Source organism: Leptosomus discolor, chromosome 9 (genome assembly GCF_034619465.1).
Source record: "Leptosomus discolor isolate bLepDis1 chromosome 9, bLepDis1.hap2, whole genome shotgun sequence".
Classification (NCBI taxonomy): Eukaryota; Metazoa; Chordata; class Aves; order Leptosomiformes; family Leptosomidae; genus Leptosomus; species Leptosomus discolor.
The window spans coordinates 47,115,468-47,186,358 of NC_141399.1; the positions used below are offsets into that span (position 1 = coordinate 47,115,468).

At 46.2% G+C, this 70,891-nt stretch overlaps 2 protein-coding genes across 2 annotated transcripts; both read right to left on the minus strand.

The window, feature by feature from the left end:
• Window positions 1-4,861: 4,861 nt before the first annotated feature.
• On the minus strand, window positions 4,862-32,292 carry LOC104346927 (uncharacterized). Its single transcript, XM_086469899.1, has 16 exons — window positions 32,199-32,292; window positions 31,201-31,240; window positions 28,134-28,218; window positions 26,797-26,903; window positions 25,682-25,740; window positions 24,509-24,619; window positions 21,848-21,978; window positions 20,960-21,084; window positions 18,813-18,918; window positions 17,371-17,569; window positions 15,651-15,677; window positions 13,120-13,177; window positions 12,508-12,563; window positions 10,993-11,191; window positions 8,908-9,066; window positions 4,862-6,218 (listed from the first exon to the last, which is right to left on the minus strand). The coding sequence occupies exons 1-16, from the start codon at window positions 32,290-32,292 to the stop codon at window positions 6,086-6,088; spliced, it is 1,689 nt and encodes a 562-aa protein (XP_086326025.1). The 3' UTR covers window positions 4,862-6,085.
• Window positions 32,293-40,588: 8,296 nt separating this feature from the next.
• CHIC1 (cysteine rich hydrophobic domain 1) lies at window positions 40,589-59,437 on the minus strand. The gene is made up of 6 exons (XM_086469768.1): window positions 59,274-59,437; window positions 52,158-52,212; window positions 45,281-45,436; window positions 42,484-42,540; window positions 42,200-42,259; window positions 40,589-41,417 (listed from the first exon to the last, which is right to left on the minus strand). The coding sequence occupies exons 1-6, from the start codon at window positions 59,435-59,437 to the stop codon at window positions 41,367-41,369; spliced, it is 543 nt and encodes a 180-aa protein (XP_086325894.1). The 3' UTR covers window positions 40,589-41,366.
• Between the last annotated feature and the right edge of the window lie 11,454 nt (window positions 59,438-70,891).

Here is a 70,891-nt window from a genome sequence, read left to right on the forward strand (position 1 = left end):
GCGTGCTGCCACGGAGGACTTTTAGCTTCCTGTTTGCAGAAAACATTTCTTTCCTGTGCTGAGGTCATCAACAAATCTGGTTGTTGGATGCAAAGTAACGGTTAATCTGAACAGTTGTAGGTTCCTGGGCTCCTTAATGCTCTTTAGGATTGGTATGGCAGAGAAAGCTCTTTTTCCTGTCTTTCTCTACAATCTTCCCTCAATTTTAGAGCTCTGCTTTCCATTTAGAATTTGGAACAGGTTAAAACAGGCATGACTTCCCCTTTCCCCTGCTAGTGTAATACAGTTCTGCTACTGATCTCTGGCTGCCATTCTTGGACATTGAGTCATTTTATACGTGCTTTTAAAAGCCACTAATAAAACTGTGAGGATGGGGACCCAATTAAGCAGTTCCTACAGCCCCCAGCCTGATATTTTTAGGTTACAGAAACCTAATGAATGTGTTTTTATACAAAAAGCAATTGTAGCTCTCGCAGCTGAAGAGCTGCCAGGCCAGCAGGGCGGAGCTGTTGAAGGTCCTAGCACCAGGTAGCTGTTGTGAATCCCGATTTAGGATCCTGCTGACTACGCCGATTACGTCACAAACAGGCGACTTAAACTGCTTAAAGAACCACTGTCAGTATTGGCAAAAGTGGTTTCATTGAAATAGGATGGTTTAAAAGCGCAACTTTGAGTCCGAGGGCAAGGCTCGCTCTTTCTTACTGCGCAAAGGACGTAGCAACGATCCGGTCACCAAGACCCAAACCAAAGATACCGTCATACGAAGTGGTAAGCGACCCACATCGCACATAAAAGATCTGCTGTTGGTGAAAGGTCTCTCAGCCTCAAGGAGCGACCTTGAGAGGTGTCCCAGTTCTAGGGGAGATCACGGCCCTGCAGCCAGCAGCTCGGCAGGGAGAGCTCCAGAGGCTCACCGAGGCCGTCATATTTAAGGACCAAAGCAGTTGGCTTGCAGTTAGATTATATGGGATGGAAAAGGTACGCACGGGACCCCTGGTACCCACAACTGTGTTCCTTGATAAAGGAGTTTGTGGACAAGCCACCTGCTATTCACGTGTTAATCGCACGATTGGTGTTCCAAGCTCACGTGCATCTACGCTGGCTGTGGGGGTTTGGGGACCTTGACTAGAACTAGAGGCCGTGACCTCCTTTGGAGCTGCTCTCAACCAACGACAGGAATTTGTTTAATTTTCATCCCCTCCTCAGCTTGGTTTCCCTCATTTTATGACTTGACAAAATGACCAGCTCTACCCACGGAAGGTAGATGGTTAAGTTAACAGGGTGTTACAAGAACCCTCTGTCCCAAGATGCTGTCTTATTGCACCAGTTTCCCAGTGCTCAGAGGCAGAGTTAAGGCAGGGAGGATGCACCTGACAGCACCAGGCACGTGAGGTGAGCTCCTGCAGTTCTGTTCACATCCCTCCTGCAGCTGGAGCAAAGCACCACCTCGCTAGAGGGGGGCTGGCTGCCTTGGCCCCGTCATCCCAACCGTACGCAGGAAGGACAGCGGGCCCCGTTTGGCTTCTGTTCAAATCCACTGAGTAGGTCAAGTTTAGAAGAGAAGAATCGAAGCCAAGGCAGGTTGGTTTGACCTGACACCTTGCTGAGTTCCTACCTGCAAACTCCACATGAAGCAATTCCCTCCTTTTTTTCTTTTTTAGAAGGCTGTTGTCAGCAGTAGAGATGACAGCTCTTTCTCAAACCAGGTTGCACTGAGGGAGATCTTTCCTCTTATGCTGTTTCTCCTGTACCTTTTTATGGGGCTAGCTCTGATTGTAAGAACCAAAGGAGTTTCTCTCCCCTGTAAAAAATGCTAAACCAAAGGAGTTTCTCTCCCCTGTAAAAATGCTAAACCAAATGTTTAATTCCTTGTAGTGAAGTGACTGCAGGTAAGAGCCCATCACTGTCCTCAGCAGGGCTTTTCTTAGGGCTGGCTACTGCGTAATGAGCTGTTACTGCACAGCAGAATTGTTCCTTGCAAGAGGACTTGGCTGTTTACAGAGTGACTTCACTTCCTTTGGCTGTCAGCTTAGGGCAGCAGATAGCAGGGCCTCTTCTCAGAGCCTGTTCTTCAGAAATAGCCCAGAATAGGATCCAACCGTCACCAACGCTGCCCTGGCACACGGTGCGGCCTCTTTGTTTGGGTGACAAATACCGCTGTGGACTTGGACTGTGTAGGCAGCCGGGCTCTGGGGCCTTTTTTTTTTTTTTCCTCCTCTTGTTCCTACTGAATGCCGAGAGCAAAATAATTCACAAAGTCAGAATGGGGCCTGGGGAAAACCAGTCCCTCGACCTGCCTCTGACACAAAGGAACAGAAAAACCTGAAGCAATTTTTTGTCTCTTTCCAATCAATGTGCAGAATCTGTGCCTGGTATGGAACAGTAAATATTTATGTAGATAGAGAGAGGGTGATTCCTACCGAGTAGCACCAGATGTCACTTGTATAAAGTCCAGTAGGAAAAAGCTATGCAGCTGGTGTTTAAGTGAAGAAGATGCTGCAGAAGGCAGCGTGATTTTTTACTGCTACTCCCATCTCGTTTCAAGGTGCCTTCAACTTCACCGAAATGCCCTACATGCAATGTAAGTACTGTGTCCAAGATCAGCTTGTTAATAGATGTTGAATTTGTTTTGATGCCTTCATAAATTATTGTATTATTACTGAAAAACATGTATTGGAGGTGGTTTTTTAACCTCTTTCCAGAGTTATCAGCTAACAGCCCCAGAATAGGTCACCTCAACAGCCACTACTCCAAGAAACTGCCCTCGTGAGGCACGACAGAAGTGTGCCTCTCCCAGGAAAGGAGCGGGGCTATCGTGAAATAAGACTATGGCTGGGACTGGGAAAAAAAAACCCAAGCAGAAGTAAATCCCCCACCCCCTTCCCCTCCGTTGTGCCCCTGCTCCTCTCGGCGAGGCTGGCCGCAGCCCAGAAGTGACTGGACTGAACCGCTAAGCCAGGGAATAAATAAAGCTTTATTGAACAAGGCTTAACTCCCCGCTCTGGCCTGCTGCACAGCTCAGCAGCTACACGGCAACGCCGGGGCTGCCGCTAGGGCTCCCAGAGGAATCGCCTGTCCAGGCTGGGGGCTGGGTCAGCTTTTGTTGCGATTTCTCCTACGGCAGGGCAGGCAGCCCAAAACATCCCTGACTGGAATGGGAGAAAGACATCATTGCCCTTAACTACCCACTGCACCCCTGTAATGATGTTAGGCTCTCTCCTCCTCAATGCTGTGCCTGTCCCGATACTGTCAGGAGCTGAAGGACCTGCCCGAGGTTCCCCGAGACACCTCACGCCTTCTCTCTCCACGTCAAGCGCCCTGGCCCTTGTGTGATCACGCTTGTCAAGTGCTCGTCTCTGGCTGCGACGTTCGCCCTCTCGGCACCTGGGGCCTTCTGCGCTCCGTGACGCACACCTCCACCTTCAGTCCAGTCCAAGTGCTGGTGCCACCAGCCCAGGAACTGGCCTCTTGGCTGAGAGTGCTTAGAGTCACCGTTCAGTACCCCCAGGGAACGCGACCACGCAACCTGCAGTCGTTAAACTGGTGCAAGTAAAGATTATTTCCAAAGGCCCACCTTTAGACTTCTCCAAACATTTCACCTCTATTCATTTCATTAAAATAAAACCATTTCAAACTATTTCCCTTAAATTCACAGCTGCCTCCGGCAGCGTAAGCCTGCTAACATCAGCGCAGGACTTGGGGCCATCTGTAAAAACATCCAAAACACACAAGAGGAAGCTGCAGCCCTGACTCGTCAAGACAAGATTCTCCGTCCCCTCGCCCACACCACCACCAGTACGCCCAGGTGCAGAGGGATGTAACTGGATGTGATCACCACCAGTTATGCCTATTTACAGGTTGAGCAGCTTCTGTCACCTTCACCAACAGAGCAAGAGCCGAGGGGAGGGGGTGTAGAACAGCTCTGGGGAGGCACCAGGTACACCTCAGCATGCAGAGGTGGAAGAAACGCTACCGAAGGGGGGGCCAAACCCCAGGCTTACCTTAGCGTCAAACTCTAGTGCCAGTATTTCACCGCCCCAGTTCAAGACGGGCAACAAACCAGCTCAGACTGGTCTGGGGGGCACTGCCTGGCCTTGCCTTTGGTGCTAGCTGCCCTAGGAACTTCAGAGTGCAAGCTCTGGGAAAAAAGAAATGACAGAATGCAGGCTCTTTACGGAGGCACTGGTGAGGACGCTCGGTCCCTCTCCCACATCGTGCCAGTGCGGGAAGTGGGGTGACAGGTTCGTCACTGCGCTGCAGACAAGCGTGTTCCCAGGCGGCACAGCCCAAGCGCTCCTGACTCCTCCTCAGTGGTTTTGTTTCGATCGCTCTGCCGTGCCCCAGCCGCCCAAAAGTGAGTCCAGCCCAAGCTCCTGAAAGCTGCCGGGCAACCGCGGCTGCAACCCACCACCCTGCAGCGCGCCAGGAGGCTTCCCCTCGCTCCGCCTGCTCGGTGCCAGGGGCCGGGATTCCCGCAGCTCACCTCTCGGCGAGGCGCCGCTGCCCTCACCCGACGCCCAAACCGGCGCCCGAGGAGCGATGCCCGAGCCGTGGTGTTCCACCAGGGCTCTGCGGGAGGAACGAGCCCGAGTCCAGGCCCTGACTAACGGCGGCTCAGTGCCCACACCTCCTCACTGCACACACGCTTCCCATGATCTCAAAGCACGTTTAAAAAGCTACATCAAACCCAACCAAAACCCCACTCTTTTTTCTTCTCCCCACAGGTTTTGCAGTTAACGGCTCCTCAAACGCGCTGTCACCGCGTATAAACCGCGACCACGGTGCTGCACCGGCGCAGGTCCCCGCGGCTGTAAGCTTCACGTGACACTCAGACTTGCAAGATTACAATACACAAAAAAGATACGTAACATTTCAGAACCATATTATTTTAGGGCAAAGATTTAAGACAGTTTTAAATAACAAGTCAAAGTAGAAGAAGATACTTAAAAATGAGACACTTGTGGAATCACACAAACAGAAGGGCAGTATCTTAAGTACTAGACATACCAAAACCCCTCCAACTTACTTCCCTTGTTCTTCCCACCCAGAAATATCTCTGTTGACACCCCCCCGACCAACACTAAGTCCAAATGAATGTCGGAATTTGACTGAATTTATTTTGAGGGGGGAAGGAATGCATTGCACGGGAGTGTCGGTGATAACCAAATGGCAATAAGCCAACCCCAGGAGGGCAAACTGCTTGGTGGGACTTCATGTTCTCTACTGTGGTAGATTATTTAGCTCAACTCTTAGTTAAAAAAAAAAAAAAAGAAGAAAAAGAGTTAGTTAAAACTAATTAAAGAGACACTCACGCTCTTACTATGGGTCTTCCGCTGATTTCCCACTTACAGGTGTAACAGATGATAAACCTATTTTTGCAATTAAAAAAAAAAAAAAAAAGCTACTTTTGGAGTCTTCGCACACCCTGTGTAAACACACATGACAGCTTCTCGAAGCTGCCAGACCAAAGCAGGATCTTGTGACCCACCCGTAAAAGCAGTTCCTCCTCACGTGCTGCCCGGCTGGCCGCAGAGAAATCAGAAGATATTTTTGTAGCTATAAAGAAATTTATTCGGGGATGAGACTTTTCACTACTAGAAGCCAGACTCTAAGCTGGCTCTCAGGATCTAAATCACACTTTTCTTTGGACAATAAATTTCAAGTTGCACTTACTGTCCTATTTTTTTTCAAAAAGGAATGATGATGACCAAAAAAAAATAAAGAAAAACTATTACCTAAATGCGTTAGTTTCAGCTGAAGCCTCCTTCCATCAGAAACCATAGGATCTGATACAACAAAGTTCTCCCTAGGGATCTTTATGAGTAGAGTAGCTCAGTGCTTTGTATACTAGTACTGCTGTATTTTGTCTCGTATCAAAAACAACAACGAAAAGAAGTTTAACTGCATGTGCAGCCTCAGCTCTCGGACCGCTGCACCATGCTTCACTGCTCACCCAGAGTCAGCCTCTCTTCCCTTGGAAAGAAGAAAAACAAAATCCTCATCAAACCCCCAAACCAAACCATCACCAACGCCACGCTGGTTCAAAAGGAGCGCGATCCTCCCGAGGGCTGACGGCGGGCCTGGGTTACTCCTTGGCATCCTGCTCCTCTCCCTCCTGGGCACCGTCTTCACTGGCCTCCTTCTCCTCTTTGCTGCGCTTGTTCTTTTTGTGCTTGTGACGCCGGTGACTCTCCCCCTCCTCGCTCTCGTGCTGCTTGCTGCGGCGGGGAAGAAAGGGGAGAAGGACGTTACGGGGGAGCCCGCATCGGCACGGCTCTGCCCCAGGAGCGCCAAGGCACCGCCTCTACGGGGACAGAGCGCCTCGATCCTCAATAAACAGGAGCGAGCAGAAGGGCTGAGGGCACCACGGTGCCGTCGCAAGGCTCCATCGTGTTTATCCGGGACGATCGGATCTCGCGTGGGGCTGAGCCGAGGGCAGGCGATGCCAACGGCTGCGGGCGGTCGCTTCACACCACGCGCTGCATCAGCGCACGGGCTGGGCAGGCGGCACACGAGACAAACTGCTGCCAGGATAATTTCTGGATGTTTTATAAGCAACACCTCGGTGTCCTTGCCGCTCCTAAGGCGGCTCTAACTGACTTGACACGTCTCAAGCTTCAATGTGAAGCACTGAGGCTGCTGAGAGAAGGAAGGGTCCTGCATCAGAGAGGTGTCTGAACCTTTCGCTCCTCTGAGCATCTTGAGGAAATCCCTGGACTAGAGGCAAGGAAAGGATCAACGCAGAGAACCGCGGGGATCCTAATGGGAGGCAGATCCTGGTTCTGCTTAAACGACCTGGCGCTGCTCTAACTTCGTGCTTGAAAACTCCTCTGTCTCCTCACCCAGAACTGACTTCCAGGTGCAGCTGGAGAGCTGTGGACATTTACCCAGGATTTCTGTGATGTGGGAGAAATCCCAGCCAGGAGTAACCCCGACTAGGCTGCGCACACCCCCGAGCCCTGCGCCCCGGACCGCTGCGTCCTGCGCCCGACACAACCCCCCACGCCGACATCGATCTCCTGTCGGGGAAAGTGGGAGCTCTGGTTTTGCCCACTCTGGTTCTTGGCCAGAGGAGGAGATTTTCTGCTGCTTCTCAAACACGCCACTATTTCTCCTCACGGGCTGAAAACCAAGTGAGCTCTCTAGAGCTGACCATGGCAGAACTGCAGCGCAGCACAGAGTACAGGAAAAAGCAAATAAATTCATCACAGGAAGACGTACAGTCGCCCAGTAGAGACACAGAGCTCCATGAGTGGGGACAGAGCCAGGTGGAGAGACAAATTCTCACCACAGCTGGAATACCAGTTTAGCAGCAGACACCCCTAACTGGCTGAACCACTGAAGCCCTGGCTGAAAAGCTCCTGCCTTCGAGTAATTTTCTGACTTGTTTAATAATAAATGGTTTCATAGTCATTAAAGGGAAGGAAAAAAAAAAAAAAAGGGACAAAAAAAAAAGGCTGCTGCCTCACCCTAACACACCTTCAGCCTCCTTGTGGACAGCAATGTGGCAGTGGTTCACACTTGAACAAGGCGCCTGTCCTCTCATATTTAACCAAATGTCAGTGATTTCCTTCGGACTGGTCAATTTGCAGTAAACTGGAAACCACCACGAAACCCTTTCGTCTTCCTGCAAATGCCTTAAACAGGCTCAAATCTCAAAGTGCCTCAAGCAGGGACTCCGATACGCACTCCAAGTGGCCTTAAACCAAAAGCATTCCTCCATTTGCTTTAGCTAACCACCACCCTGAGCAAGGCAGAGAGCATCTGCGCGGGGTTGCAGGAGCAGAGGAAAAATCACCTCGCTCCTACCTCGTGCAGTAGCCCCGTTCTGTACATCGAGCTCTCCAGCAGATTCTGTTCACGCAGCCGGGTTTTCAGCTAGATTTCAGCTCTGAGTGGAAGCAGCAGAGAAATAACCCTTAAAGCTACTGGCTCCTTAGTCTGTATCAGCTCAGCTTCCACTTGCTTTGTATTCAATTTTGGTGATGGTCCTGCCCTTTCTTCCCATCGCTTCGTTTCCAACCCTTCAGCAATCAGTCCCTTCTTGAAAATGTACTCATCTCCCTCAGGACAAGAACAGCCTTTTACCTCCAGTCACGATGTAGGAGTTTTTCAGATACCAGTTTCAAAATAAGGGTCATTACCTACAGCGCTGACACGAATTTCATTGAAAAGAAGGAAGTAAGGTGAAAACCCAAAAAAACCCAGAGCGAGTTTGCTCCGGTCATTACCAGGCTGTAAACTGACACAGCCACTGAGCATTGCCCCAGCACTGCTAGAAGAACACTCTCACAGGAAGATCACCTGTAATAAATAAATTTTCTCCAGAAAAGCTGGGATTTTAGGACATCCTGCTCCGCTCAACAAGTGCTCCACCTTTGTCCAGATCACCATCAACCTCACCATCAGGGGCGCAGAGCTCTGATCGTGCAGTGCTCAGCCTCCTGCTCCAAGAGGAAATTTGACATTACAGGCTGAAGAAAGCTTTTCTATTCTGCACAAGAACTCGTAATACCAAAAGCTGATGCTTCTGTTACAGTTTTGCATTTTATTTTGCCTGTACTTCCTCAACAGTGGGAGTCACGCTGTTCTGCTGTGATGTTCAGCACAGGCTGACCTCTCCTTTGTCAATCGGGGCTGCAATTTTGTCGGCAGTGACTAGACATCCTGCCAGCTGAGGGCTTACAGCCCCCAAGGACTCCTCTGCAGAACAGACAGCTCTGCCTCTTGCCCACGTACAGGCCCGAGAGCGCTTTCTCTTGCCTGGGCGTCACGTCTCGGGCCACCAGCAGGTCACAGGAAGCCAGCGTGACCCAGGGCGACAGCTCACTTAGAGCATCAAGCGTCTTGTCTGCAGCTAAGGTGGGCTCCCATCGACAGCCCAGTCCGACCCGAGACAGCTCTTACCGCCTCGAAGATTTATGCTTGCTGCTCTCCTCTTTGTCTCTGTGCCTGCGCTCTCGGTGACGGTCCTCGCGCTCCCTGCTGCGATCCCGACTCCGGCGGTAGTCCCGCTCAAAGTCGTAGCTGCGCTCTCGGCTGTAGTAGCGGTATCGTTCGTCGTCACTTAAGAAGAGAAAGGAGAAGTGAGGCAGAGGAACACACCACTCATGGACCCGAAAGTCAGGAGCGACGTTTACCGGACTGTAGAACCCCATCCTCACCAACAAAACCTCTCCCCTCTTACTCCAGCAACTGGCTGAGGTATTTGTGATGCTCCAGAAAAACCCTGTAACACCAAGCTGCTGCTGCTTCCTGAACCCACGCTGCAACCCAATCCCAGTTTCTAACCACAGTGAAATAACTTTCTCCACTTGCCTATTACATAGTTCATAAGCCCAAGCAGTTGAATATCGTGGCTTACTCCTGGGCGAATATCATGGCAAAGAGTTTATAAAATTTGTTCCCTGGATTTGCCAAGGGACTGCCTTCGCAGCAGGCACGTGGCCAATGTCTCAGGGCTTCTGCGCTCACAATCCTTCTGGAGTACGTCCAAGACACCCAGCTACCTTGCTCAAAACCACAGAAACGTGCTCCTCTTACCACTCCGCCTCCCGTGGTGCTGGGCTTTACCTCACAACGCTGCTGTCCCAGATAACCTGCAATTCTTTTGTGCGAGTTAGACCAAGGGACTGTTTTCTTCCCCCCGAGTTCGAAACCTCAATTTGTGAGTACAGCTGATGTGGTCACTCTGCCTACACCGAACTATCTGCTTGAGGCACCTCATTCAATCCCCGCACAGAGCGGGCCTGACGCACCCCAAATTCAGATCTATCCCACGCTCCCCTTCCCTCTACATCTCGTGGTCCCTATTCAACTTCCGAAAGCCAAAACCTAAACAAGCCCCACTGTGGGAAACAATATCCAGACTCGGAGAGAAGGGAAGTCTGAAACATCATCCTAACACTCGTGGAAAGACGCCAGACAAATCAATGTCCAGCATCAATCATCTGGGAGTGCTCCAAAAGACTCCACTAGCACGGCTACTTGTCCTGCTCTGGCAAGCACGATCTTAGAGGTCAGCGTGCTCCCAAGGACCCAGAAATGCCAACAATGTGCTCAGGAGTGCTGATCACAGGACTTGGCTGCAGCATGAACCTGCTCGGCGAGTGTGGGAGTCTGAGCTGTGAACTGCAGCGAGTTTGTCTTCTCCTCTGTTCCTCCCCCTTCCACCCACAGTGCCCACGAGCTTGTAAAGGGAAAAAAAAAAAAAAAAAGGGTTGGGAAAACGTTGCCCTGTTTGCTCACTCCCTGATCCGGGAAGTTCCCCGGCAGGCAGCACCCCCCTGCCGGGAATGCGCATTCTGATCATCTTTGGAGTGACTACTGGTATTTCTGAGCCTGGCGCCTGCGAAACACTGCAAAAAAGTGATGGGCTTAGAAAGTCTTTGCGGCGCGGCCTTCACTTCAGCTCCCTAGATCAACACCGGGAGGCCCAAAGCCTTGTTTCCCAAGTGCTTCCAGCACTGCTGTCGCCTGCGATCGGCTCCCACCAAGGTGGCTGTGTCCAGCGCTGCTCGCAGAAACGCCTGGCTGAGGATTTACAGTTCCAGGCTGACTGCTGGTGAACGGCACTCCTTGCCCTGAAAGCCTCGATGGGAGAGCTGAGCAAAGCACGGGTGGTTTTCCCTTTGATCTGTCTGATTTAGAAGACAAGAAGCAGCAGCTTCTACAGCCAATGTTTCACACTGAGCTGTGAAATGCCTAGCAAACACAGAGGGGCTATTTCATTTACTGGCCTCACATTACAGGTGGGAGAGCAAGTGGGACTGGTTCTGCTGGATTTCAATGAAAACACAGGCACAGGAAATCAGCCAGTGATTGGCTCCCAGTTTGTCCTCCAGTTATTGACCCAAAGTATCTCTTCCCCAGGCATTTCAGACAATTTAACTGGTATCATCTATAATCCCATCCCTTGACCAAACTTCAGGGCAAGGCCAGAGCTCCCTACTGGGTAGCTGTGAGCAGAAGCTGCCAAAAACCAGCACTCACTTGTTGTATTCACTCGTGGTCGGAGTGCGGTCTCTGTCTCGCTCCCTTTCTCTTTCCCGCTCACGTTCCCGCTCCCTCTCACGCCTTGAGCCCGAGTACTCCCAATGGCTGCTGCTGGAACTGCTTGTGCCTTTGTCCACCGTTGTCACCCAGGGCGTGTGGGACGTGGAGATGGGTGGGTAGCTGATGAAACCTGAATCTGCAGCGAGAGAGCAGAACCCTTGTTCACCTGAAGCACTAAGAGCACCCTCGCTCCCCCTCCAATTCCAAAGGGACCCTCTGGAGGTAGAGCTGAATCCAAGGAGACAACAATGGCCCAGCTCCCTCCTGTCCTCACTCTCCCTTTTTACTTCCAGCAGTTTGCTAAGAACAGGTGAACCCCTTTTCCCTCGGGAAGAGCAAGCAAGGCCAGATATTTACAGAAATCGCTGCAGAATCTCCCCGGCCCCTTACATGGCACTTTACTGCAAGGGCTACGCACTCCTCCAGCTCTCGCTCTCTATAGGTCCTGCTATACGGGGCATGCTATAAGGTCTCCACTGAAAAAAGTTTCAATCCGTCCCTCCCAGACACCCTGGCTTAGAGGACAAAGGTGCCTGCAGCGCTGAGGCACCCCTCTCCTGCTGCTGAGCCCCGGGCTCTTGGCCACCCTTACAGGGTCTCACTTCTCCCCAGGTACCTTCTCGCCTCAGGTGGCAGCTGGGGAGGGTCAGGGGCACCAGCTGCTAACGAAGGATGCCACCTGACGAGCCCAGAGCCACCAGCACCTCCCTGTCCAGATGCTGGCCTGCTGCTCAGCTGGACCAGCCAGGTTGTACCCCAAAGCAGCACCAGCTGCAGGAAAGCGCTTGAGGCTCCTGTTTCTCAGCAAGGCCTCGCACTGCCCACCCCTCCAACCACCCCCCTGCAGAGGGGACAGCGCGGGGGCTGCCTGTGACAGCCTGCTCCGCACGGCGAGGAGGCGCCGGTCACCCAGGACAACGGGGGAGGACACGGGCACGGCCGGCAGGGCTGCAACAGGGACCGAAATCTGCCAAAACCCTGGCACGGCCTCTTCATTCCAGAGCACGTGAGACCAACCCCTGCACGTGCCTGTAGGCAAGGACGACGACCGAGTGGGGGAGGAGGGCGTTCAAAAGCTCAGGGAGGAGATGCGAAGCTGAAGGTGGGGGAAGAGAGTGTGGAGCAAGTAGGTGTGCGAGCAGGCACAAGAGCCTGTTGCTGAGGCACACGGGGGGGAGTTGGCTGCTGCTGGGTATCTGCGCTGAAACCAGCGACCCGAGGCTTGGCACTCAACTACAGAATCGCGTTCACCATCGCTGCCCAACAGTCGGTTTCCCAAACACCGTATGGTGCCAACGCAGGACGCGCGTCTAGCGACTGGGATAGTCTGGGGCACAAGAAGACCCCACAGTTAAAGCAAGCACGATATCCATCAGTTAAGAGAAAACCCTAAACTACCAAATACCGGAGAAGCAAGACACGAGCAGTTTGACCGTTATCTTCAGTGCTCACCCGCAGAGTTGTAGCCAAACGGAGGAGGCTGCCTGTTGTTGTAGCTGGCTGGCTGGCTTTGGAGAGAGAAAAGGATGCACGTTACTCACCCCAGTGACCCCCTGCAGGTATGTCTGTGCTGCGTGGTTTTTTCTGAAGGTCTGAGGAACGTCCTCACAGGAAACTCATGGTTTCCCCGGATCTCTTTCGCTTCGCCCTGCAAACTCTCACACAGGCATGCAGGCGCAGTTGCTCTGCCACACCTTCTGGCAGTGCTGTACCTCAGCTGCTGTACCCCTCCCTTCCGTACCCCTGGCCGGCTTCCTGGGAGTTAACCAGTGCTCACAAAGTACCTGGAGAATCCTTCTAGGAAAAATCTGGAGTAACAGATCACGCTGCCAACTGCTCTGCACTAGACCTTAGCACATCCCCAGATTTTACTAACTCCTTCCCGTGTTGCGAATGTGACACATCAAGGTAAACGCACTGAGGATTCCCTACGGACTCTGCTCTTGCCCCCCACCCCAATCCAAGCCCAGACGAAGAGTTACTAGCACTGATTTGAGACCTATCCTCCTCCCTTCCTCGCTTCAGAGGAGCTGTACCGATGGCTCAGCCCAGGTGTGGTCTTACCCATCCAAGGTTGGAATGAGGAGAGCTGGTGGTGGTGCCAGAGGAGGCGGGAACAACCCTAGACACAGAAGCGTAAGTCAGCACAAAGATCTCGCAGCTTGCCACGAGGGAACAAGACTTCATTGCTGTTCACAGTTAAAAGCAGTTAAAGCACTTCTTTTTTACTGTAAACAAGGTTTGAGATGGAATAAATTTTCCTTCGGGGTTCTATCTCCTCCCAAAATTAAAACCCTACAGCTACGTTAGCTCTGTAGGGATATGGAGAGAAAAATAAAGGAAGAACTACCTTCTATTTTCGCTTATTCATCTTAAACATAACATTCATTAAGGAGGAAACATTAATCCTTACAGTCCTGGGGAAGGCAGAAAAGCCTGGCTCTTGGGATGCAGACACATCGCAGCTACAGCAACGGTTTTATTGCTCCATTGATTACAAGGAGTAACTCTGTCCCCTGCAAAGCAGGTCACATAGAATTCACCTGGTTTTGTTTGCGTTTAAAGAAAGCCAATCTCTGAGGGCATGCACATTTAAAAATCATGAGAAGACACAGCACCAACGATGGAGAGAGTTGTCTGAAAGGTCTGACACTTAAAAACAGGCCCAACATCAACCACATGAAGAATTACGATACAAAACCATGAGGCAGTGTCTTCAAGAAAGCAGAATCAAGCCGTTTATGAAGGCCACTTCCAGATGTGACATAAGCCTTGGAACCCAAAGCCCTCACCCTCCTCCCAGGAGAGGAGGACGTGCTGACTGCTCGCTCTTAAGGGAACCTCTTAACCTTGTATCTGGGACTACAAGCAACCATTATTTCTATGGGCAGGTACCAATGTCAACAAGAAGAGACTAACCACCTATTGGCTTGACTTGTATAAAAATTCCTGGTTTTTACTAAAAAAAAAAAAGGAGCAAACCGTACTGATAAAAGGACAGGAGTCACCTGACTACCTGCAGTCATTTACACTGAAGCCAGCAGCTCCAGGTTCCCTTTCAAGTCAGCGGAGCCTGAGCCAGCAGAGTCAGTGAAACCGTGGGACAAGTCACCACCTCTTACTGCCAACACCCGAAATGGGTCAGGAGAACCCCTCCCTAGAGGGGTCTCAGGGCAAGAGGAGGCAGCCTGAAGTCTCCAGCTCAGCTACTGGAGATCTACGCTGCAGACAAGTTGGGGGCCACATCTCACTCTTAGATGTGGGTTTGGTTTTTTCCTCCTTTCCTTAAGATCTTCCCAAAAAATGCGATGCCCAGAGCATTTCAATCACACCTGCTCACCAAGAGCAAGCACTTCAAAGCGCTACTGTTAGAAGCACCTAGCTCTAATGGTGGTGGATCACCATCATTATCATAATTAGTAGGCTTTCTCCCTCATCTCCGTTTCCAACCCAGTTACCTGAAGTGGATGTTCTTTGCAACAGCCTGGTCATTTCATCCACCTCACTCCTTCCAAACAACTTTAATCTAAATGCACTTGAGTAGCAACTGGGCCCTGCAACGTCTACAATCAAGACCAGTTTGCATCCAGTTTCACTACAATACAGCTCTTCTAAATCCAAGCTGACTATGAGCGGGTTCCTTCTAGGAAAACAACGAAACCCAGCTCTGCAATATCATTGCACATCGAGAGGAGGCTGAAAAGTGACATTTTAACAAACCCAGGAATTTTCTCGGGCTGAGGGACAGCCCACAGTGCAGGTTTTCCATATTTCCATTTGGGAGGCCCAGGGCAGAGCGTGAATACAAAAAGCACGGACACAAAAGCTGTGAATCAAGTCCAACGTGTCCAACACGCCGTGAGGACAAGCACGTCGAGGCCAAAGGGCTTTGGGTGCAGACCTTTTGCAAGCACGCCCACCAGCTACGCCGTCACCCTCGGCCTCGGATTTTCAGGTGTACGGCATCTGGGCAGAACTATCGCTCCAAACAGTCTCCTACACAAACAGCTAAATTGGTTTTCCCTGGACTAGGCAAAATTTCCAGCAGAAAAAAAATAATTACAGCTAGAGGAAACTCAGTTTTACAGCAGCTCTGAATTAGCGGGGTTCTTAGGCACAAGGCTGGCGGTTACATCTCTTTATTAGTATTCACCAGCTCTGCTGCACGCCAGGGAGCAAAGGCTTCCGAAGGAAATGGCATTTGTTCTGCTCAGCCTCACTCTCCCAATTCCTACCCAAAGCACCAATTTGTCACTCAGACTTTTGCTCTGCAAATACTGTAAGAAGAACTAAGTAATTTCAAACCTGACTGAGTGGCTTTTGCCATCTGAAGTTCTCTATTTCATTCTCTAGATTGGTCTTCAGGGACAAAACAAGACTGCATTAGAAGCCCTACAGATTATTACTTAGGCCCAGAATACAAGATAAGCAGGGAAGAGTTCAACGCCACATTGCAGTTCATCAGCCTTAATCTAACCGCGCTCTGAAATGGGTCTTGGTGCCGCTGTATCTCGTGTTGCTTAATCCAGACGCTCAGATGGAGCCGTCTGTGTGCCCAGAATCGCCGCTGTTAGCAAGAGCGAGTTAACACCTACCTGGAATAGGACCTGGTGGTGGCAGACCTGTGGAAATAAACAAGGAAAACGAGTGAGGACAACAGGTAAAACATGTCATCTCTGTCCCTCAAGCTAAAAACACACTTTTGAGTAAGTTTCACATACTTCAGCAAACAGACCAGCAGAAAAATTGGTGCTATTAAGCAGTAACTAGCCTACAAACGATACCATTTTCCCAAACAATGATCACTTTACCTTTATATCAGAATTTTAAACGTTGCTGCTCTCTTACAATGGAGAATTCCTTCTTCCAAGAGTCAACACAGAAACAATTGCTCTGGCCTTCAGAACAACTGAAGGAGCTGGAAAGGACAACCTACTGCAGATGCCAGCGTGTCCTTTGGCTTGTTGTTGGTTGGCTTTTTTGGTTGGCTTTTTTAAAAAACTTTTTAAAAAACACGTCCATCATAACTGCGTAGTGACACCCTGGTCAACAACCAAAACAACGAGGGAACAATTCATCTTGATTTTGCCAATCATTTTAATGAAAGGCAGCAGGAAAAGCTACCCTGATCCACCGTGCAGTAATCATCCTCCTCAGACTAAAAGCCTTCGCTGTATTTTTTAGTCTGTATCCTCTGCCCGTGGAGCCAGCGCAAAACACAGCAGTTACTGCATGACGTGCTCCCGGTGGCTTCCCAGAAGGCTGGCTGCTGCCTACAGGCCCAGGGAAAGGCCGGAGCGTGGCCTTCACGTCAACCTCGACGCGCTGTTCACACCCGAAGCAACAGGGGCACAGACGCGACTCCTGTTGGATCAGAAGATGCCCAGACTCAGCAGGAGCTGAAGACCGAAAAGGCCGTGGCCAGTATGTCTGTAAACTTGCAACAGAAAAACCACCCTGTGCCCCGTGAAGACGCCGTGTGAGCACGCACGCTTGGCCTTTGCAGCTGCAAAGCTCCTTGCTCTCTCCACCGGTGCGGCCCTAGTTTGCCTGGTGCCCAGAAGGAGCACTACTGGCCTCCGTGTCGCAGATGTGGTCAGAAACTTTGGGGAAACTGAGTTATTACGTGCGCAGAAGAGACGGTGAAACTGTTCTGTAACACGGTGCTCCAGATGATGAAGTAGAAAAAAAAAACAAATAGACATTTTCCTCCGTTATCTCACCAGGTTTAGCACCCAGCCTGTAACGGCAGGGGCACGGGGCACTGCTGCAGACCCAGGACTTCTCTCGACAGCGTCTTCTCGAGTGCCAGGTGCTCTCAGCACAACACAAACCCACCTGGTTATTGATAAGAGCACACCAACTTGCCAATGCCGAGGACTGACCAAACCCAATGGGCTAGAAACCCACGGTAAAGGCCTCATTTACATGATTTATATTTTGCTTTTAAACTGAAGCGCTGCTCTAATGTCTGCGCTGGATCCTAGACTCCTCTAGGAGCAGAAAGAATCATCCTGCAGTGGCAGTTGGTACAAGAAAACGCACAGAAACAAATACAGAAAGATACAAATCTCGGTATTTCGAGGCATAAACCAACCAAGAACTGACCAGGATTAGGAGGAAAGTGGTTTGTTAGAGCTGCTGTTGTAGAACTGCCATTTCCAGCATCATCCAGACTGGGCAGGTCTGAGGACCTGTGACCTGATCACTCGACTGTCCCACAGCATTTAACGATTAAAACCTCCATTGGCTCCAAGCCTGGGACTTCCTAACTTGCAGCCTCAGGCTGCCGTAGAGCGCTGCGTGAACACCTACCTGGAGGATGCAGGGGAGGTGGAACAGAAGTAACTGGTGGAGGAGGGTGGAGGAAGTGTGGTGGAGGTGGCCCAGCGAGCGGGGGAGGCGGTGGGCCTGCTGGTGGTGCAAACGGCTGTTGCTGAGGTGGCTGTTGGGGCTGTGATGGCTGCTGGGGCTGCTGTGGGGGTTGTGGCTTACTTCCGTGGTCTCCAAGGACCTTAGAAGGCAGAGGAACGAGAAGAGAGCATTTTAATCTCTTTGCTCCTGCAGCTGGGACCTCGCCGTGCTGGTGTTAAGGGGAGCACGTCACCAAAACGGGCAGCGCTGCGATGGCTGGAAAGCCCAGGCTACGCCGAACCCAGGGGATACCACCTTTTGGGGAGGAAGGTTGATCAAAGCATCAAATCAACATGTTTAGCAAGGTGTCTTCTCGTACACAGGCCAGCAGCGAGACTCGATTCGAGCTGTACACACCACTGTGCGAGACAGCGGACATTTGAGTGTGATGAACCCCTTTTGCTCACGGGAACTGCAGGGCACATACCCACTAACGCCGAAGGAACGACCAACACGCAGAGATACCAGAATGACCTGGAAATACAGGTATCAATGCTTTAAGGGGGAGGAACAACCAGCATTTCCCAGCAAATTCTTTCTCTTGGACAAACTCTTTCTTTGGGCCATTGTTGGCAAAATTTGGAAAAACTGATGACTAAAAAAATAAAGAGACCAAAAAAACCACATGTAAAACCAAAACCAGGAATTGCATCTAGCAGGAGAAAGGCTCCATAACTGGGATTTTTTTTGGTGAGTCAGGAGTGGCTGGTAGGAGGAAGGTGGTTAAGAGAAGACTTCTCAGCAGATGGTCCTCAAACCCTACACGTAGCACCTTCCTCCCTAGAAGCCAACCAGAACATGAGTCATACACTGGACACGCAAGATCAGAACTGAGTCCAGTTTTAAACCCCAGGCTTTTATTTCTTATAAGGGACAAGATCCAGTAGCACAGGCCCACCCTAAGCCTGACGTGTGGGTGCACCTAACGATGCTCAGACTAAATGTTCCTTCAAAGGAAGAAGAAACACAAGCTCCAAGTAGAACTTCTCCACTGGAGACTCCAACCCAACAGTGGAGCGGAAGGGAATAATCCCCGTGCGAGCCTCCCAGAGGAATACTGTGGGAGAGCTGATGAGAAAAGGAACTTGGGCCTCACCATTCAGAGGGGAAGGCTAGTCTTTGAAGGACAATCCCTAGCTCCTAGCAAGATAAAGCTTTCACCATAGAAGATAGTTCAGCCTGCAGGAGGGAAGGAGACACGCACACGCAGGGGCTGACAGACCGCCTGCTGCTCTGCAGGCAGGAACAGCGACGCGGGAGGTCAGGAACGCACCGACACGTCCTCAGGGCTCAGGAGAAGCTCAATAATATCAGAAATCTGTCAAAACGCGCGAAACGTTTACCTGAATTGGGTTTTCCTCGGAGGCGTGCTTGTCACGACGTCTTCCTTCTACTCTCCTAATTGTGCCTGCCTGGCCGCCGATCACATCAATTGTCCCACCCAGCTTCCTGGTACAAAGCAGATGCATCTTTTTAGGCTCAAAGACATTAGAAGGAGCAGTTTTCCCCACTATTAGACAGACTTCTCTCCTACATTCTTTTCCACCAGGGAAAAAACTCTAGAGGCAGCACCCAAACTGGACAAGAGGTGAACACAAAGTCCTTTCCTCACTTTTGAGCAGTTTGAGCTCTGCTTGCAGGGGCAAGTTAGGCCTCTCTGAACACCCAGAAACAAGAGACTCACCACATACGGGTGTAATAACAGGGACTGCACACTGCTTCGGAGCTGAAATCCTTTATTCACTCTCCTGATTGAACAATCATTCCCAGATCAGGCTCAAAGAAAGTGGAGAATATTTATCAGGAGAAGCCTTTATCAGCCCAGATTTTTCCTGCTTTCTGTCCAATATTCCAAGTGTTGCTGATACCACTGAAATTATTTACAAATCGGATTCTAGCCCGTCTCCCTGGGGTCTGCTCTGTTTCTATCAAAGTCAAAAGTTTTGCCACTGCCTTCAAAGAAATCAAGATCCTTGAAAAACAAAATATAGTAATGTAGCCAAGAAACGGCGCTGTCTATGCACTAGCAGAAATCTGACACAGAACCTACAATTTTCCATGTTCTTTTACGTCCATATGCAGGTCAGTCTTAGAGGAAGAACATTTTTATAGGAGCGTGTTGTGAAGTCATCACAAGTAAAGGTTTGTGAGAGAGAGAGAGAGAGAGAGAGAGAGAAGCACCCACCACTGAAGTGTAAGAATCTCTCATCTTATATTCGTGCAACAATTGGTTTGTGGAAGTACGGCCACAGACATGTTTTCCTGCAGTTAGGACAGCAACATGTCCAAGTCAGGCTGCAGAAATTTCTCTCTCAGTAGGAAATTTAGACCAAGTGGGTATAAAAGTGCTGGCTAGTTGGTGAGCTAAAGTTTTCTCATTGAAATCTGCTCACTTTTAGAAAAAAAAAAAAACCAACCCAACAACTCAGGCTAAGCCCACGGTTTTGATGCTGCTGCGGTGTTCTGGTCCTGACCAAAAGCTCTGCTGCAGGAACAGGGTCTCGTGTGTCAGTACTCTCAAAACCAGACTGCAAGTTACAGTGGACAAAAATGCTGTAGAGTTACAACAGCAGCAGCTTATTTTGCAGCGGTGTAAATTTCCAAAAGCCTCACGATACACACGTAACAGCTGGAAACAAACCTGGCTGATCTGCTGGTGCTATGAGGGGGGACAGAAACGCCACCACAGTGCTTAAATACAGACAAAGTAGAGCTTCAAAGCTTATACTTGAAGCACGTAGTTGGTTCTCTCTCAGAGTGGAAAGCTGGGACGCAAGACTGATTTCCGCAAGGCAGGGGTGTGCAAAAGATGCAACGCCAATAAAGCAACAGAAACACCCAGACCCCAAAGCTCTGGATCTTCTGGTTTCACAGCGCTTTGTTTTTCTGAAGCTTTGGATAAAAAAACCCCACCAAGCTCATGAGGTCAAAGTGGTTCTCCCAGCAGAGGCCGCCAATCAAAATGACTCAATCATTTTGCTTTGTCCAGCCTTGCGGATCCTCGCTCTCGTTGCGGAAAAGAACCAGCTAGCGTGCACCGGGCGGCGCGGCATACAGGTTCAGAAACCAATAGCTCCTCTTATCAGCTGCCAAACCCGTAATCCGCTTCCACTTCAGGAGGCAAAGATTACGATCGTGGGAGTAAGAATACGCCAAGTAAGCAGCCAGCAACGTAAGCCTCAAAGCTGAGCTATTTGCCCCATTTTCTCTACTCCCAGGGACGTGTCCCTTCAGCCGGGACACAGGTTTCCCTCCCTGCGCAGCACGACGCTGAGGGTATCGCCCCGGCGAGGTAAGCAGGTAGGCAGGGGCTGCACAACCCTCAGCAGAGCGTTGCTGAAGACGATAGTTAACGAGTGACCACAGCAGCTTCCTGTAAAGTTTAAAAGCTGCTTCTGTTTCAGGCTTGGGGAGATTCGGATACGGCCCAGGTGGAGCCCCTAGGGAGAACAGCGTGCACCCGGGCTTTTATGTCCGCATCATCTCTTACCTATTAGGAGGAGGGCCAGCCTTCATGCGTCCTCCCACCAGAGCCAAGAAGTCTGTTTTGAATTCTGTTTTGATGATGTTGTTCTCCACTTCTTTTTCAGCATTTCCCGTCCTCCCTTGCTGAACCTACGGAGGGCGATGTACAACACACAGCTTTAACGGCCCCGCTTTCAACTGAGCGAAGCGTCAGAGATGAACCTTCGGCAAAGGAAAAGGGCTCCCTTGAGGAACCACCACAGGGCTCTGGCTAACAAGCAACGTACTCTTCAGTCAAGGGAGCAGACGTTTCTGTTAACTAGTTGGCTGTTCCAGCCTCAGCCTGCTGTCCATTGTCTCCCGTTGGGAGTCCCAAAGTTCAATAATCTCACACCCTTTTTCATGTAGTCCTTAAACCTGGAAACAGTAATATTTGCTGTATTGACCCTTTGGCTGAAGTTCTGATTAACAGCTGTTGCCCGAAGGACTTCAGCACCAGTTGATGGCCAAAGCAGTCTCCAAACACAGAAGACAGCCACACAACTGCAACAGTTAACAGCAACAAGCAAAACATCTACGGACGCCCAGCTCCCCTCCCTACACCTCTCACATCCACAGCATCTTCCAACCAAACACCCCTAAAGCTGGGTAGCCTCAAAGTCAACTGGAAATTCACTCAAGTCCTGCTGCCGCAGTGGTTCAAACCTGCCAGGCAGCTGGAACTGTTCATTCCATAGAGAAAAGATTTTTAGCAGAGAGATTTAATCTTTGAAGACACATTTCTGTACTACTCATCACTGAAAGGAACACAGAACAGGTTGGTATTATGGCATCTTCATACTCTCATCTCTGTGACGACAGAAACTAGTCCCAGTTTTATTGTAGCCATAGGCAGAAGTAACATGTCACCTACTGTGATCTTATTTTCAGTGCTGATGGGAGGAGCAGGATCCAAACCAAGCTGAAGCCGCCGCTGCTTTTCACAATAAGCCTTCCATGTTTCTTCATTGAATCCGTAATTAAAGTAATCGGAAAGATCAGCACCTGACGAAGGGAGCAGAAGTTAACACAGGGACTCTAGCAGACTTGCTTTCTCAAATCGGCCTTTAATGGCTTAAATGAAGAGTTAAGAAAACCTCCTACAGAGCACAGCTTACTCTCGTGCCATTCTGTCAGAAAGCCGCTGCGTGCCACAGCGGAGACGGCTGCATCGTTCGGTGCGAGGGGGACAACAGCCGCGGGGCCATCTGGGGGACACGTACGCAGGCTACCAAAAGAGCTGCTTGCAACCCCTTCTGCACCCACTGGAATTTTTCAGGCTGCTTTCTCGCAATCGTCCAAACGAGCTGAGTGCTGGGGAGAGCAGAGGAACGATGGTTCCGACTACCACCACAGAGACGGGAAGGTGCCACAGCACCTTTTTCTCGGCAGAGCTAAGCCGACCGTTCTGCTCCTGATCATCATCGCTTTGCTGTCTTGAGAAGAGACTCTGGGACTCAGCCCTTTCGTGAAACAGGGCTAAAGTGGAAGTTTTTTATTGATACCTCTCAGACTACGCAAGCAGTTACAGTTCAGTCACGATCCTGACTAGAAGTCCTCCAAGTTTGTTATCTTTCTTCGACAGCCTTCTGTGAAATGGGCCGATTCAGCACGAGCACTTCTGAGTAAGAGAGGTGCCCACAAACTGCTCGCCCAGAAAACGTAGATGTGGAGGGACAAACATTGCTGCAACTGACTCTGCAAGGCACGCCTCACAACGGGAAGCACTGCAAAGCACCTCCCAGCCCTGCGGAGGTGAACCCCCGCCATCCCCCTCGCAAAGGATTTCCTAGACACACCAATGCTAAAACATAAGGGCTAAGCAAAACACTTTGACCACGCTGAGCTTGGATCTATACAGCGAGGTTTAAGTTTATCTTCTAGGCAGGCCGCTCGTCCTGTTGTGCCACCCAAATATGCAAATTGCACCGACACAGACTCAGCAACGTGACATTTACATATCTATTTTATCAGCCTATTTCAGACCTCTGTTTCTTCCACACCACATTTCTTCTTCCTCTCCCTCACTTAAAGAGGTACCAGCTTGCTGAACAATTAACTGTGAGGGATATAAACCCAAAAGGCTGTCGGGTAGGAAGCTACTGGCCATCTAAAATAAACTTACAGGCCACACAGCTCTGCAGACATCTTCCCTCTATTCATTCTTCAGCACTGATTGGAGGCTACCTGGCTTCACTTTGGTCCAGGGATGTCAGCATGACCACAATGATTTCCATGCCTTATCTCTGAACTTCACTTCATTGTTTTCCTTCTAACTTACTCTCCTCCTGGCCCCTTCGTCCTCACTTCACAGTCAATGGGAAATCCCCCGCAGAAGAAAGGCTGCGCTTTCTACCGTGTCTGTACTGGCTGCTACTCATCACGGAGCACTTAGTGCCCGTTTGACACCACGACGTGGCAATGCAGTCATCAGCACTGTCACATACTCCCACGCCCTGCATTTCAGGTGGGCAAGAGAACCTCATAAAAGTGCCATTTACTTCGCACAGCAGTATTTCTGAAAGATTAAGGACAGGGGCTGGCAGGGAGAAGAATTACTTCTCAGAAGAGCACGTGGATTTTTTGCTTCGGTTAACATTTCACCATAGCGCATTTTATGAGAGCAGCACAGCAAAAATTTGGATCTCTCTGGTTCCTTCCTTTACTTCTGTTATCCAATTCAGATGAAAAACAGAAGTTTATTTGCAGCATCCTACGGTTGTCATGCGAGAGTCACTTCCCAGTAGAAATCTCCCTAATACTAATCAGGAAGAGAAAAAGAGACCTCGTACGTATCAAAACCTGCTGTGCAAAGCGCTCTTTGTCTGGACACAGTCTAGATAATATTGGCCAGAAGAAATAAGTGGGGGCTGCTCGCTCGCAGTTATGCACCTAGGGGAAGAATCTAGCAAAGAATTAGGCAATGCTACTCCTCTAAAAGAAAAACCCTGGCCTTTCTTGTCAGAGCAGCCGTGCTTCCCTTCCTTCTCTTCAACTGTTTGCAGCAGGAGAATTCAACACAAAAAGATGGCTTTCCTATCAGGACGTGCTCACGTGGCAGGTCCCACCGCCGCTCCCCTCTGCAAGGGGGGACACCCCCCAGGACCCAAACGAGAAGGGTGCGCGGGGATGTCTGAGCTTGGTCACGGTGAGCGCGCGGCGGGGAGCGCGCACACCAGCGACAGCCAAACCCTGATCCTACTCAATTGACCGTAACACCAACAAACGCGATCGCATCGATATCGCTGCAGTCCTTTCTGCAACGATGGAATTAATAAAACAGAACGCTAGAAAACAATCGTCGTTCCCTTGAGGTTAACAGAGTAAATGCAACCCAGTTTTAGGCAGCAGCATGGCTTCATCAATCAGTAAATGTCACTGATTGTCTAGACAGGCATCAGAGGTTGAGCAATACACATCGCGCCGACTTCCCTGCTCCCTGGCAGCACTAAACGGCCAGAAATGACACGTGAAATTAAAGAGAGACAATTGAAACCGCAGGAAATATTTACCACAACAAACTGCGAGGCCTCACCTGGTTTCCTCCATGGCTTGTCTTCAAATGAATCTAAATCCACTTCTATAACAGGCAATCCATTTATATTCCCTGCAGCATCTAAGTCAATACCTTTGGGCTGCAACTTGGCTTTGGAGAGAGAGAAACCGTTACTACTTTTAATGCAATGCCTTTAATCCACTAATTTGCTGAGCAAATCACTCCAGTCAAAAATAAAGCGCTGCAGTGAATTCATTGCTGGCTTTACAGCACGTAGGTAACCACAATCAACTTTTTATTAAAAATTACTTCAGTCACTCTATAAAGAAATAGCCAGGGCGTACAGCACTTGCAGTTGAGCAGCAGAGAAGCAAATTCAACCCAGATTGGTACTACAGACAAACAGAGTAAATTATTAGAGCATGCATGAAATTTAGCCCAAATGAAAAAAATTTCTTTTTCTCCCCAGGCAAAATATTTATTTTTCCCTCCCAAGACACACACACATTTTCTCCTTACAAGAGACTTTTTCTGGATCAGCCTTAAGTGCACCGTGCACTAACTGGAGTCGGCAAAAATCTGTCAGGTACAGAATCTTCAGGGGGAATTTGTTCTTATTTTCTCAATCAGAAGATAAGCCATTTGCATACAGAAATTAATGGAAGGAAGTATATGAAGCCCATGAAAGGACAGTCTCACATATGAGGAAGGACAGAACCCAAGTCTCAATACACAGTGTAAACTAAACTGAATGGGGGGGGGAAGCTTCACCGGCAGAAAAATGCACAGCTGATACTCAAGGCCAGAGTTTGTTTCTTTTAGTACCTTACACTGTGAGGAGCTCAGTAAACTGACCATAGAGATACCGTTCTCCATGCAATTTGGAATGTTTGGCCCCAGTGCAGCATTATAGTTTAGAAATACTGGGGTTTTTTCCATAAAAGTAATAATCAATTATTTTTTTTCTAGTTTAAACAGTTATAATCAGCTTGTTCAGTGACGGGTAATTGAATCATTCCACTGCACCCTGGACTCTCGGACTGTCCGAGGAGCACTTCTCTTTAGGAAACCCATTTCACTATTCCTCGTTCCAACCAGATGCACTAATTTTATATCCTTCCAAATGGAGACCAAGATTTGCAGCTGCTCCAGCTGTCAGTGCCAGACAAGTGAAATATTGCAAAAGGCGAAGGAGAAAATCAACAGCAATACCTGAAGCAGATGCTCCATAGCCTCTACCCGTTTTTAAGTTTAGATTCATAGGAGTTCCCCTATATGGAAAAGAATCACTACATTGGTATTTGAACAAATTACTTGAAGATTTTCATGCAAAATATATTCAAGCCCTGCCATCCTTCAGGAGATGCTCAGCTCACCTGGGTTTACTCAAACCTCTCTACGAGTTTTAGTACTACTCACTCACCTTAGAAGTGAGATTCGTTTGCCATGTTAAGTTTCTCTAACCCTACAGAAACGCAGCAAACTGACCAACAACAGAACGCAAGAGGATTGCCTTGAACATCAAGGGAAAGTTGACTTCAAAGTGTGGTGGGTACCAGTCGGCCCAGGAATGGACCTGGTATTTAAATGGAACTGAACAACACAGAGATCATAGCTGCCCATAGATCGAGAACGAGGAGAGGAAGGTAGAAGAAGCAGATTTCCAAAAAGAGGTCTGCAAAATCTAGTCAGCTGCTAAGGGACGGAGCATTGCTGTTCAGAGCAATCCATCAGACTGAAACCACCTCTATGACGAGAGAAGGAAATTATCCATAAAGCAGGGAAAATTAGAATATGCTGCAAAGCACACGTAAGTCATTTCCTGGAGAGGAAGGCTGCTAGCAGCAAGCAAAAATGCTGCCTTATTATTTTTATTCAATGCAAATTAGGTAGAATTTGAAGTCAGTGACATAATTTCCTGGTTTGCACATCCAGCCTCACCAATTCCGAATCACGGAAAATCAGCCAGCTGTAAATTGGTAAATTCACAGCTTATGCAAATCCTTAGCCACACAGATTTTGGTTCTTGAAATTTTCACAGATGATGAGTTCAATGTAACTTCCCACCTTCGATTTTGCCCGATGAAGCACAGTAATTATTTGGTTAATTTTCCAACAGCAGACTCACAAATTATCATTCCTGTTTTACAGATGGATTCTCCAACAAGCAATTGCAGGACAGAGCTGCCCATCAGCTTCCAACCCCGCTCTGGTGTTCTAGCCATTACTCCCACGGCCCCCAGAAGACAGATCAGCTCTCGTCCCCACTTTCAACCCCAGCCAACGTGCCAGAGCGACCTCAGATCAAAAACCGACGCAATACGTACATGTACGACGGCGCTCCCGTTTTAATGTTGCCAATAGTCACTTTCACGTCGTCGTCATCACTGTCGCTGTCGCTGTCATCCTCATCGTCTTCACCACTTGGAAGGGCCTAGCAAGGGTAAAAGCACACATTAACACATAAAACTGAGACATTCCCCGGGACAGTAAGCCAACTCTTACAAAACTTGTACGATGAAGGACTATCAGAAGGAATGATTCTGATAGAAAGACGTAACTTTCTACTGCACTCCAAGGCCGTACAAAGTTGTGTCTGGAGGCAAAACCCACGGAAGTAACGAGCCTTCCACACAAACGGACAGCTGCCCACAAAGAAACTGCTACGTCCTTTGAAGCAGTGACCCTCCATGAGAGTGGGGGTAAGATTTCTGACGGTGGGGAAGGTTTAGCTTGGTTCGAAGAATTTCATCATGGCCCACAGTTCCTCTGCCCTACTCTTTTTGAAAGAGCTTTTCTGACACATCTCCTTCGCAGGCCCACGGTGAAAGTATTCAATCAATCACCAAAATACATTCACCAGGCTTCACCTAAGAACCTTGGGAGCAAATATTTTCTCACCACAGCTTTTGTGGTAGGAAGCTGCTGAGGAGCTCAGCTTGCCTTTAGCACCATCAGTTCCCAAGCCGCTTAACTTCACGTAAGAACTTGACAGCTGCCGATTTGACTGGGGCACAACAGCAAAGGAAACCTTCCAGCTATCCAGCAGGGCAGTTCTGCAAGATGCACGAGCTGAATTAGCACCTCACCACCACAAAAGGGTATGAGGAAGGTGTTCCGAACCCTCCCTCCTTCTCCACTGCACACGGGTTTGTCAGAACTCGGCACGAGCCCTCTTGGCAGAAAACAAACCCATCAAAAAGGCTGGAGGAAGAGGGGGTGAACCAGCAAGCCTCCTCCTGCTCGTTCAGCACCCAGCCACTAGAGGCATTCTAAGAGGGCTGAGCCTGAATCAAACCTGATTCCCAGCACTTCGGGCTGTCTGTCCCGCTGTTTCCCGTGTTTTACTGACCCTCAAGAAGTCACACGGACTATTGAGCTGGAGGTGACACCATGTTCTGCTCTGCCTGCTGGAGTGCAGCGCCAGAAGCCCCCATCTGCCTCTTCAGGGGGCACAGCAGCGCTTAGGTCAGGGGTGACTGCACAGGGCTGGGAAGGGAGGCCTGTTGGTGCAGTCCGCACTGGACACTGACCATCACACCCTCCTACGGCGCAAACGGAACGCACCGGGCAGCGCCACCATCTTTACACTCACACCTTTTCATCCACGAGTATCGAGAAGCACAAAAATAACTACGTCTACCACGTGCGGTGGAACACGTACGTGCTGCGACATCTCTCGGTCTTCGTTGCTGACGGGCCGGTTCTCCTGAGGAGCATCTTGCAAAGGATGGGAGGATTCTGCGTGTCTAGTAAACGTGACAGATAAAAGAAAGTGGACAAAGCCCAATCTCAGGGTTGACCTACAAACATTTCTAAAGCATCTGTCCAGGTGACTTTCATATAATGGCTTTATTCAGGTAGTGTGTTTATTCTGCTGGCAGTTCGCTCAACCATACGACAAAAAATAAAATGAATCATCCTTGCTTGGCTTGGCTTTCGTTGGAAAAAGTCAGTTTAGAGCTTCCAGAGAGACAGCATGGCTGCCTGGCCAAACACCACTCAACAGCCAATATACAAGTAGGAGCTGTAATAGCTTTCAGCTTTGGTTCAGCACAACCAAAACTCACGGGGATAAGACCACAATAAGCAAAACTTTGCCTTGTCCTTAAGGACGCCAGTAATTCTACATATATTTAGTCAGCAGCAAGGGCATCTGTCCCAAAAAAATTAAGGGAAAAGTAGTTTTAGTGTTTCTACAAATAGCTTGCATTAATGAGTAGTTAAAATTCAAAGAAGACAAGACAGATAATTATCCACCCAATCTTCTCATTCATTACAAATCAGTCCTAACGCAACAAAGGTCAGTGTCAGATTTAACTCCAGTTAAAGGGTTTGTACAAAACGTTGACATCGTTCATTGCGTTGGCCAAGCAAGAAAGTCAGACTGGTGTACAGGTGCTAGAAAAGAGCGTGCTACAAAGCTAACATTCAAAGAGATAATCATTTTTGGCTAATGTCATTGGTAAAACCAAGTAGAACTTCAAAATAATTCTGGCTTTTCAAAATGGAGACATTTAGGATAGCCCAGGCAACCCAATTCTCCACCAGTACTTTGTGGAGACCTTGCTATTCATTTAAAACCCCACGTTGGATAATGAACACGCACAAGGTTATCTTCAAAAAGAAACACACGTAACACCTAACAGAATCCAAACACTGGTCAGATTAAAGCCATTTCAGAGGCGGCAGGGAAGGAGACACCAAACAAGCAAGCGAAAAGATCATGTTAACACCACTCAGAAAGCAGTTACTGAGCGTAACAAAAGAACAAATGAACTATTTGAGCAGTCACTGAAGCTCCCATGTTAGAACAGCACCATACACAAAGAAATTCAACAATCAAGGCAAGGACAAAAATAGGGGATGAAGGTTCAGCAGCGAACCAAGAAAGCACAGGTCCCGTTTTCGCCAAGTTCCTAGGGGACAGCTGAAGACACTTTGACTTATAAAAAGGAGCCAAGATGTCCAAGGGAAAAATCAGCCCCTACAAGCATTTCAAAAGTGCAGACAGAGGATATTGCCTAAGAACTGAAAGATGGACCACTGGAGAAAATCTCACAGATGGCTCCAAAACCTTTGGCATTTTGTTTGCCAACTCCAAGCAACTTGTAGCATTGACCTCAAACCCAGAATTTTCTTAAGAATCCAAGATGACTGAATTAAGGAAGGGTGACAAGCATTACCTTCAGCTTCAAGTCACATGAAGTATCTGTGGGTGTGCATTAAAATTTATGAATCAGAGTTCAAATAAACATTTGCTAAGTAACAGTCTTTCCCTAACCTGCCTGCTTCCCCGGAACGGACAACCTGACGGGTCCACAGCCATCACCTGCCTGCAAAAAACCACCGCAGCTACTTCATGTCCCCAGCAAGTCCCCATAACCCTGCGCATCGCTGACCTAACAGCATCCTGCGCAGGCTGCTGGGATTTAGTGCATCCTTTGGGCTAAGGGATGTTACTGGATACTGCATCCCGCACTGAGTTCTGCTCCGTGGGTAGACACAAATACTCTAGACAAGCCAGCAACGTATCCCTGGAGCTGCAGCCGTTGACAACACAGCACACAAAGAGCCATTTTTCTGAAAACACCCCACAGCTCTTCATTTAGGAAGATTCTCATTGTGCAACAAAGGAAGAAAAAAAAAAAAAAAGAAAAACAAAAAGAGGAAAAAAAGGGGGGGGGGGGGGGGAAAGGAGAGCTAACACGACCACTAATCCTTTTCCTTCACGCATCTCGTGGTTATTGGAGACAGTTGCTGGAAATTCAGATTTTTAATCCTGCTTGTAAGGTAAAATTACATCAGATGAAAGGGACAAGGAACAACAGATCTATACAAGTCAGCAGTAAATTTCTATCTAAACTAAAAGTTGTTCCTTCTCACAAAGCTCCTTTGATGTTTTCAGGCAACAATTTACCAAGTTTGCCTAAAACTTGTTTTTGAACAAATGTCATGTTCCCTAAGCACGGGACACTTACTACAGAAGTAGGACAGTATCCAGAACGATCTCACAAGTTCCAGATACTGAATTCACAATGACCTTAAAGGACAATAAATCCTAAACCGAACTTTTGACGGTGCTGAGCACACAGAAGTCCAGTGAAGATCAAGCCTTCCGAGAACCCTGCGAACAGGTAACATTTCTGCCGAAAGAAAACTCTCCTGGTGCAAAACACGCTGCTACAAATCCAGGGGTGCTGTGACTGGGGACAGGCAGTACTTTCCCTACGCTGAAAGCAAAACTGATCATTGAGTTGTCCCCAAGGCTTTTATCTGAAAGTCGTACCCAAACCACATACTTCACAGATCTCACGTAATTTGGGGATTTGATCATGTTAAGATTTTAACCTAGGCTCAAGGTGTTCAGCTTTTCCAGGCTAAAGCACAGGCCACAGTTTTAGCAACGCCAGCCCAGCACAAAGGCCAATCCTCAAGGCACCATTTTTCCCAGGGAATTAAACTGGAAAACCGATCTGATTTTAAACTAATCGGGGAGGGAGGGAAAAAAGCGTTAAAAGTTAGTTTGAAGACAAATCAGGGGACTGATCCAGTTCACCTTCCAAATCCACAAACGCTGTGCCAGCCAGGGAATGACCCCGTGGGATGGGAAAGGGACAGGCTGCTGCTTCTGGCATGGGTCTGAAGCATTTGTGAAGCTACGCTTAACACGGCTTGGATCTTCTCTGCAGCATATATTGTTATAAGGAATAAACAGCCTCTGGACTCACCCAGAAATTGGTCCATCTTCTTGCTTACCAGTGGTGTCATCTGCAAAAACAATAATAAAAAAAAAAAAAAAGAAAATTATTCAAGTGAAAAAGAGCTAAATATAAGCACAAAATGCATCACAGCTACAGAAATACCTAGTAGTGCCAAGGTATCAGAACCCAAATATTCTCTTTTGAACAAAGTTCAACTAGACACGAAGCAACTAAAAAAAAAAACCCAACAAACAAAACCTATCTGCAGAAGTGAAGTCTCACACCACTGACACAGAATAAACCCCAAAATATACATCCCAAATCTCAGAGCAGGAAGAATAAAGGCAAACATCACACAAGGAACCGAAGTCAGCTGTGAAGGTCTTTATGTGGACTTTTAACATGCCAGGGAAGAAGAAACATCAAAGTGTTCAGTTGGAAAGTCTAACGAGGAGGACAAAGACGTTCAAATCAAGTCCTAGGCTTTTTCCTAGACACACCCCCCCACCAGTCCCCTCTGAGCCCAGGGCTTCACCTGCATCAACCAGGTTAGTAAGATTTGGACGATTAGGAAACTGGAATTGTAACAAAGCAGCACGTTAACCCCTTTGCACCGCGGTGTTATTGTTCAAAGGGCTACAGCCCGCCCCCCCCCGCCCAAAAAAAAGGGCAGCTAAAGCGCCTGCCCCCGGGAGGGAAGCCCGTCCGGGGAGCTGCCCCCCTCCCTCGGGCAGCCCGTGCCCAGCGGAGCGGCCCGCACCGGGCTGCGGGTAGGGGCGTGATGCCCCTCCAGGGCCGAGCAATGCCGGGGGGTGACACCGCCCGGGCCCCGCACACCGCGGGCAGGTGGGGACACCCCCCGCCCCCAGCCCGGGGGCGGCCCGTAAGGCGGGGTCGGGGGGAGATGCTGCGGGCGGCCGGGTGCTTTGCATTATCCCCCCCCCCCTCCCGCCCCCAGCCCAGCCCAGCCCACCCCCCGGCCCGGGGCGAGGCCTGGCTGCGCGGCGGGGAGCGGTGGTACCTACCCCCGTAGAGCCAGTGCTCCTCGTCCTCCTCCGCCTCCAGCGGCGCCGCGCCCGGCACGGCGCCAGCCGCCGGCGGCTCCAGCTCGGTGGCCATGGCCGCCGCGCCGCGGGGCTGAGGGGAGCGCGGCCCCCCGAGCTGCCCGCCCTCCCCCGCGCCCGCAGCAGGAGGAGGCGGCGGCGGCGGCGGAGGAGGAGGAGGAGAAGCGGAGGCGGCGGCGGCCGCCGGGGCCCCGCTAGGCTCCCGCCGGGGCCTGAGGCGAGGCGCGCATCCGCTGCGGTCGGGACGGGGCGGGGAGGTCCGCAGCCGGCGGGCCGCGCCGAGGCCGCCTGGTTAACGCGCCGCCATTGCCCTTTCTTTGGCTCCTGCGGGCGGGGAGCGGGGGAGGGAGGCGCGGAGGAGGGCGAGACCCCCCGGCGTGGGCGCGGAGGCCGCCGCCGGGCCTTAGCGCCGCCCGCTCCCCCGTTACAAAAGGCGGCGGGCCCTGGGCGAGAGCCGCGGCGCAGGACCGGGCAGCGCGGGCGCATGCGCGGCGCTAGGGCGCATGCGCCGAGGGAAGCGGCGGCGCCTGAGGCGGGCGGGAAGGGAGGGAGTGAGGGAGAGCGGCGGGCGGGAAGGAAGGGAAGGAGTGAGGGAGAGGGGCGGGAAAGGACGGGAAGGAGTGAGAGAGAGAGGCGGGAAAGGACGGGAAGGAGTGAGGGAGAGAGGCGGGAAAGGACGGGAAGGAGTGAGGGAGAGAGGCGGGAAAGGACGGGAAGGAGTGAGGGAGAGAGGCGGGAAAGGACGGGAAGGAGTGAGGGAGAGAGGCGGGAAAGGACGGGAAGGAGTGAGGGAGAGAGGCGGGAAAGGACGGGAAGGAGTGAGGGAGAGAGGCGGGAAAGGAAGGGAAGGAGTGAGGGAGAGAGGCGGGAAAGGAAGGAAGGAGGGAGGGAGAGCGGCGGGCGGGCTCTGGCAGAAGCGGGCAGGAGCCGCCGCCCTCAGCACCCCCAGGGCAATGCAGGCAGCGGGGGTGGCTGCTGTGGTCGCTGCCCCGCAGCCGCTTGTCAGGTGAACGAGGTTTCCACCTCCCAGTCATAGACTCCAGCCTCGTCCCGAGAGAGCCCAGCGGCACCTGAACCGCGCTGGGTTTCACCGTCACCACCAAATCAGCAAATGTCTCGCCTGTACATCATAAATCTCACCGAGGTGGTGCGGTGCTCTGCAGCCACGGGCCCTCGTGCCTTAGGCCTGGTTGAGCAGCTGCTTCCCAAGCAGAGCCGAGCGCCTGTGTTTTACAACGGCGCCGTCTGGCGACGTGGATGTCACGCTTAGGCTTTTCTAAAAATACCAAGATGTTCTTCAGACTTTCGCAATGAGGGTGGCAAGATTGAGACAGCTTGTAATGAGCCTGACATGGAGAGCAGAAGAGTACACACAGCTATAGTGGCCCACGAGAAGCTCCCTAAAGGGCTCGAGGAGTCCAGCAGAATTTCCAAAGAGGTTTTGGGAAGTGACTGGGGGCAAATAATGCTGCTATTTGTGTTCATTTCACAAGTCCGAACAGCCATTCTGTCAATATGGTGATACTCACAAAACAGCTGGTGACACTCGGAGCCCAGTGCTTTCCATGTGGGATTTAAACGACCCGCTTCTGGCTTTGCAGCTCTCAAGTGAATTTCATGTTTTACACCCCAAAGAGGTAGCGCCTGATGCTTATTTTTCTGCAATTCAAAGCCATCTGGTAACTTCTGCTTTAGAGCAGCCACACCAGTTAGTACCACCCTCTCTGAGTTTCAAAGCTCTTAATTCTGTCGGTACTACACGGAAATGACAGTAATGTGATTTTCAGCACTAGTCAATGCTACCAAAAATGATGAAGCATCATAAAACATGATACCTTGTCCATGTACTCAACAATGACAAAAAATACCGTATCAAAAAGTTACCTTGGAAGCGTCTCTTCTCTCTGTGGTTCAAGCGTGGCTACGACCCACCCCTCCTCATTGTCACCTGCTTTCTGCTACACATGGAAAGAGAACCTGAACGAATGCTCACCGTGGCAATTGGACTAGGAATTAAAACAACTGTTTCACAGAACCCCCAAGGTCTACTGAGAGTCGACCCCTGAGATCCCCTGGTCACACACCACCAATGGTTTCAGATGAACTCACAGAGATGGAAAACTGCCACCCCTACAGAGAGCCTCAGCAGTGGCCAACGACTCTTGTTGCCTATTAACAGATTTTACAGTAGTTGGGTTCCCTGCCCCCCCCCCCCCCCCCCCCAGCACTTCAACCTTACAAACACTTCAGAATTATCTTAAAAAAACAAACAAACAAACAAACAAACAAACAAAAACCCAACAGGAATTAAATTAGATTTGAAAGGAACTTCTTTGTTGGAAACAGCAGTTAGGATGGCTGGCTTCTTAGCTTTCGATTTACAACTTTGCACTTCAAAACCTAGCTCAGATTAAGATGTGGACTGACTCCTCCGTGGCTACGGATCTCACCATCCAATAGATTCTTGTTTTAAGGCCAAAACAAATGAGCCTTTGATGAAGGATGAAACGTTCAGGTGTGTAGGAAACCAGTGTGGAATCAAGTCCCCGAGCTGCCCTGCGCTGCTGAGCTGTACCACATCGCTGTGGTTTCTCCCGCCCACTCCCATTTAGTAACTGGGGCGCTCTGAGCCGTTTTATGCGCTCAACCTCAGGGTTACTGCTTGCGGAAAGCCCTAACGGACCATATTCTGCAAGCCCTAGGGCTTCAAAGCATCTCCAGTCAGGCACCATCACAACCACTGGGCACGGCCCTTCCCACAACGCTGCCCAAAGAAGAACTCCCTCTCTGCTTCCGTTGCCCTGCTCAGACACTTCACTCTCCTCAGTGCCCAGGGAGCTCCCCGTAGGGACTGTCTGGAGAACCAGTCACTTGCAATTACTCATTTAGGCTCGCACATCACGTTAATTTACACTAAATATAGATCAGTCATTACCTTTTGTTTAATATATTCTTTTAATTTGATTTTCAATTCTTTTCTGTCTGTCTGAGAGCTACTGTAATTCCTCCTCCCAATTTTATTATGATTTTGGATATCCCATGTGACCCAGAGTGTGCTTAAAAAGTGGGGTTTTTTTTCTAGCAGAAATGTCAGGTTGTATTTGTTTTCAGTGAAACTAGATAAATCTATTTCCTGCAGAATTTTTAATTTACTGTTCAAAAGAAGGCTACTATAGATCATACAATATGTATATACACGATATACTATAGATCACATACATTCTTATATAAAGAATGTGAAATAAAAGGTGAATATATTAAAAGCATAATCCTCTGAACAGATCCAGTGATTACAGAGAACGCAGACAATTCAGTAGTTTAGCCGAGCCCCAAACCTGCCCTGTTCACATGTTTACAAAAGAAACCCCTGTAAATCAACCAAGTCCAAATAAGTCAGATAAACTGCAACAAAGAAATTACTGTTTTGGTCAGATGGACAAATACTAGAACAAAGTAAATCAGGTCAGGGACTACGTAAAAGGGCTTTCAGAAAATTACAAGCAGAATTCAGGCATCAGTCTTTGAACTGATCTTTCTAGGGAACCCATTTTGGTTAACTTTGCAGATGGAATCAGCCAGTGACAAAGATTTTTTTTTTTTTTTTACAGGAGGAACGGGAGTGTGTGTACAAGAGGAGCTGGAGGACTGGGAGGACCACTGCGATTTAAGCATCGAGCAATTCGGCAGTATGAAGCGTCACGTGACGGGTAAGGACTGATGGGACTAGTAATGGGTGTCGGGAGCGCGTATAAACTAGAAGTGACTGAAGAGGAACAGTCCCAAATTCACCACAGAAGGGCTATGAATCAGAAATACAATCCAGCCATTGAGGAGCCAAATCTGATCCTTTAAATTTAACGGGTCACGTTATTTCCACAGAAGAGAGGGAACTATCTACACTGCAGCTCCTGCTGCCTGAGCCATCGTCTGGACCATCCGGTTGTTTCTGGTCACTCCTCCTCGAGGGAAATTAATTCAAACTGGAATAAATGCAAGCAGGATGATCAGAAGCAGAGAGCTTTGCTTTTGAGAGGAGACTAACATCGAAGACAGAAGGGTTTAAGTCTCTATAAGCTTAACTAGAAAAATAAACTGAGCTGGACCACTTCAGCTACCCGTGCTGAAGAACAATACTGACGTGACAGACATGGAGCGTTATAAAGACACCGGCACAGACATGACAGTAAGCTTCGCTGCTGAGCAGCTCTAAAACTGCCTTCTGATAGTAGAAATTGGGGCCAAATCCTAAACATTCTCAACAGACCTTTGCTAGTAGCCCAGGCAATTACATCTCATAAACCCTCACAGGGATTAACTTCGCGACTCAGCCCAACGTTCCTGCATTTGGCCGAACACCGCAGCAACGCTCTCGAATTTACCAAACAACATTCAGTAGCAGCTCGATGCATAAACAGCACATCACCCAGATCTCCTGTATTTGTCCAAAACAACCGAGGACACCGACTTTTAACAAAAACATTGCACGTGCCCGTGTCAGGAATGCCATCTTTTTCCCTCAGGGATGAGCCAAAGGCTTTCGCTTTAAGTCCTGCTTTCACAGCCCCAAAGCCAGCCTCTCGCCGCTGCGTCGTCCTACGTTCCCGATCCCCCACGCAAGCCGGTGATTTATTTCACTAACACACACCACCCACGCTCAGGCTGGGCTCCCTTTGAGGTGCAACCACAGCAGCACAGGAGAAAACCCTCTGCTTTTTGGGAAGGAACGCTGCAGCAAGAGGCTCCTGCAAGGCCTGACAACAGCGGGTCTGTAAGCCAACCGACCAAATTATCGAAATGCGACGATTGTTCTGCAGTTCTCTTTTTTGGAAAGCCTTCCTAAGCTTTTCCAAGTCTTGTTCTTCAAACCAGGCAAACTTCAAGTCCCAACACAAGCAGCCGATCTGGCCGTATCGGAAACGTCGCATTTCAAGAAACCCCGCCGCTATTGCCACGCCATTCGCAGCTGATCACACACTGCTACAGGCAGAGACGCGAAAGATTATTTATTTTTTTTCCCCCCATGAACACATCGCACTATTCAAAGGTTTTCATCTTTAAATTTAATTAAAGAAAAACGTCTCAAAGTGATTAAGCATGTCTGACTTCCAGCTTCTTTTAATGGCACAAGCCGGTGCAGTAACTTGTAGAAAGCGAGCTCAGTTTGAATTTTATTTTAAAAAAAACAAAAAAAAACAAAAAAAGGGAGAAAACTCAAGATGTGAGGTCCTATTAAAAGTGGCTGTTGATTTGTAAACAGAATAAAACTGTTAAGAACACAAAGTTTCATACAGCTTAAACAAAACCACTTTTCTGAAGTAGTACGAGTAATGTTACATCACTGTGAGAACACCAAAAGCAGAAACTGAAAAAATGGCAGAAGAATCACAGAACGTTACTTACTAAAATGATAAATAATTGACACTTTTATTGCTCCAATGGTAGCGTGTTGACAAGTAAATGCAGTAAACTGTCATAGCGGGACAATAATAAACAGAGATTTATGGTTTTGCATACGGAGTTTTGCACCTATCAAGGAAAGCACAGAACTTTTTTTTTTTTAATTTATCAAGACCACACCACATTTAGCAAAAACGTTTCTGTTTTAAAGTCTACAACTGAATCCGCACTTCCTAGGCTTGTCTGTGCGTGTCTTGGAACACTTTTTTTACAACTCCTGTGGTAAAACAACTTCACAGATGCAGGTGGGGATCGGTAGGCAAGAGCTTTGATGCTCCGCCAGCATTCTTTAATACTCCAGTCCTCCTTAAGATACAAAACTTACTAGATACAAACCCAAATATTTCCTAGATCAAAACTAGAAAGGAAGGTTAGTGTCAACGTGTTTATATGAAAAATCAAACATTGATTTGGTAGACAGTACCTGCTTTTAAAAACCTGCTGCAGCCTCACACCACTGTTACTAGTTCCCTTCTCTCCTTACTCTCTGCTCTTTCATTGTAACCACTTGAGGCACTTTCTTTACCATCCCACCACACTTCGCTAGCGTTAATCTCCGTTATATCACTACCAATTCTTTCTCCAATTGACAAGGATTCTCCACAACTAAGTTTACCAATTCATGCCAACTTCTTTTTTGTCAAAAATCAGATTTTCGGTCTTGTGAGGCAGAAAACCCGCTGAGTGTCTTTACCTTAAAGCAAAGGACAGCCCAGGGAAAGGAGAACCTGTAGGCAGAACAGAAGCGCAAGGAGTTCCCTGCAGTACTTAACAGCTGCCTTCCTCTTTAAATGTGCTACGGAACCTGTGTCTTTCAGATGCAAATATAATACTGCATGCTGGCTTTGCATTTTAATGCAAATTTATCTACTTATTAAAAGGAGCTTACTGTAAATGGCAATTTTGGCCGTCATACTCTTTACCAGCTCCTTTATGGCCACATGTCTATTAAAACACAAAAAGAACAGACCCTTCTGGTTTGAAGCCTATACAATTAACAATTAAGGACAAAGTGAAACATATAGAATTTACATACTTGCAATGTAAACTTCAATCTCCGATGCTTAAGTGCCTCGCGGTGCCCGGGAGAGCCGGGGCAGATGAGCTGCTGTGGGCAGAGCAGCCTGCGGCACGGGACACGGCCAGGCCCCCGGGAAAGGGGACAAAGGGCTGAGGGTGGGAAAGCGAAGCCGAGATCTCGTCCTGCCTTGGAGCTCTGGTGGTATCGCAGCGAGGGACAGCCCGGGAGCAGCCCAGAGGGACTGGGGGCTTCTGGGCTTGGGGTGTTCTCTGGGCTTCACAGGAACGAGACAAACCCGGTTGAGAAATTTTGAAGCGAAAGGGATGAAGTCAGCACAGACTGAGGAGGATTTCTTTTAGCAGCAAGACGGAGGACTGCTCAGCATTCACCGCTGGCAATGGCTAGGACTCTCATTCAGCTTTCCTGTTCTCTCCGTTGGAAAAGAACATTTTGAAAATAGAGTCACATACAGAAGAAAATAAGAACCTGCTGAGATTTCCAGAGTTTCTTACACAAAAAAAGAAAATCATTAACAAAGTTCTGGCATAACAAGTAAGAAACTTCCCATAGTTCTGCTAATGAAGCTAAGCTCCTTTCATTTACTCCAGAAATAAGGGAAATAAATAGAACCGGGTGTGCTGTTTCAGTTTTGGTTTACACTGCATTTTTCTGCCATTAAGTATTTTCTCTGCTTCCGGTTAACACTCATCCTAAGAAACTAAATTGGAGAGAACAGTCTGCTTGGCTCTGCGCTACAGATCTGAGCTGCAAAGCGTAGCTCATGTTAAATTCAAACTCCACCGTAGTTTTTACTCATTGTGTTACAAATGCATTGCAGAGTGAGTTGGCACCAGCCTACCAGTCAAACGAAGCCGCTGCACTCAGTATCCAGATTTCAGAACGCTGGGGTCCGGCACTGCTCGGCTGCGCCGTAAGGACCGCGCAGAATCTGAAGGAACAACTCGCCTAAAACCGGCCTTCTGTAACCACTGCCTACAGGAAACCTGACCTCCTGTGGTTCCGCGCGTGCAACGGCCTCACAAACGCGGTGTTTTAACACAGCATCGCATGCTGCAGAGATGCAGATACATCCAGAGGAAACCCCGAGTCCCCCTGAAACTAAAAAGCAACTTGGGATGATGTCGCAAGGAGTCAAGTTGCTGCAAAGAAATGCCCGAACACTGACGATGACATTCATCACAACCTGCAGATACCCAGTTCCCCGCTGTTTTTTTTCTCCCATTTCTTATTTCTAGTTAGGAAAGGGAGGGAACTTGCATCAATTTGCATTTGCTGGCTATTATCAAGTGGTCTTGCTCGGGCCAGCCGTTACAGGAAGTTTTTCCACCATCACTTCCCTCCCTGAGATCAGGCACACAGGGAAGAATCGAAAAATACTTGTGAGTTCCACAAGGCATTTGTGACTCTTCAGACTGAGCCTGAATGCCAGAACATACGCACGAACCCTTTCAACTGATCCACTTCCAGCAGCGTGGTCTGAAACGCCACTCTGACTTCGATAAAATTCATGTCCCCTGGAGAGGACGCCGTGTCACTTAACAGTTAAAACGCTGAAGTAGTATCATGCTACAAAACCGACTTCAGCTTTGATTTGGCTCTTCCAAATTTTTCTCCTTAGTAAGGAAGGTCTCCAATTCGGAAACATTTTTTCTTTCCTTCCTTCAAAACAAAACAAAACTTGACATCCATATATTCCTAACTTGAAAAGAGGCTTTAGGATATTTTGCTTATAGCAGCCACCACCGACCCCACAAATGCAACTTCTTCAAAGGTGAACAGTACTTAAGCTTCCTATTTCAGGTGCTACAAACACCTGAAATAATGAAGAAAAAAAGAAAAGACAGAAATGCTATGCATTTTTCATCCATTTACTAAACAAAGTGCAACTGAGCCCTACGCATCTGATAGTATGTACAAACTCGTTATGGCTTTACCATGAGAACAGCACGTGAACGGGTCTATACAATCAGAGGGACACGAGCAAATGTCATGGAGAAACCGATGTCGGACTGTTGGCAATGTCAGAAGAGCTATATTACATTCTGTAAACCTTGGCATACCACGCTTTACATTATGCAAAGAGTCAATATTTACAAATCCAGAGTGGGTAAAATAATTAACCCCCTAACGTAAATGATGATTTTGCAAAGTGCAGGACGAAACCAGTGCTGTTGATTGCAAGTCCTATGCAAGCAAGTTATACTAAAATCATTACTACTAGACGCTTACCTGGACGGTTCTACTGAGGGTTTCTAGGATTGCGACATTTAGAATGAAATATCGTATGACATGGCATTAGGATGCACGTTTGAGGACAGCAAACAGGGAAATTAATAAGGCAGCATGCTCAGAACAAGTTTAAGCAGCACTGATGTTAGATCCCTAGTGGCAACTATATCAGTTATTGTTCATGGTAAAAATTCAGAGTGCAACATAGAAGCCTCATTTAACATAAAAAAAATGTGCAAATTGTTCTCTTCTTAACAAAAGAATGTAACATAGCAAGGAAGATATTCTACTGAAGAACATTTTTAAGTCACAGCAAAGTAGACCATCTTCTTTCCAAAATCATCTACAAGGCACTAAGGGTAGAAAATGACAGGTAACACGAAAAGACCGAATGCTGTTCCTCAGTCAGGTCGAAATATGGGATATTTTGGTAAGAACTCTATTAGTATTACCTGTTGAAGAAGGGAAAGAGACAAGAACAAAACACAGTCACCAAGGAGTTCAAACCTTCAGCACAATCTCCATGCAACAATAGCTAAGGTAAGACTGAGACACTCTATACGGGGCAGAAGGTAAGCAGAGATTTCAGCCATTTTGAGATACAGGGCTTCTGGATGCCTGACTTTTTTGGGGTCACTCCCTCTTTTCTTCAAGCCCACATAATCTTCACGACTATACATGAAAGTGGACGGGGGAGCAGTAGGACCACAGAAGTACTTAGAATTCTGCGTTCCTAAAGGGACTGTCTGTCTGGGTTGAAACTTTATGAAGTTCAGAGCAGGCAAAAAAGAAACAATAAAGACCTAGACAAAACCCACACTGCTCTAAAAATGCAGTACTTCTGCACAAAGATAATTTAAATCAAAGTAATTACGAACAGCAATGGAAAAGGTGGATTAAGCGGTGAAGGACTACGGAGTGGTGTGGGAATCACAGCACTGCACAAAGTCCCCCGGGGGCTCCCTCGTTCCAAGTTACAGACCCAAACAAGTGCACCTGTGGTGCCAACGTGGAATTGTTAGGAACGGAAACATGTTGGGTGGAGACAATTTCTAAGTCTCAACATACGCCACAGCTGCTCTTGTTACGAGTGGTCTTCACGGGCGTTACATCAAACACAACTGCACGTTTTTCTGATTTTTTTCAGATGGGTGACAGCCTAGTAAGTTAAGGATTTTCTCCCTAAATCCCCAGTTATGTTGAACACCAAGTAAGTGACAGAAGTAATACTTACATATTCCATCATATTGCTAGTTTCGCATTTCCTTTTACTCAGCTTCCAGTGCAAACCAAGCTAAGAAGATAATTATCAAAGGATTAACGCGTACCACAGCACTGTTTGGACAAGTAACGTAACAAGCATTAGCAATAGCCGATCATTAGGATCTGGAACACTTCAGACACAGGTTTTAAGACCAGTAAAAAGTATGGAATTATAACAGGACTCTAAAATGCCTACATGCCAAACCCACACTATTCTTAAAGCTGAAAAAAAACAAGCACTCTAACTTTTCTTACCTTATGATATAGTCTGTTATTTTCCCATTCTAATAACTTCTGAATTGATCTTCTAGTCTAAAAAGTAAGTCAAAATTGTATTATAAATGGTTCAGCAGCCAGCCTCATCCAGAAGAATCACACTATTGCTTTTCTGGCTTAAGATTAATTTAAAATCAATTAGTTTTACAAAAGCAGAATCAAGCAAAAGACAAATTATAAATGGAAGTCCTGCCACTTCGACTCCCCGCTCCTCAACATTAGACCTTTGTCAGGAAAAACAAACAAACAAAAACAAACCCCAAACCAAAACCCACAGGGTTTTTGTTAACTTACAACTGCAACTTTCCCAGAATTCAATTACTTCGTAAGAGATTCTTTTAAATTTCGTATTTTACCTACCCTAGCCAAGCCAACAAAACAGAATCTCCCACATTTTCTTGGCCAAATATTGCACTCGCTACAAGAGGTCTACTGACAACACGTAATTTACATACATGTAATTTCCAGATTTTGCTAATGTAACTGTTTATCTGAATCCTGAAAAAAACCTCACCACCGCAGAACTCCAGCTCGCAACAAACACTGCCTGTATTTTCAGCTCTTGGCTACCAAAGCGCACATGACCTTCGTGTTCTGCTCTTGCCACAGTTGTGGGAGAGGAGAAGATTTTTGGAGTTTCAGCGATTTTTAAGGTCACAAAAAGACCACTGCGATGATCTACTCTAGTTCCTGCATGGTATGCCACAGAGTCCCATCCACCAATTTCCATGCTAAAGCTAATAACGGTAGGTGAGCTACGCCATCGCATTAAAAAGAGATACAAAGCTATCCAGTCCTGACCCCACGGTGGAGAAGCCACCTTCTTTCTAAGTTTTTCCACTGACAGAGCCATTCTTGGCAGTAAAAAGTACATGTTGTTTCCTGTTTCAACCGTCTGAGTTTCACAGTCAGCCTTTGGATCCCATAATGCCTTGTGTCCCTAGAGGAGCGTACGGGGACTGCCCGGGCTGGAGTTCATTTTCTTCACAGCAGCGTGTACGGTGTGCGGTGGTTTAGATGCAGGACGACAGCAGCGGGGACACCACATCGGTGGTTCGGCTATTGCTGAACGGCGCTGACCAAAGGGATATTCCAGGCCCCGTAACACCAGGCTCAGCACTAAAACCGGCGGCTGCTCTTTCCCCAGTAGCCCACTGCCCAGAGACAGGCTGCGCAGCCGTCTGCTGCCGGGAGGTGGGGAGTGATTTCCCTTTGCATCACGAGGGTTTTCTCCCCTTTTCCTCCTTCACTTACTAAACCGTCTTCATCTCAACACGAGTTTTTCTTACTTTTGCTCTCCTGATTCTCTCCCCCATCCTGCTTGGGGGGACGGGGGGTGAGTAAGCAAAGGGCTGGTGGGCGCTCAGTTGCTGGCTGGGTTCAACCCACCCCAAGAGAGAATTAAGAACCTTATACCTGGGAGTGATCAAATCGCTCTAATATCCACACACAGCCACAGGAGTAACGTGATCTTCCCTGTGCCCGCTCGGTACATGTTATTTGTACCCTTGAGAATTTCATTAACACCACAACGTCACACGGGCATTTATTTTGATTTCCACTAGCACAAGAATATTAAATGTGGGTTTAAAACTGCAAATATTCCACCTGTATCCCTCAAGCATATTCCTTTGCAATAATAATGTTTATAAAGGCAGTTAAAATGAGCTAAACCGAGTCTGCAACTTTTTAGTGATACAGACTTCAGCGATCAGCTCTTCCGCAAGTTAATGTATTGTCCGTTCAGTGCATTTCATCTTTTTTAACCAAAACCTCAATGCCAGTCAATGCTACTTATTCTCTCGAGCAAGCTGGAAAGTTTGGCAAAACGCTTCTCTTCTGTTTTCTCTGAAAAGCAAAGCCTGCTCCTCGTTTTTTTTTTTTGCTTTCAGTTTGTTTTATCAAAGATCACAAACTCTCAAAAGCCAGAAGTATTATTTTAATAGATTTTTACTTAAGATCTTTTCCTGTAATTAAATTGACAAGTGTGAGATTTTTTTTTCCTAGTGCACCCACATCCTATTTACATTTGTGGATAATAACATTTTATGGCTACAAGTCTTACGAACTACGTAGCTGCAAAGAATATCACTACGCTGTGTCTATTTACGGACTTTCTAAACATTTACTGCTGTGATAAATCGACTCCAAATGTAAACCACAGAGGTAATTAGGACCATGGTTACCTGATACTGCTAAAGTGCTTTTTAGAATTATTGCTTTGGACCTGATTACAAGAATTGTCAACTTTCTGTTGAAAATAAATAAAGGGAAGTCTTTAAACTTCCCAAATAGAAAGCAAATTTGTGCGTGTTCTTAATAGAAACAGCACTGTAAAATACGTCAAATAAACCACAGCTCTGAAATGTTATGCTAACTTTTACAGAAAAAACGTGATTTTTTGTTTTAAAAAAAAATATTTCTTCTGGGAGGTGTGTGCGTGTAATTCTTCCTCCAGCTCAGGCAGTCTTCGAAGGTCAATGCCCAGTTCTGCAGCCATTTAATTCAATTCTTAGGCCTTTAGAAATCCTGGAAATTTCTGTTATCATATACTCCATCCTGTTCTTCAAACGGAGATGGGATTAGCTATTCCTAAAACTATTAATTCAATTGGTAATATGGTATCATTTCCTTCATTAACAAACACTTTTTCTCTTTTCTAAGGAATGGAGAACAATGCAAGCGAAGCAAAAAAAGGGTGATACTATCAAACATTCTATAAAGTTATCAGTAACTGCAAAGCAAGCAGAATAAGAAGGATGAAGGATGTACTCACTCTTTTGTTAAGACAGACTACAGGCCACAGGCTACAGCCCAGCGTGCAGCAGCAGCACAGACAGCCGCAAAGCAGCCATTTTACATTGACAGGAAGATTCTTTCTCAAACAGGCATTCACACGACTGATGCTGGTCTTGAATTCTTCTGGGGCAACCTGCAACAGAAGTGCTGAACTTCAGTGGAAAGCCATGACAGGTGTATTTTCTCAATAACTGCCTCTACAGGTTAACGTGTAAATGCAACATAATACCATTCTACAATACGACCCCATCACTGGTCACCCGCTGAGCACGGAAAGTCACTTTCCTGGAACCAATTAAGGTGCATGCTTTGCAAAAACTTGCACTAAAAAGCTAAACCTCGCTTAGATGAATGGCCTCATCCTTAGTTATTGCACCATTAATAAACCAATTGTCCTGATAACATAGTGGCCCCCAAGGAAACAAGTGCAACATACACAGTGGCTACGCTGACCAAAAAAGTGGGAGATGACAGATCTCTGGTCTCCAAGGGAATGTGGGGCAGCTTCGTAGCAGAAACACTTGTGTGTCACATCGAAAAAAAGGATAATATTCTCCAAATGAATTTCATACCGCTGCAGGTCTACATTGTGCCTGGCTGAAGGTGGACTTTCATCCACAAACAAATTCCTAAAGTGGTCCCTATTGACACGAGGCCACAACTTCATTTGTGGCTGCTTCCTAAAACAGGGAAGCCCGGAAAGACATACACTGGATTATATTCAAGGCAGAGAAACACATCTCGTACAGGGTTATGAATAAAGCCTCGCTGTTGAAAAACAACTTATGTAAATTAAGGAATATTCAGCAGGACTTACTCAATATTTTTGATATATTGCCACTGCAGTCACAGTGGAAAAACACACCTTCTCTCAGAAGTAAGTGCCCTTCTCTGATAGCAGCGTGTTTCTTACAAAAGAGTGAAAGCACTTACCTATTCACATGCCCTCTCATCTCTCTACAGAACCTAAATAACTTCTATCTGCCACGTCAAGCACAGATTCGCAGCATTGACTCCAAGATGGCACTCTCAGCTGCAACACAATCCAGCATTCGAATGCGCAAAGAAGAAAAGTCAGATCCAACTTCGATAGACTTCACCAGTCGGGCGCAACAACTCAAAAAAATAACTATTTCCTAACTACTTGCTGCGTGGAAGAAAAAACCTGCCCTAGAATTAGTCTGTATCCAACGCTGTGCAACTACTACACAATCCTTCCAACCCAGCAAGCCCAGCTCTGTTCATTTGACTCTGCAAACAAGAGCAACAACAACAACAAAAGATTTAATGACAAAGACTCCTTTCACCAAAGAAGCAAAACCATGGGACAGGAAACGGAGAGGACCTGATTCTGCTACCTCCACCCATTCACCAGAGCTAAATTCATCAAAACATTGCAGGAAAGGGAGTAAATAAATATAACATCTGTTTCCTGGCCATTCAGATCACCATGCAGTACAGTCAGAGGTCATCTGGATTTGTACAGAAGCCAGGCCTACAGTTAGTAATATAAGAACACTAATACATGTATCAAAATATAAGAATATTTTAACATTGTGATTATGCTATATCAGGAATTAATAAGCACACAGAAAGCATTTCTTTTGCAATTATAGAGGCTCCTCCCCACCCCTGCGCCATATCAAATAGACCGTCTTATAATCCTTTTCACATATACAAATGGAGCAAGTCAAAAAATTTTCTTTAGACTGACTGGAACATTAACATTTAAATATATATTACAACAGACACCTTAGTTTAAAAAAAAAAAAGTAAGAAAGAATGAAAATGGCAAAAAGGAACAAGAGATCCTACGTATTGGGACATTTTCAATGAAGAGATAAAAAAAATAAATCACGTTGTAGTGTGGAAAACTAGCCTGTACTTGCATGTATCTGAAACAGAAGGTTTTACAGATCTCTTTGCCGACACCAGCTCTCATATTTAGGACACCACAAATATCAGATGCCCGTGAGCAAGACCGTTCCATCCTCAATGCGTGAGAACGCTCTGTAGTCAAGTGCCACGGGGCTGGTGGCACGCAGCACGAGTAACACTGGACAGCTTCTGCAGCCAGCCGCGCTTCAAAGCGAGCGGCGATGACGTACGTTAACAACCTGGCGTCCTCAACCGTTCAGAAGTTTACAGGTCCCTAACACTTCTATAGACACGAATGGCCCTTTCGTTGGTAAGTCTTTTGAGATTTGTACATCTATCACTCTGTTTATTTGAAAGATAAAAAGACATTTTTTTTCTTGACCCCATTAGTACTTTTGCAACGAATCCCACCAAGAAAAGAGTGTTTCCTTCTCTATTAGACACAAAGTTTACTGGACCTTGACAACAACACACCCCAAGCCCAAAATGCAGCGACACAAACCTACCAAAGACAATGGAATCGCACAGCCTAGAATTTAGTTTAACATGAAGAAACCTCATCATCAGTGATGACCTCCAACATGAAGCCAACCGGATCCTTAGATCACAGCTGGCAGAAAAATTTAGGACCTAACGAGAAAGCACTGGGGTGGTGAGATTCCCTATTTCTGGGCTACTTTTAAGGGAGTCAGCGTTCCCATCAGGTTAACTGGCTGATGCTACTTCGTAAGAACGACCTGAAGTACCTTCCTTCCTGCAGAGCACAGCACTGCCAATGGCTGCGTTAGAAACCAACTTTGGATGCCACCAAGAAGCAGAGAAGACTTCTCTCAGAAATTTGGGTATGATGTTCACCTTCCCATGGTATTATGAAAGCACCACTACGGCCTGCTAACGCACCGAATACTTTCACGTCAAGGTGAGTCTCAGCTGCAACGTAAGATGAAATTACTTAAGATGGCTTTGGCTAAGCCAAACTATTGGGTATTTTTCTCCCTTCAGGAAACGAAATCACAATAACTGTTTCTGTCAGTCAACGACACATCTTCATTTGAACGTAAAGGAACCAGTGACCAAGATAAGCCTCATCCTGTGATAAACTGAAGCAAAACACAGTTTTGTTGCTCTCAGTTTAGAGCTCAGTAACAGTTAAGCATTGTTACACAGCGACAAAGAATGAAATATCTGTAACTAAAATAACTGCTCCAATTTAACAATGAAGCGGTATCCAAATGAAACGGTCACCAAAGAACTTTGTTGATTTTCTGGCATAATTTTAAACCTCACTTTTCTTGCAGGTACCGATATTGAAAGGTTCATATGAAATGACTAATGTGTTTCAAACAAATAGAGAATTAACAGCACCTCCTGCACAAAGAAAGCTCCCTAAGAATGTCTAGTTTTGAGTAATTTTGAAAAGTCTCTTGGAGAGTTTCTGTCTGGGTCTTGAAAAGAATGAGATAAGTACATAGCTCCTGGCTGTGCAGTACACCTTGTAAAGAGACATTAGTTTCTTTTAGGTCTTTAAGGCAGGGAAAAAAAACCCAAAAAACAAAAACCAACATAAAAGGAAAGGAGTGGGTGTCATAATATTTTACAACAGGATGCAAGAGAATCCACAAACACAGGAAGAGAACCAGTAAAGCCCAGCAGGCCTGATCTTTCTCCTTCAATCATCATGATCACAAACCCTATCAATCACATGTTGCAATGGGATCACAATACCAAGACGACGTTTTATGGCTTACATTTCCCTGCACTGCACAGTAAGCTCTGTATAGGACCCTCATTGTTTTAAGATCAGGGCAGGAAACGCCACTTGCCTCCTTAAGGTTCACTGCCTCTGTCACCTTGTCACCTGGAGCACTGTGTGCCAGTGCGCCACGTATCATGAGGAGTATTTTGTTAAAAGCGTTTAAATGCTTCTTTTAAAAGAATTAAAAATCCTACAAAACTGTAGCACACAGAATTTAAATTTAGGCTGAAGTCCAACCACATTATCAGAAGTTAAATATTGCCTCTGTATTACGTGTAGCCAACTCTCTTCTTGAAATACTATGTCGAAAAGAATGCACTGTTTGAAAGCCTAGCTCAATATTTATAAACCAGGTGAAGCTTATGTCTCATCCTGCAAGATAAATATTAAGTCAATCTAGCTGAATTAGCTAGGCCCAACATCTGACCTATCTGGTATTTTCCTTTCCTTTATTGTTTTATTGTTTATGTTTTATCCTCAAATACACAACTTCACCTCTCCTCTAAAAAGCAACGAACACATCTCAAATATTTAAGATGTAATTACATGCATCTTAGCTCTAGGCTAATTTGCAGTAACTATCCAGACTCTGTAAAAACTGGAAGACAAGGAGGTGGGGGAGGTGGGTGAAGGAGGGGTGTTTTAATTTTTTTTTAAAAAAAAAAAAAAAGGAAAAAAAAAAAATTGGCAGAAAGTTTACTACCATCACCATGTAGATGGGCAAACCGAGGGTCAGGAAGCTTAAGCAAATTCTGAAGACTACACACCAGCATAAATCCAAAAAGTTAGTGCTTCTGGGAGAAAGGTGTAGCTAGGCAGTTTTATCTGTTTAGGATTTTTATCGCGCATTGGATAGATTTTCATCGTGTGTTTAAAAACCTACATTTTCATCTGCATTTATTAAAAAGAAAAACAATGCCAGAGAGAAATCTATCAAGCCCGCCTAATGGCTTCATCTCTTACACTCCATTAGCAGGCGGGATGTATTATTAATATCCATTCACAAAGCCACTAAACTTAATGTTACACAGACATTCTGAACAAGGTACGACATTGCCTTCCACGAGCTGGGTACTAACGCAAGTTCATAGTAAACACTTTAATCACAGCGTGTTACTATAAACAGTTGCTATGCTATTCATAAACTCTGATTGCATAAGAAGTACCAATTTGTATCTTAAGAGCAGTGAAAGATCTTGAAGTGGTGTATCAACTGACTACAACGCTTATTATTGTGAATTATTTATCAGGGTATTGGAAGAAAACCTTCTTACTGGAAAACATTGACTTGAGTTTTCGTTTCCAATAGGGATACAGGGGATTGATTGCCACAACCAGAGGAAGCAGCAGCTGATTTATTTCTTGCAATTCATTAAAGTATTAAAAACCAAAAACCCCACAACTGCGGTTTTTAAATTCTTTCACGGCAGTGTGTGGCAGGCAGTAAAAAAATGTGTTTACTTCACAAAAGGGAACTCATTTATTTCCAAGGTCTCCTTACTCAGAAAGCCCCTCAAATCCACATATGAGAAAAAGGTAAGAGGACATCAAGATTCTCAGCAGAAGCAGCATCTCTATACACAGCAAATCCCTGCCCGTGTGATTTATGTTGCCACCGATTAGAGCTATAGAACAAGAGGGGAGATGCCGAGTAGAACTTCCTCTCTGAAGTCCAAGCAGTCGTGTGAACTTTAAATTAAACTTCCGTTCACGACTGAACAAGAGGAGGACAATCAAGTGGAAAATGTGACAGGCATTGATGCTCATACTAAAAAGTGTCGGTTTGGGTTTGTTTTAGTTTTTTTTTTTTACACACACACACACACACACACATATATTTTAGGCAGACAGAAAGAGAGGCAACTATATAATCCAATTAAGTTTCAGCATTTCCTGCTATGTCTTTTCTATAGGCTCATTTATAACAAACTACAACCTGACTAAAAGGACATAAGAATGGTTATTTTCAAAAAGTGTTCTGTGGCTTTTCAGTGATCAGAAAGAGCTCTGCAGAGAAGAATAAACCTTAGACATGCAAGGCAGTGAAAGGCAAATGGTGTTATCGCCAGCCCTCACATAGGGAGCAGCAAGACTTTTCTTTTGAGCTCAGTGAGATCCTGCAGCAAGGCCAGAGTTCCCAGGCTGTCTTTTAATAATCAAAAACTCCGAACAGCAACCTGCTTTTCTGCTGTACTGCTGTCAAAAAAGCTGGACAACTTCAACACAAGTATTTCATTCATCGTACTCCGGGGTGAAAGTGAAGGAGAAAAACCCCAGATGGATTTGGCAGAACGGGAGACACCATCCAGCTGCATTTCAGTATATTGTTAACATGACTCAACAGCTACTGCAAGAGGCTGCAGAGGGAGTGTAGCTGTACGGTATGACATCAGAGAAAGTACTGAGAGCCAAATAAACTTCTTCCTCACAAATTCTGGAAAAGATACACAAGGGGAATACAAAATGAAGCAAAAGAAAAGCACTAGAGAGTGAAACAGCAGAAAGAAAAAAAAAATAATTAAAAATTTAAGAGTCTAAAAAACAATACTACAACTATGAAAAAAATTAAAACCATAACCAAGAATTCTGTTACAAGATCTCATTAACTGCTACAAATGAATATTTATTAAACTCACATTTAATAAGATGACAGGACTCCAGAGAAAGCAAGAGACTGGTCACCACTAATTTTCAGAACTAAACAATTACTGTATTTCCAAAAACGTACTAAAAAACCTACTTCATTTGTAGATTTAACACTATAACGTTTTGTTCCTTAAAGCTTCAGACAAAACAGATTCTCTTCCAGAGATCTGTCTAACTATAAACTCCAGGCTTCACAGACACATTAAAAAGAGAGATGTAGTAATTGAAACGATTTAATTGACACGGGAGGCAGCACAAACTCCAGATATCTACAGAGCAAGGTTAAGCGAGCCTTGCTTTCCTGTAGATCATGTAGAAAACAGTTTGATTCCATGTGGGGCTTTTCTGTGGTTGGGGCGTCAGTACCGACAGCAAGCGCTGCCAAGCGTTTCTCCTCGGTTCGGAGCACACTGCAGAGACTGGTCATCAACCAGCCCGTTCGCACAGGACACAGGTAATTCAAGAGCCCTCAGTGCAGGGCTGGCCTGGATTCACGAGCACGGATTTGTAACACAGAAACCACTGGATGCACTGGATCTTTCCATGTAAAAGAACAGTTTAATCTCACACTTACCTTCCCTGTCAGAACAGAAGGAAATTCTGTATCAAACTTGTTGCTCAAGCCAAACCTTGAAAACAAAAGAGACAAACAAAATATATTCCACCTAACTTACTTTGTTTCCCTTAATAAAAAAAAGTAATAGAATTTGTACTTAAAAAGACCCTATTAATTTCTTTTGCCCTTACATTTACATTATTTCATGAGCTTTCAATCTAAGGTTGCATAAGGTCTTGTGTATCATTCATAGGGTCACTTACAAGACACAGAAATACAGCTTGTTGCCTTACTTCCACACCTCCAAGTCACTAAAAGCGCAAAAATTCGTTCACAATCAGATGGCAGTAAGTTTCAGGCTTTGCTTTCTTTAAGGAAAAAACCTCCAGCTATGAAATTCCAGTTTTACTAGGTTCCTTTTGCTGCTATTTTTCTTAATCATGCAATTTATTCACATGCAACAGAGAAAGCTAGTTATAAGGAACCCATTCATCATCATCTTCGAAATTTATGATGACATAGTTTTAAAAGATTGCTTTGAGCCGAGTTAAACTCTCTCATGCAAGAGCCTACGCAAAGACTAGTTTTAAAATAACTATAAATTTCAAGAAAATTAAGTCTTAGGTATCACTGTGACTATTTGTCACTGAAGCGTTTTTGGTTTTGAGCAAGAGGCAAGTCTTCATTATAACCCTTGAAACCCACAGGGAGCTCGACTTTGCTTGCAAACCCTGTGTTACCACTAGCTCCAAAACCACTGAACCAACAGAGATTTCCAAAAAGCCAGTGTTGCAGATCAGCAGGACACTGACAGTGCAGGCTGACCCGACTTTATTTTAGTTAAAGCGTGTTAGTTTTACTTAAAGCGTGAAGTTAACTAAGCTCTGATGCTAAACCTGCTAGCTTCTGCAGAACGGGAACTCTGATCTACCATTCCCTCCACCTTACTAGAAATCTTTAACCTTTGCAATTCAGTGATTTAATAAAATACAACAGTGGCTGGCCTTTCAGCTGCGACCTTTACCTCTGAACACACCCTAATGTTGTCTGTAAAGGTAAATATACTGTACATCAAGTTCATTGTCAGCTCTGCTGAACTATCTCCTGAGTATTTTTGTTCAAAACAACAACAACAACAACAAAAGATAAAAAAACCCAAAAGGATCACAGCCAAAAAGAGGAGCTCGAACATATTTGGTATTGTACTACTTATTGTAGAAACAAACCTCCTGGAGAGAATTTGCTTTGCCTCAAACGGACACCTGAAGTACTCCTTACTGGTCGCTTGAGCAAACACTAGTGTTGCTGAAATGCCATTATCAATCAGTCCCCTGTGTGCTCATGTAGTAATTCAGATATCCAAACTTGGCAGTGTAATTTGAAGTAGAGAAAAAATGTAAAATAAACCTTAAAGAAGAGAAAAGCATAATAAAAGAACTTGTGCTGTCTTTAGAAACCCAGTAAGCTAATGAAAACGTCTGTCAACAATACTGGAGAAGTCCAATCAAGTTCTTCAATGGCTGATGTCAGACCTTGGACTCTTGCAAAAAGCAGCATATTGGAGCATTAGTTGTGTATAACATTTAAAAAACCCCAAAGAGTAGATCTTAATTGAAATGTGTCTCAACCTTTGTCTCTTCAGCTACTCTAAGCACTACAACCAATTGTCACCCGTTTGCGTTCGTTCCATTCAACGTATTTTCACTGAGAAGTGTCTAGAAGTGAAAGGAGTGAACTGAACATGACCACAACGCGGGCTGCTGCCTATGCAAGTGAACTGGAAAGCCTTGATATTAAATTAGCGCTACAAAAAAACCCACAAAGTAAACCCAGTAAGATTTCAGGCAAGCACAAAAGTTACTCATAGAAGCACATTTCCATTCTCTGTGAACGCAATCTGGTGAGTCAGCCTCCACGTTCTGTAGCTTTTCTTTCAAAGCTGAAATCTTTCCAGTTTTGTTACACTATGTATTTATTTTTAAGGAAGCTTGAAGAGCAATGAAGTAATCTTTTCAGTCTTTACAAAAAATCCAGAAAAGACTAACGATATGAAACACATACACAAGCTTGTTTTGAGGAATATGGACTTTTCTGAATATCAGCAATGAAACCACCTGAAATAATCACAAAGTGGTAGCAATCAGATAAATGAAATACTGGAAAGTTCAGCTAATACTGCAGAATTATTTACTCCACCCATATAACAGAGTAATTCCACTAAATCGTGCCAAAGGCCCACCTAGCCCAGAACACTAACCCTTACAGTGGGCAGTAGCAGATGCCTAGGAAACAGCAAGAGGGAAAAAAAAAAAAAAAAAAGAAACAATCAAAACCTAGCCCCCCCCGTGCACTAGCATTTCCCCAGAATACTCTTCTGACCTTCAACAACTCATAGCTCAAAAATTTCCTAAGCCCTAAGTAGTGTCTTTTATCTCATGGGTCACACATACTCATTAGAATTCCCATTGCACCACCAATTCCCATAAAGAACAACAGAAATTAGTGCTTTCTGATTTAGGTCTATTAAGAATACAAGGCCACAATTTATTTTATTACGTTAAATTTGAAGGCTGATAAAGTCACGAAACGTATTTAAAACCTGAAGCTTTTATCAGTTGCCAAAACATTCCATTCAGTTTTAACACATCCAAGAAACCTCAGTTACAGAAATGCATCTTTTTTGCACGGACACCTGCAAACGGCTAAAAGACTAGAAAAGGGTTTGACTGCACTGGGAACAGGACTATGACACATGACGCTGCTGCGCATCGCCGACGGCCTTTAGCACCGCTCTGCTAAAGCAGCTCTGGAAGTTTTACAGAGTGTCCTCGTGGTGATTTACCACATAGCTCAGAAACATTAAACTTCTGTCGGGGGGGAATTCTTGAACCAAATAATAGGTTTTTTTAGAAACGCTAAAGCAGAATGTTGCACAGCTCTACAGCTTTGCAAGCAACTTTGTAAAAGTACTGAGGTGTTAATGTAAAAAAGTTAAGACTTAAAGTCTTAAGAGACAAGGAAGTTCATCAGACTTTCTACAACAGACTAACGATCTAGCATGATTTGGCCTACGAAGTCTTCCAAAATTGACTATATTTTAAAATCACTGCGTAAAATAAATTCCAGTACTTGTCCTTTAAATCATTCAAAACGTGAGTTGGTGGCGACTTATTTCTGCGCTAGTTCTCTGGCTCCTCAGTGAAGGCTGCCTGAAGTCTAACATTTAGAAACCCAGGTACGTCACCCATATACCTCCGTCGCAACTTTCTCGCTGGATGACAAGTATCTCTCAAAGCAAGGCACTGTTTCCTACAGGCCACAACACTGGAACAGAACTAGGATGACCTCTCTTTCTCTTCCTCTGTCTCTCCTTCTCTCTTTCAATTTATGGCATCGGAGAAGTCCCATCAACTCATTTTCCCCCATTTGCAAAGCGGGGAGAACGCAACTTGTCATAGGGAGCTGCAACAAGATCTAGTCATAAACCCCTCAAATTAAAGACTGAAACACCTGAATTATCAGTTGCAAACCCCACCTGGAACAGGCATCACATAAGATTCTTTCCGTTAGCCTACAAAGCATAAGGAAGTAAGGTCTCCTGTCCCCAGAAGTGAAACAGGAAGATTTTGGAAAACACTTTCTCCCATCTAGAACAGACATATTTACAGGTGCTCTACCTTCTTTTTTCTTTTGACTTAAAGAGCGCTTCATTCTCGTTTATCTCACTGCTGTATTTTATAGATAACAATCAGTCTTTCCAGACTACACAAGCTAAAATGGTTAAACAACTCCCGTGCCACAGGCCCTCCAGCCTCCCTTCAGCACGGCTCCTTTCCCTGCACCTGACCCAGGGTACGCTGAACCCATCTTGAACAGCTCCTACCCACTGTTCTTTCAGAGGTGTCATCTAAGCTTTGCTCAGCACCAGGGAATAAAGACAACATTCATCAAGAGCCCTGAGCTGAAATCTCCCTGAGCACTTAACATTTCTTTCCCCACGAAGCCAGTGGAACTACTGAGGAGCGTCTTTACCCACGGATGATGTTGTGGAAAACTAGGGTTTGGTAACCAGCAGAAGGCTGAGGTCATTTGCTATTTTAAGTATGTGGAAGATGGAGTAATATCAGACTGTAATCAAATGGCATCTTATCACAACTGAGAGCACCTGGCTCTTCCCCAATTGATGACGATACGCTTTCCATTAGCACCTGGGCTGTGGATCCCTGGGGCACTCCTACAGAAAATACAGCGGAATAACAAAAGTTAACCTGCACCCAAAGCTAGGAGGTTCACAGACTTAAGCAGGAATCTCAAGCTGCATAATAAGGGCAAAAACATGCTTAATGTCCGTTGCATTACCTCATTACTATCCACCCATATGGACTTAATGATAAAGAAACACTGCACCAGATAAATAAAAACTTATAACCAAGTCAGAGTTTGTTTACTGCTCTGTTTTTGGATGTTATTGCCGTCGCTTTGGTGGGCATATGACTCAGTCTTCACTAAAAAAGTTTGTGTTCAGATATTTGGATACACCAACCAGAGTCACACTGACTATGCAAAAAACAGCAATGGGTTTATAACTCATTAAAATGGAATTTCAGAAGCAAAGGCATTTACCAGGTCCTAGGAATTTCTCTGTGCTAAAATTCAAAACCTTTCTGAAAATTGTCAGTCATATTTATTGCTAAGTTTTCCAAAGCAAGAATCTTTTAGAGCGAAAGACGTTGAACAAGATAAGCATAAATTTTGCTAACCACTTTCATGGACATTCTCTCTCTGTGAGTAAAAGAAAACAAATACACTTTACGTGATCACTCTTACCATGCACAGGGGTAAAAGGGTTAGCAAAAGTCAGTGGAAAAAGCAAGATCCTGCTAAAAACCTTCAGAAGATTCTTGGAATTTATATTTAGTATTGTTGGATATGGCAGAACTCCATTAGGGTCAGCAGCTCACTGACAAGGCCGTAAGAATAAAAACTCTCATGCAAGAAACTAATATACAGTTTCAATCCACTAACTTGGGAGTTTTCTAAGAGGACTGTACATGAAAAGCCGGACCAGAAGACGACCCTGGAACGAGAGAATTATCCCTTCTCTACACACCGAAAGCATCCAAGAAGGCCAGTGTCAGATGAGGAAGAGAAGGCACCTGAAACAAAAATCCAAGGAAAACAATGGCTTTTTAAAAATAACTGTTTCCCTTTTTTTAGCAGAGTGTCTGACTTGTCAGGACAGAAATTTTTATCAGCAATGTTCCAGACAGGTTCAGAAAACAAACACAAGTTTTACTCAGTGACGTGTCTCACTTCAGTAACTAGAGCAGGCTGCTTCTGAAGGCAACTGATTTCAAAAGCAGCATCACTGGTGTGATCAAAAGGTGACAGAATTTCAGAGCTGATACACACTAACCAGAAACTCTTCAGGAAGCAAAATAGTCCCCATTTAATAAGGAGGTTAGGGTTACATACTATAGTGTCCAGGGTTTATTCGCATTTTATTGATAACATCCACTGACTGTTTTTATCAATACAAGGAGACTTAAAAATACATCAGGGACTGGTAAAAGCTGCCTTCTACCACTCAGGTGGGTACACTTGTTACAGGAAGAGAGCTGGGAGGAGGGGAAGAAAGGGAAAATAAAGCAGGTGGGAATACAGTTCAGGTAGTTACAAGAGCACGTATGCCAGCTCTTGATTTCCACATCACTTACAAGACTTGCTTTCTTTTGATGTAGCCGTCACTAGTTGACAAGAGTTCTTGGAGACGCTCCTGCTCATCCCCAAAAGATGCTGGAGCCAAGAAGGAACTTTAAGGAACATCACTAATACACAGAAAGCATCACGGCAGGCAAAGCAAATAAGTGTGTAATTTTTTTTTTCCAGCTTAGTGCTTAAAACCAGGTAACTAATGAGATGGGTGTGTGGTATTCTGATCATTTGGCTTGTGTTCCAACCCCCCGTGAGTCAGGCCACACGCTACCTGGGGTCAGGACAGAAAGAGATTCCACCGACACAAGCACATACGCTGCGGTGCAGCAGAGCAGCTACCCACTGGCACCAGCTCGATGCAAACCTGATGTGGACTTACATGACGGACACAGTATCAAATCCAACATTAGTTCTCTTAGGATGAGCCTTCCCCACCCAGTGTTTTTGCTGCAGGCAGCTAGATCACACTGCACCTATTTACAGAGAGAAATGTGCATTCTTTTATGCAATCCAAAGTCAGGCCCAAAGCAACACAAGCTTGCTGGATCTCCACAATACAAAAAAATGCAATACCTCCCTCCCTGCCATGAAAATGAATGTAACAACCAAGAACTTGTCAGGGATGTACTTTGTTATATTAATTCCTCCACTTGCAGGAGTATAAGAAAATCCCTAAGAGTAAACATTACATGTAAGGTCACAGTTCGCTCATCTCCTGTTCCAACTGTTTAAACAAGTAGTAAACATTCTGGCTCACGTAACAGTTTAATGACAAAAACGCTTAACCCCAACCAAACTCACAACTAAGTTCGGAGCAGATGAACTACAACACTGCCATGTGCCTCCTCTGCAGTGCAGCGTGGGGGCTCCACGGCTCCGCTGAGACACAGAAGGGTCACGGTGAAATTGTCTGAACAGGCTGCTCATCCTCGCATCGTGCAGCCTTTACTTTTTATCTAACGGATTGGTTGGGAAAAGAAGCACACCCAGGACTGGCAGGGCTGAGGAGCTGCTGCTGCTTCTGCGCCGAACAGCCAAGTGAACTTCAGCTGCTCCTTCATGACTCTGGGTTGCCTCAAGCTAGTGGGAAATAGCAAGTTTCCCGTTTTCACACGTTAAAAGCAAAACTCCTCTCACAAAACAGGTGACGGAGGGGGGGGGGGGGAAGCAGGGCTACAGATGACGGTAACGCGGGCGGCTCGCATCCGCGGGGGAGGGCAGGCTGGGGGCAGAAAGGGATGGGGGCACAGCCCTCCTCGTGTCCTTACCCCCTCCGGGCACCGCCAGCGGGCAACCGTGCCGCCGGCAGCTGGGGGTCGCCGACCAGCACGGTGCTCCCGCCCGGCCCCCCGCCGCCCCCGCCCCGCCACACCGGCCTGTCACGCCGCCTCCTGCCCGCCGCCCGCCCCCGCTCCTTACACGGTGATGTGCCCGGCGCCCCGTACCGCTACGGGATCCGGCGCGTCGCGGGGCCGGGGCAGCTCCTGGCTCCGCACCACAGGCTCGGACTCCTCCTCCTCCTCCTCCTCCTCCAGCTCATAGATAGTGTCGAAGTCCGCCATATTGGGGAGTAGTACGCTCATCTCAACCCCTCCCCCCTGCGCGGCCTCGCCGCGCGCCTGCGCACTGCGCGCCGGGGGGGGGGGGGGGGGGCGGAGCCCCGTGCGCTAACGGCGGCGGGAGGCCGGCGCGCAAGCGCAGTGCGAGCCTGTGAGAGCGCTGAGGGGAGCGCGCCCCGCCAGGGGCTAGGCGGGGGGGGCGTACGCCGCAGGCCTCCCCCCCGCGGGTCGCAGGGAGAGCGCGGGGCCGCTTTCCCGCCCGCCGGCGGCGGTGGAGCGTGCTGAGGGGAGGCGGGTATCCCCCGCGGCTGCCGCGGTCTCTCGGGAAGGCGGTGCCCGCGGTGGGGGGGCGGAGTTGCGGCCGGCCCCGCCGCCGCCGCCGCTGCTGCCGCCGCTGCGCCTCAGGTGCGCGCGCCCCTTCCCGCCGCACCGCGGGGGGTGGCGCGGCGCGCGCCGGGCTCCCCGCCACGCCCGGGGTCACGAGCCGGCGCTGAGGGGCTGCTGAGGGACGGAGGGGGCGTCCCGCCCGGCGGTGGGCGCGGCAGGCGGTGCCCGTCTGGGCTTTGCCCCTTCTCCAGGTGTATTTCTGTGGCGTTTCTAATAAAAACCAGCCGGGTAGATCCTTTCCGCCCTCTTCCCCGCTCATTTTTTTCGTCGCTTGCGTGCTTAGGTGTTACTCGTGCCGCCCACCGGGGTGGCCGAGGTGAAGGCGAGGGGGCAGGGGGGTGGTTTTCACGAGGAGGCCGGTGGCTGTTGAATTTTCTCCAAGCTTTGAGGTGGTTCTCTGGGGTTGGTTGGTTTCGAAATGGAGTTCTGTGCAGGGTGTTGGGGTGATGAGAGGGAAGAAAATTCGCGTAGGGGGAGTAGGAGAATTGGGGAAGAAAAATCTCTGAACAGTTGAGAGCAGAGGACTCCTGCTGCACAGAGGTGTAAGTTATTACTGAGGTAAATTAGTCACCTACTGCAAGTGGAAAGTAAGCTAAAGAAGTAGTTGTGTTTGTAATTGCAATATAGGAATCAGAAATAAAATTCTGAGAGGGCTTGTGGGTTATTTGGGGTTGTTTTTTTCTAATATTAGCATAGTTACCATAAAGTGATGTGTTGGGTCTGGGCTGTGGCCAAATCTGAATTCCTGATGCACGGCTACTGCAAGGAAGGGAGCTGACCTAGAAGAGGAAGAGTGGGTCTCCATCCCTGTCTGCTGTTCTTAGGAAAAGGCTTCCCTCATAAATCGTCTTTGCTCTTTTTCAGGACTTTCTAGACTGCAGCAAAATGCAGTTGACTTGATTGTGGAAATTCTTGGTGTTTCCGAAAGCAAAATTGCATGTGCTGCAGTTTTATCAGTGCCATCTTACTTCAGCACGTTACCCATCTTACGTGGAGTTGCAGGTAAATCACAGCCTCATGACTTGAGGAAAAAATCATAGCTAAGGGACAAGATGTTGTTATAAAATTAAATTAAAATACATGTTCTGTATTATCCCATTTTTTTAAAAGTAATTTTTTCTTGTTTAGTGATGTGTATTGTTGATGAATTGCAGAGAAAGCGTGAGACAGAATGTATCTCACTGTCATTGCCCAAATATTAAAAAGATGACCTATTTAGAAACCTCAAAAAAGTGAGAATAATTCTGTAATTGAAGATCTAATCTTGTTTCCACTCGTCTTCATTTGTGTGTACATGATTGCCATTCATAACCCATGGAGAGGAAGTCTTGAAACCCCCAAAATGAAGTTATATGTGGGGTTCCTGATAAGGTACTGGCCTTTGCCTTACTCTCAGTTAAATTAAGGATATCTGCTTAGCTGAGGTGAAAGTCAAAAAGATAGAACTTAACAATCATAACTCAGACCGATTTAAGAAATGATAGGCCTGATGCCATGCATTTACATTATAGGCTTTAATATTTAGTTGAGATTATCTTAGTTCTTGGCAGCTTTGGTTGAACTGTCCGTGAGAAAGGTCGTTGTATTTAAAATATAACTGCAGGGTATGCACTGGTGTCCTTTTGGCCAGCATTTCCTATGAGGAGGAGCTAAATGCAGGCTTCTGGGTTCAAGGCCATGTGCTGTTGCTGAGCAGAAGCCAGACAGCTCTGGAACTGTTTCAGAGCAGTCCGTGGAACAGTTAAAAGTGCTGCTTTGGGTTTATTAGGGAGGCATTTTCCAGCACTGTCCCTGCCAAATGCTAAATAAACTAGTGAAAACTTAATTGCTTTGTCTTCTTCGCAGTGCTACAACACTCCTTGTTTTCTCAAAGCTTTGTATGACCACTGATTTTTATAAACCTTGCTGGTGTATTTCTAAGAATATTTTAAGCTGAGAAGTGAAGTTTTTACAGGTGCTTCCATACTCAAAGGAGTATGAATAGAGTGCTACAGGTAAGGTTTCTGACTCTTACCCAGCTAGATGGGAAATGTGTTGTCTTAACTAGACTAAGGCGTGTTTGTAAAGATATTTGGTATCTTTTTCTATGTTTAACAAACTGTCAGTTTCTGTACATCTTGAGTATCATCATTATTTTATCTGGCGCTGTGCCCAGCTTTCACTGGGATAAGCGCTTCTGCACTGACTCAGGCTGTGGATCAAGCCCCTTAAGATTTGTGCTAGATTTTTTTTTTTAGAGCGCTTAGGACCCCCCCCTTGGGTGCTCTGAAGCCAAGCCTGGTTCCTGTTCCTTGTGTGTGTTCAGTTTTGTTCAAATAAAGAGCTGCTGAAAGTTTGAGAAGGATGAGACAGAATGAGACACACAGTATGTGTACTGTAAAGCGAAATAAAACCATGTGCTTGTCTGTGAGGATTTATAACTTCAAGACTGGATTTGTCAATGATGAGATGCAGGTGGCAGGGGAAGGTGTGGTGAGCAGGGAGAGATCCAGCAGCAGTAACGAGCATGTTTAATTGAAAAGCCTACGTTTTAATGCAACTTGGGTTCTCATTTAGTAAGGAAGCTCATGTTACAGACATTTAAATGGACAGAAATGAGCATTTGGTGGAATTAAGGCATGAGTTCTCAAACAGGTAGTAAATAGTTTGCTGAATTGAAGCATAAAATGAGGAGGTGTAGAGTTTTGGCATAATAACACTGTGTGACCTCTTTATAATGAGTGTCTGAGGTATTAGCAAACCGAGAAAGGAAGTCTCTGTAATTGAAAAAGATACCAGCTTCATATTTAATGGCTTAGGCTTTTTAATTAATAGGTTGAAGTCAAAGTTCAGCTGAAGTTGAAGTTTCAGTAGACATTTTGGGGGAGGGGTGTTTCTTTGCTAGCAGGAATGATGACTATCTGGGTAAAAATAGGCCATTTCAGAAAAACTCTTTTTGTAACCCCTATCTGAAGAATGCCTGCTTAGCATTGAATTTCAGATGTGAATACTGTGGGGATTTTTTCAGTGTGATTTATCAAACTTTATGGCTTCACAGGAAGAAGTACTTGGATGCCTCATTTTCAATGGTTTTTTAGGCTGCTTTTCATTAGATGGAACGATTATTTCATAAAAACTGAGTGATTTGTGGGGAGATGGTCTCTGGCAATGTTTGTTGATCCAAATCACTTCCTTTCTTTGAATAAAAAGTGTTCTTCTATGGAGCATGAAACACGAAAAGAGAGTGCAGGAAAGATAGCACAGTATTAAATAAAAGTGGAGAGAACATGGAAAGTGAGTGCTAACGTGTGCCTGAGAGATACTGAGTCTTCTTCCAATATATTTTGTCCTTCTTCTTTGGTATAAGTCACCACCACGCAGTCATTATTCAGAAGGGAAAACACGCAACAAGAGGTGTCATGTTGGTTGTCATAATTCACACATTTCAGACACTTGCCTGTTTCAACGAAGGAGGAGGTGGTTGGATAATAGGAATATACTCTTGGAGTTTGGAGAACGTCTTTTAAGGCTGGTGGACAAACCATCATGTTTCAGCCCAAGCAGCAGAGGGGATTCTGAACTTCGGGGCCTCGCTGGAGGTGCGAGTGCCGCAGTTTTGATGCGGCAGCAGCAGTGTTCCCTTTCAAAAGGAGTGAACAGACTGAGCAGTGATGGACCTCGCCTGTAAGGAGTTGGTTTATACAGGCTGAGATGTCTGATTCCTTTCTGAGAGAGAGAGAGTTCAGTATAACAGCTCTTGAGAGTTTTTTTGTTTGGGGGAGGGCTTGGGGTGTTTTTTGGTGGTGTGGGATTTTTTTGTTTGGTTGGGGTTTTTTTGTTTGGGTTCCCCCCCCCCCCCCCCCGCCCCCCGCTAGCTTCTTTCTTCAGTTCCTAATGTGAAAAGTTCTGGAAAGATTGAAATAAACTTGTAGAAGAAATCAACTTGTAGGATGTGGTGGTGAGTAAAAAGGTGTTTCTTGGTACAAATTACTTCCATTGCTGTAAAACCATTGCGTGGTGTAAAAAGAGCAGCTTTCATGAAAACTGTTTCCACCTGTGTGACATGAGCAGCTTTGGAGAACTTCCCTTGATTGCAGTGAGGATTAACTTAACGCAGGATTAAGTTAAGCTGTGGTAATGTCAGAACATCTGTGTTTATGTTTCATAGCGTTTTGGCGAACAACCACTTTCGTTCAGTGCTGCTTTCAAACCTGTTCCAGTTCAGCTTTCTGTTTTCTTGGCTGCCTTGCACGTGCCAGGCTGCTGGTGACTTACGTTGCCTCCCAAATGGATTTTTGCACTTTCCAGGAGAGGAAGATGCAGGAAATGGTCCCGTCTGAGCACAGAACTCGCATCGCACGTGAAGAATTTGCCGCGGCAGTAGGCAGTAACTCTGCAGCAGATTGCATACAGAAAGACAAAGCTTGAAAATGGGCTGAAAACGTATTTAGTATAAAACCAGCAGCCTGGCGGTGCTCCAGCCGTCCCTCCGCGGTGTGAGGGGCTGAGCAGGACTCTTACACGTGACATAAAGGTGGGGTTTGTGGTGGAAGTGGATGATGACGTAGGTGTCAAGAAGAGTGAGGTCAGTGGCTGCGTACACAGGTCTACGCCGAAACGCCAGAGTCCGTTTCGCTTTGCTGCCGAGCTCCCTTCCAGGCCAAACGGAGTGCTGTGTGGTGGCAGCGCGTGGCAGGCAGCCTCCTGCCCCTTGGAGCCCTCGGGCTGCCAGCTACCCTGGGAGCCTGTGCTCTTGCTCTTTCCTTCGCTCCCGAACGCCTGCCCGGTGCCAGCTGTGTGTTTCCCTGCCCAGAACGCTTCTACCGAGGTACTTAACAATCCAAGTGCTGAGCTGTTTTCTTCCATGTTTCAGTTTCTCCCTGCGTACCCGTTTTAGAAATGTCTTCTTTCGTATCCAGCTGCTCCTGACTCTGCCAGTGCGCAGTGTATGAGCCTTAGCGCGAACCACGGTGTTGCTGGGTTGCCCTTTCCCTACAGACCTGGGGCAGGTTTATTCCTGAACGTGCTGGGGTGTGCTGAACTGCTGAGTTTTTTAACGCGGAAATAAGTTTACCAATAACTGAGCTTAGGATGGCTCTGATTACAAACTGAATTTCGAGGCATAGAAAGTGACTGCAAGTGTGTTTTTATGATCTTTATTGTTCAAAACCTCGTAACGCTTTTCCAGTAACATTTTTAAACAACACAGTGGCTCGTATCAGAAGCTGAATTTCTTTTGATTTATCGATTCTGAGCCTTGTTGCAGGGGGGATACGGTTCCATGACTTTCAGTAATGCAATTGGGAGACCTGTGCTGCTGAACTGATGAAGTAAAACTGATGTTGATGAACCAGCTCTGCGGTACTGGAAAGCTCTGCCCAGATCTCAATGAAAATGTTTGTAGCCATTTTGGAATTTCAAAATACTGCTGAAGTGTTATTTTCCCGCTAATACAAGCTCATTTCCCAAGCTGAGAAATGGATCTGATTGAAGTTATTCCGTGAAAAACTGATGAGGGGAGAAACCTTAAGAAGCTGGACTCTTCCCTTTCATAGCATCTGCTGCATGAAGAAATCTGGGAGGCCTGCGTGGCTGCATCGCTCGGGTTGGAGTTGTGTCAACACAGAACATTCGAGGCTCTCCTGTGAGGTATGTGTCTGGATTTGGTTTCGTCCTCCTCATCCTCGCTGTGTTCTTGTTGCCTCAGTTCCCTGTGCAGGGAGGTGGGAGGATGTGTGCGTGGCTCCTGTGGTTGCAGCAGCCACCCTGGGGAGGTGCTGCGTGGCTTTCAGAGCTGCAGCTCTTGGGAGGCAGCGTGCCAGATGCCTGCCGCTAACATCCTGCGTGCTCTCACCAGTGTCTTGAGGCAGAACCCTGCCTCCTTCAGAGAAGTCGTGCTGGTGGCCTGAAAACCGGTGTTAGTAGGGGGTTTCAGAGAAGAATCCCACAACCTGTAGAAAACAACCATGTGAAATGTTGAGATTTTGGTTGACCTGCTGTTCCCTACCTGGCCTCTTTCAGGTATCCATAGGCAGTGTTCTAAGTTTTCACTAATTTCAATGTTTCGTGTTTTATTTGCTCTACTTTTGATATCTGGGGTGACAGGAAGAGTATGAGGCTCTAGGGAGTTTCAGTTAATGCATCAAAGTATTAAGCTGATAAGAGTTGATAGGCATTTCAAAACTTTTTAGCCTCAATTTTTAGCCTCAGCACGTGAGAGGCAGCAGCTCCTGACGGGTTTCGGATCCACGGTTACAACCTGGCCATCAAGTGTTCAGCCTCTCTTGAGCCGTTCACCTGTGATAGTGGTTTTCATTTCCAAATTATGAAACCTTTACCCAAAGGACACGATGCCATGTGCTGGAGATAATTTCAGTAGGATCATTAGTGTTTAGCGCATCCGTGGAATAATAAAAATTGTTCCTTCAATGCAAATAATATTTTCTTTTAAAAATAACATTAACCACATGTTTTAAGATTGTTTGCTAAGTACCTGGGGCTTTTTTGGAAGTAACTCCCAAAATGTTAGTGTTACCTACTAGTTTCCTCTTTGGGAAACAAAAGCAGAACTTTTGACTGGGAGCTGTAACCACTGTCTAGGTGTTCCTGTTTAAAGTTGTGGGATTTACAATGAGGAAAAGACCCTGGTAATGGCTGTGGGTTTGGTTGTTGCATTTAGCAGAATTCTTTTTCCCTTTCCAGGTGCATCCAGCATCTCATTGCAAGTTCACATTCTTTTGTTTAGAAATAGAAACGTATAACTTGTTAGGCAAATGTGGGTATGTTCATTTGTTGAAGTAAGGCAAGTCAAGAGGGATGCAGAGGTTTAGTGGAACTGTTTTTGTGATACAAATATTTTGTAATGTCTAGAAGGTTTTTGGCTTTGTGCAGGGTGTACAGCTCTGTACTGCATGTACTGAAAATGCCTAATCAGTTTTCAGAAGTAATCTTACTTTCAAGAGGTTGTCAAATTTCTGATCCAGGTTTTTATTTGACCTGTGTTCCTACTGCAAGTAGCCAATGAGAGCTTTAAGTTACGCTCTCTTCTCTGTGATTTATGATTTTTTTAAACATCTTACAATAAGGTCCTTTCCAATTTCCAGTCTAAACTATCTGTCATTACTGTAAACTCAGGCAAATCTGTAGTTTTCTTTATTTTCTCCCACAGATCAATATTTAGAAGTTAGTGAAGCCAAATCACTGTGCTGCTGCACTGAGTCTCAGCATGAACAGTTTGTGGTAAAGTGTTCCTTCTCAATTAAGTATTTATAAATAGTGGGACTGAGAACGGCAATTGTTCCCAGAGCCTTGGCACCTCTGCAGTATTCTCGTAAGAATAAGGATGATTCAAATAAATGTCAGAAGGGATTTGCTGGCTGCTGGAATTAGACAGTTGTGCGATGCAGAATTCTTTTGATACCAGCGTGGTGTGAAAGCGGCTCACTACTTTGCAAAGTCGAAATACCAATCAAACAGCTTAATTTAAACACTGTGATGGTTTTCTATTTACATGAAGTTAAAAAGGCAGGAAACTGAGCGAGCTTGGGGAAGATACCCACTGGGTGAGAAGGATCGTGTTTGATTTATTATTATTTTAATTGCCCAATGGTGCTAAGGGAGAGTCTAATTAAAGTCCCTGGAGAAGTCTTCAAAGGAGGAAAGATAAATATTGGAAAATGTTATTTATAGCCTTTAGTGTTTCTTCTCGCCCACATAAATCCAAAAATTAAATACAAGGGCTGGATCCCATCTTCTGAAGCTTTTCCTTTGCATAAGCAATGTAGAGGAGTCAAACACAGCTGCCCAGAAAAGAATAGCGATGTAGGGACTCTGTGACGGCTGTGTTGCCTCCAGCCAACTGCATATCCTGGTCCTTGTGCTCCCATGCTGAGCTTGGCAGAACACCCATATAGGATGGGCTCCTGTCAGGCTCTTGCGTAGTCTTTAATGGGCCATCAAAATGTGCCAGCATGTAGTTCTGAACTGTATTTTGTCTTGGGATGGCAGTTTCTGGCAAAAAAATGGCAAAGGCTACAGTCAGATACAATGTCCGAACGCCGCCAGAGGCAGAGGAAGAATTTTTTCAGCTGCTTGCTGTTTTCCCCTCTCTATGGCTTGCCGTCCTCCTGAGCTGACTGCGTATGTAATTGCTCTGTAATCAAGTTTACTAAAAGTGATCCCAATTAGTCTAAAAGAATTTAATGATTTTTTTTTCTTAGATTATTTTGAGAAACAGCTGTGTCACTACACTTAGATTTAAAGGGACGTTATGGTCTAGAAGGGGGGTAGTTATGCATAGTACAAGAAACAGGGAATAATTTCTTATTTGAGTTAGCTGTAGCTAGAGAAGATAATCTGATAGAGTTTTTAGGCTTAGAGATCATTATCTAGTGCATGAAAGAGACTGTCTCCCCCAAATATGTATTAATATATGCTTTGAGACCTGATGGAAAAAATTCAGGGTGAAGATCATGAAAAAGGAGAACACTTTTTATTGACAAGAGTGACTTTTAACATGCCATAGGAGGTGCTTTGTGTCCCGTTCAAACTGCCATTTGACATTTAAACCGCTCTCATTTGAGATGTTTCCTCTATGAACAGCGGTGGTTCTGAAGTACAGTCAGCGGCTCTTCTGCCCGGTTCGTCAGAGCAGCGTGATGTTTCCTGGCTGCCTGGCAAGTCAAAGACTGGAGAGTGTTTAGAAACTGCAGGGTGATAATTTTGAATAAGTTAGATGTGAAGCTGGTAAATAACTATGTAAGGTTTTTATTTCAATTTTGACATAAATTAGAAGGAAAGAGAAATGAAAGTTAAGCCATGCATTTCTAGGATACAAATATAATGAACGATATGTTGCATGTTATGGCTCTTTACTTGCCATTTTTCATGTTGATTTGAAAACTGATCACAGAAAAAAAAATCAGGAAACCAGAAAAAAAAAAAAAAAACACAGAAAAAAAACCCCAGAAACACTCTCTGTTTCTGTGTCACTGATAACCTTCCCAGTCTTTGTCCGCCCTTCCGTACAGGTGGGCCTTCTGGTGAGTTGAGGTTTGGGCAGGTAAAGGTCCTCTTCCCTTTTTTCTTGTATGTCTAAAGTATTACAGCTTCTTTCTTGAGGAGCATATTGGGGGATTATTTTGTCTTCTACATCCTTCCTGTATAAAAGGACACCAGAGGTAAGGGCCTGGTGGAATGGGAAGACCTCCTCTCCCAAAGCTGTAATAGAGCCAATGTATGGATTTCTTTGAGGGCAGGGCAGGGCAGCGTGTACGTGCCGTGTGGCCGCCAGCGCGTGTGCTTCTGTTGGTGTGAACAGCGCCGGCTGGGTGCGCGTGCTGTCACGGGCGGCTCTGGCTTCCCGGGTGCTGTCACGTAACACTCCAGTGGCAGCAGCTTCAGCAGATCTGAATTAAAGCCATGTAGATGCAGTCTCAGTTTCTGACAGGGTTGAGTTCTATAAGGGTTTATATACACAAGATTTTCTGTTTGCATTAACATATGCCCATTTGTTTTAACCGTAGGAATAAAATATTAGAAATATATTGGAGAGCCACCCAAGAAATGCTTACAATCAGTAGGATCTTATCCTGTGTTACACATTTTCTTCCTAGTTTAGCTTGAGACATTTATGTCTACAATCATATAATTTGGTATTTATTTTTGAAGGGTGTTAGTCTCGTAACTCCTAACAGAATTACTTTTGTAGAGTTACTCTAATAAGAGTTATTTTTAAATAATTTGGAAACAGTGAGGCACACCTTCAGATTTGTCGAATTTATCGAATCCAGGTCATGAGTGCTTTGACAAGTTCTGTCCACGTTGGGCAGTGCATTTTCAGTGCTTGTTGACGCTAAGAAAAGCAGCATTTACTCTGCTGTTTCTGAGACTGGGAGTTTGATATTGTTGAAGTAAGTGATGCACAGCTTTTCATATGCCAGACAATAGGGTTTTCTTTTTGTTTTCCTCTGTTTTCCCTTTTTATTGCCATTTCTCCTGATGATCTTTTCAACAACATTAAATTTTTCCAGTAGAGTACTTGCTTGCATGCTATCAGAAAGCTCATGTTATGAAATTCCAACAAACAGTACTACCAAAGGGTTTGGGAATTTTCTTTGTAGTGCTTTGGGTTTTCTTTCTGCTTTTTCCAGACTCATCAATTGTCTTGTACATACCATTGCTACCTCCTCGCTGTGAGCATGTTTATCTTTAATTTGTGCTCTTTCAGGAGTGCCCGGGGAGTGAGCACCTTCTTTTTGTTACGTGCTTGATGGGATTTTGTGAATGCTGAGCTGCTCGAAAACAGCTTCGAAATACAGTGCCAGCTACCTTGGTGGTTGGCTGGTAGTAGTTGTTCTGTTTCCATTACATTTGTGCACATATTTTTGAGCAATAATATGTGCATTTGCTGAAGACTGAAGTAATACTTCTGTCTTCCAAACGATTTGGCATTTAGTCATGTGTGTGACACATCTCTGCATTTCCTACAAGTGAAAAATCTTGGCAGGTTTGGTATGACATTATAAATCTGACTATTGCTTATGAGGTTGGCATGCTTGAATACAATTACATAGGGCAGGGAAGTTTTGTTTTATTTGATTAACCGCAATATGTTGGTATAACAACGTTGTTATGGATTTTGAGTGTTTAGAAGCGTTTTAAATGTTGTTTTCAAAAAGTAGCGTTCTTTTCAGTACACTTAAGTGTCAATATTTATTAATGTCTACCATTTACTCTAATTATATAAAATGTAATAAACCAAATACACCCAGCATCTTATATTTTATGCAATAGTACTCTATTTTATAATCAGTTCACTTCGTTTTCTGTGCATATATACGATCAGACTACAGCTACGTTTACTTGACTCTTCAGTTGTTATCAGTCTTTGTGTCAGTGTCTGAAGCAAATTACCTCCTACCCAAGGATTTTGAGTGGTGAATCTTAGCAGCACAAGTTCCCTGAGGTTTCTACAATAATGAAAATATTTTGGTAGCAGTCCCAGATCCTGTACTCGGCAATCAGCACTCTGGGGAAAGTTAAATGAGAATGGTCCTTTGCGAAGCTGGGTTTTCGAGGAGCAGGGGGGCAGTGGGGAAATCAATTCTTGCT

Bases quoted from the DNA above. Each gene is read 5' to 3' on its own strand.
- LOC104346927 (XM_086469899.1), bottom strand. From the start codon at position 32,292: ATGGCCACCGAGCTGGAGCCGCCGGCGGCTGGCGCCGTGCCGGGCGCG. The intron at 18,919-20,959 runs GTAAGAGATGAT...GCTTTGTACCAG, and splicing joins GCTGGCCCTCCTCCTAATAG to GAAGCTGGGTGGGACAATTG. The intron at 9,067-10,992 runs GTGAGTGCTGGT...TCTCTTCTTAAG, and splicing joins ACCACGAGTGAATACAACAA to TGACGACGAACGATACCGCT.
- CHIC1 (XM_086469768.1), bottom strand. From the start codon at position 59,437: ATGAGCGTACTACTCCCCAATATGGCGGACTTCGACACTATCTATGAG. The intron at 42,541-45,280 runs GTGAGTACATCC...CTTACTTTTTAG, and splicing joins TAGTCTGTCTTAACAAAAGA to ACTAGAAGATCAATTCAGAA. The intron at 42,260-42,483 runs GTAAGAAAAGTT...TTATCTTCTTAG, and splicing joins ATAACAGACTATATCATAAG to CTTGGTTTGCACTGGAAGCT.